We start from the raw sequence: 71,090 nt of genomic DNA, 5'->3' as shown, positions 1-71,090 counted from the left end.
GTTTCCCTTCATAATATCTGGTTTCTTTGTTGTGTAGTAATAAAACTAGTGTTTTGTGTCTCCTTCAGGGACGTAAGCGATCTGGAACCGATACAGCAGGCAGCGTTTGGCTTAGTACGTCCTGCTCGAAGCTTAACCAAATGTACGGAGTCGAAGCTTGGGCCAGCTGGGTGAAAATGAAAACAGGACAAAGTGAACAGAAGCAGGAGTCCGGTAAGTTCACACATATGGGTCAGAACATGGAGTCATTCCCTCGCAACTCACGCAGCTTGTGTCATTGGTAAAGGTCATTGGCTCAGTCGGTGTGTGACATCGCGCTTGACCCACCATGTGTTTTAGCAACTTTTTCTTCTCCCACTGTGTCTTATTCAGAGGGCCCCATGACTGTGAAGGAGGATTTGTTGCAGTGCACTCCTGCAGATCTCAGTATTGGTCTGTGTCGTTTCATCAAGGAGGTCCGCAGGCCGAACGGCAAGGCGTATGAACCCGACAGCATCTACTACCTGTGCCTGGGCATTCAGCAGGTTTGAGAATAAATTAAATCCAGCACATTTGCTTCAAAATGTAATTACGTGTACAATTTTTGTTTTGTTTTTTTGGATACACTATATATTCTTCAACATACTTCACTCAATTCTTAGTGCCTGCTTGAAAATGAGCGTCTTGAAAACATCTTCACGGATTCACTCTATAGTCAGTTCATCACTGACATCACCACACTGCTGAAGGACTGGGGGAATACATTGCCGCCTGGAGGTAAATCTCTTTTTCCCAAAACGACCTTGTTCTGTCACCTGCTGCAAAAATAGAGTTCACTTTTTCTTTTTGTCATAGATACTATATATATATATATATATGTGTGTGTGTGTGTGTGTGTGTAAGCAATAAGGTACAAGAGGCTGTGCTATATTGTGAATAAGTAACGGCTGAAGGGCGTGAGTTTGGAAAGATATTTGAAACAATACAATAACAAGTATTGTATAATCGGGAGTGTTGCATCGAGTACTTTATTGCTTTTATTAAACGGTTCACACACAATAAAAATATGTAAGGAAAAAAATATGTATTAGTGCAACTTAAATGAAGTAAAATCACTAAAAGTCATCCTTCCGCTAGAAAAAAAAGTCCCTGACCATGAACAGCAACAATGTTCAATGTGTAATATGCATGAAAGCTCAAATAAAAACAACATAGGAGTGTTGTGCAGTGATAAATAAAACGTTGGGTTAAGCGGTCATAGCCGTGTTTTATCATGAATAAATCAGAATGACCAATCAGAATCAAGGATTGGAATTAATCATTATATACACTGAATATGGCCTATTCACATAACCAAAGCATATCACCCAACAAATCTAGACTAACTACTGACCACCATATCAATAGCTCCACTGAAATGCCAGTTCTGGATGTATTATCAAAAAAGTATATTAGATGTTTACACTATTAATAAGCTTAAAATAAACCTTTTATTATTTGTACGGAAGTCTAACTGTTTACTTGTAAAGCTGATTAGCTTAATACTTTGAAATATCATGCGTGTTATTTATTTTTATACTCCTTATAAAAAGTCAATCATTTTTGTAATTGTATTATTGTACATGCAGTTTGACACCATTTTAATTGAGAGAATACATGGGATATTTGTTCTTTTAAAACTCTAATATATTTTAAATGCATCTGAAATTGGTAAAAAAAAAAAAAATTAACCTGAAATCTTTGAATGTGTTGAAACAAAAACAGTTCATTTACACTTTCAAAAGTTTGAGGTCAGACAGATTTTTTTAATATTTTAATACTCTTTTTCAGCAAGGATTGACTTGTATAATGATACAAACACTTTTATTTCAAAATAAATTGTTTTTTAAACTTTCTATTCATCAAAGTATCCTGAGAAAAAAAAGTAGTCAAAAGTATGAAGCAGCCCAACTTGTTTTGAACATTAATAATACTCAGAAATGTTTCTTGAGCAGCAAATCAGCATATTAGAATCATTTTCAAGGATCATGTGACACTGAAGACTGGAACAATGATGCTGAAAATTCAGCTTTAACATCACAGGAATACATTATTTTAAAACAGTTATTTTAAAAGGTATTTCTGTTTTTACTGTATTTAAAAATGCAGCCTTGGTGAGCATAAGAGATTTCTTTTAAAAACATAGAAAGACAATACTAGCCTTGAACTTGTCTACAAGATGAGTTTCTTCGTCACAAGGATGATTTTGTTCTCGGGTACAAAATTTAAAATCCCCTTGCGTTGTGAATAGGCTTTTAAGGTGATCACGATGTTTCCACAGGATATATACACTCGCGGGTTGAGGAGGAGTACCTTTGGGAATGCAAGCAGTTGGGCGCTCTATCTCCTATTGTCCTGCTCAACACGCTGCTCTTTTTTGGAGCCAAGCTCCTCAACCTCAAAACGATTGAGGACCATCGACGCCTTGCTTTCGCCAATGTCACCCACTCCTCGAAGGCCACCAAAAATGGCACGACCTCCTGTCTTCGGTTCAGACTGCCTAGCAAAGAGGAGGAAAAGGACAAGAAACGTAAGAGCTGTGCTGAAGATGCAATGGCCACCATGTGTTTGAATCGTTACAGAGCTCCTAGACATGTGAACATGCATCTGTGCTCATAATATTTCTTGTGTTTATTGAACATCCAGCACCGGCTGTTAAAAGGAGGAAAGAGGAAGAGATTGTTGAAGAGGAGTTTTTGGAGATGCCTGAGAATGTGGAGAACCCCTTACGCTGTCCTGTCAGACTCTACGAGTTCTATCTGTCGAAATGGTGAGTGTTAATTTTTTCATTTATTCACCATCATGTCTTCCATGACAATGCGTTCAGCAAAAGTAGATGACGAGTTTTACTGCCGAATCGTATTGTTGGTTAAAACTATTAAAGGGATAATTCACCCAAACATTTCAAATTTTGTCATAATTTACTCAACCTCATTTTGTTCCAAACCCGAATGAGTTTCTTTCTTCTGCTGAACACAAAAGAAGATAATTTAAAGAAAATGGGTAACCAAACAGTTAAGCCCCATTGACTTCGTTACAACGGGGTTGAGTAAATTATGACATATTTTTCATTTTTGGGTGAAATATCACTTTAAAAATTTTTAATTTGAAATAAAATAAAACATAGATATTATTTGAAAATCTTAAAATTGAAATACTTGAAGTAAACTAAAACTAAATTAAAACAATTAAATGAACTGAAATTAAAGCTAATATAAATATAAAAAAGCATGTAAAATGGACTCAAATTAAAATGTAAACTAAAATAAAAATATCACAATAAAAGCTAATTCAAAATATTAGTAAATACTATAACTGTATAAAAATTACTAAAATAACACTGCCGCTGAAGCTTTCTAATTACATATGCTGAATATGGCTCAGGTTGGACTCTGGTTACAAGAAATCAATGCATTTAGCACTAAATTAGCATGTATTTTAATCTCATAAAGATTTTGTATGGCATCAGAAGGAATTTAATGGCAAATAATAATCACTTTTAATAATAAAATGGACTGCTTATAATGCTCTTTTTTCATTTTTGTTGCACGTAAAAGAGCAGTTTGGATTTTCTTATCTCATTTTGTTTTACACAGAATGAAAATGACAAGCATTTGAATTTTTTCAGTGAACTATAATGTTATATTACTCTCTACAATTTTGAATCACAATTATGCAGATTCTTGAATGAAGCAGCTTGAGTTCTGCACACTAAATGAGCTTCATTGAAATTGCTCTTGCTTGAAGGAGTAGAGTCACTTGTTTGGTCTTTTTCTGGTGCTTTTACAGCTCAAACTCCGTGAAGCAGCGTCCAGATCTTTTCTACCTGCAGCCCGAGGCGTCCTGCCACCCCAGCAGCCCTGTGTGGTACTCGGCCCAGCCATTGGATAGCACCATGATGGAGAGCATGCTCACACGAATCCTAGCCATACGGGACATTCATCTGGACTCTAAGCATCAGCAAAAGTACCTGGACTCGTCAGATGAAGATAGCTCTTAATTAGAACCTACAAACTTTGAGACCTTGCTTTGAAAAAAACAACAACAACATGATGACCAACGTTTAATGACATCTACGTATTACTTTTATTCAGACAGGAATGGGATGAAAACAAATGAAATTGTGCACAAGCTCAACAGACATTCCTCGAGTCATCAATTCTATCATGAATGGTATAGACCTTTAAAATAAAATTTGGGGGTTTGGTTTTTAGTCCCAGTAGATATTGTTTCTCGGTATTTAGTATTATTTAGTGAAAGTTTTTTAAGTTTAAACATTCATCCTGTCATTGTTGGTAACCTTTGAAAATATATGAATTCTCAGATGAATGGCTGGCTTACTTCCGGTAAGAATTGTAAGGGTTTCCATTGATCTTAACATGTTTTCTGGACACTTGCTACTTTGTACACTTATTGACATGTAAAGGAACATTCACTCTGAAAATGTTCACAACCAGAAGTCATTTGTTTTCATTGAGAATTGGTGAATTGAGCAACTCTTAGCGATGCTTCAGATTTACGGGACCACTCAGATACGTGACAGTAAAGCTGTCATTTTAATGGACAGAAATGTATATATTTCCATGTGTGCAAGATGCAAAAAAAGACCATTTTAAATGTGTGTATCTGCTAAAAATAATTTTCTCTTGACCACAGACGTTTGGTACACACAGCCTCGGCTAATAGACGTACTAAAAGCTCCAATTCTGATCTCAGTTGGTCTTTAAGAAATAGATATTTTAGATGTCTCGCTTCTAGAAAAGATGAGTTTGACGCATTCATGGAGTCAAAGTCGTGGAGTCGTGTCTCAGTCAATAGAGGGCAGTCCTGCTTTGTTAGTTCAAGTGACAGGACCTTAACATGGTAACAATGGGAATCAAATAAGCAATATTTAGCCACATGATTATGCTGATATTTGCACAGATAGATGCAGTGCCAGCCTACGATGTAAAGCCAATTGTCATTCGCTACCATGGTAACAGAGACAAGAGCTGTTGCATGTGCTTCGCACTGGATTCTGAATGTGCTGCTGCTTTTCAAATCGTGCAACACATATGAAAAGCACTTGTATATATGCGTCAGCCTTCAGTAATGGAATTATTGTTAACCAGAACGTCCCACATCAGGACCTTTAATTTAACCTGCACTGACTTTAAGCATTGCTGAATGTAAGGGGGGGAGCAATATATAAGTGAGGCAGCTGAACTATATACAGTTGTTAAAGAGCAAGTGCTGCTTGTCTGATCACACATCTCTTACCAATTGTTCGTACATGTACAATTAGGTATGGCGGACAGAAAGATGCATTTCAGGGACAGATCACGTTTATATTGCCTGTTCAAAAAGAGTGTGTGGGCGTGCTCCGGGCAGATGAGGTGTGATTCAAGAGGGTTCGAGAATGAGAGGAGAGTGTGTGGGAGAGAGAAGTACAACAAAGACAGACAATCTGGCAGTGTATGACTGAATCTCCATTTGAAAAATTCAAAAACAATGTCAAACTTTGATTTTTTAAAACCCATGCTATTGGTGTAATGTGCTAAATGTTTCATTTAGATGGGTTTTTATTTACACAAATAAGACGAGGATACTGGCAAATGTAGATAAGGTCTGATGAGAATCTAAGCCATCTTATTAGAGGTCAAACCAAATTGAGATAAAAGTGACTGAAAGGAAATGAAATGAGCGAGGCAAAAAAAGTCCTAAGCTCTTGATAAGTGTTAAAGCCCTGAAGCTGCCTCAAAACTCAGGGGAGGGAGCTGAGAGAGTGATAGTGAGGCAGTAGGAGAGAGGAGGGAGAGAGAGAGAGAGAGAGCTGCCGTTGGTGTTGATATAAGAGGCTATTTATCAAACCAACTGTGTTTCTGTGTGACGAAGGACAAGACTCTGAGAGCTGCAAGATAATGCTGGAATACAGACTGAATTCCTGGACACTTTTCACACCTGGATCACCGGCGTACAAGGAACTTGGGCTGTCCATCTGTCATCCTGCGATGCTATGATTACCAGTTACGTCAGTGATTAACTAGGCGATGCAAAGAGACCATGGAGAAGTGTTATGTCACATTTGACTGAGGAAAAGAAATGAGTTTTTGCTCTAATACTGCATTTTTGAAGTGTAAAGATGCTGCCTCAGGAGACTGTGAGCTCTAAATCGGGAACAGAACTGCTTATATCTGACTAAACCAAGGGGATAGACAGACATACAGAATTTTTTTTTTAGTCTTTACATGGTAAAGCGTACTGTCTCACAAAGTTGCTTCCTTTCCACTTTATGTTGCTGTCAAGCTATACATTTAAGGGAAGTATGCTTTATTTTTTATATTTCCAGTGGAGGTACTGAGGCCATTTCTTGACTAACCACTTACCAACACCTGAAGACTAGTAAGTTTTGATATTCATTTTATTTTACCACTACCTGAAGACTAGTAAGTTTTGATTTTCAGTTTTCTAACTAAATGAAAAATGTCTGTCTCCTATCATTTCTAAGAAGACTTGGTACACATGCTCTGCCAGCATCCTTCAATAGACTTCTGGAGGATTGTATTGGAGGTTGTGTAGAAGGCCATCGTCAAGAAGTGACACAATGGGAAAGCCATTAAGTCGTCCAGGCTGCTTACGGCAGAGCCCTTGTTGTTCAAAAAAAGTTGATGACAGGGAGGGCTACAATGAAGATGGATACATACCTCAACGGTCCATTTATGACACAATGTGCATCAATGAACAGATTGACCACGGTTCGGCACACAGCACTCTGGGTTCGAGAAGGGGCAGAGAAACTGACTTCTCCAGTAATGGTTCCCTGGGAGCAGGTGGAGACATGTTTGACACAAGGTCTTCTGTGCTAGTCAGCAGTGGAAAAAAACTGGACGAGAGGTTCATATTTGATTCTCTAAAATTAGCAAATGATGAACTAAGCAAGTCACCAAGAGGGTTTGTGAGGTCGGCATCCCCCAGCGTATCCTGCAGTTCGGCTCCAAGCGGATCCATGAACAAGCGGCATCATCACCAGGAAAGTGGCAAGAAAGACAACCTCTGCCGTCACTCCTGGAAGGTTCTGTCTCCGCCTAAGTTCCCAGAACCTTTTGAACTCTCCCCAGGTGAAAAGACCTACTTAAACCCAGGAGTTGCCTTCTTTCCAAACAGCATTACCTCCCCACAAATTTCACCCTTCTCTGGATCCCCTTTCTCCACTGGTACGCATACACCTTCTGTGTTCTTCTCTCCCTCCCCCTTGCCCTATCAGCAGTTCAACAGGCAATCTTTACCTACCCAACCGTCTTCACCACGACCACCTCTGTCAGAGTTATCAGTCAGTGCCCTAATGTGTGGCCAAGAAGACAACGACAAACTGGAGATTGGCCAAGGTATGAGGGATGATGGGTGCATGGCAAAAGATAATCTGTTTCTGACTTTTAAACCCCAGAACATCGAACCTGAAAAAGAACCGCTGCTGGCCACCCCAGAACCTGAAACTGACACAACGCCCCTTCTGCGCTCCCAAACGTCAAAAAGACCTGCCTTCTCACCCACTCCAATGGAGTCCACCTGGCCCCGGCGACTGATTGGAAGGAGAAGGACTGTAAGACAAGGTGGTGCAGTTCACAACCTCCCAATTCTCCCACCACTACCCTCTTTGCTAATGCGGAGTGTCTCAGATAAAAAGACCATTCCCCGTCTTTCACCGTTCCCCGAGCACCAGGGAAATGTGGACGGACATCTTGACAAGTCTACATTGACAAGAGATTTGAAGGATTGCTCACTTCAAGAATGGAAGATCTTGCGAGAACAAGAGGAGCGTAAAGCAGAAGCATCTAAAAATGAGAGTGTGATTGAGGAAGCTTTAGAAGAAGAGAGAAAATTGGTGCTCATAGAGGAGAGCACTGAGCAAGACATTGATGAAAATACCACTCCCGAATGTGTGGAAGAAAACTGGGAGGCTGTGTTGGAGATGGTTAATTCACTTTGGGATGAGACATGGAATGAAGATTTGCAAAATGTTGGCTCTCTAAGGCGCTGGCCTCTTTTACATCCTCCATCGGGGTTTGGTGGCTCACAAGCTCCATCTGGTACAAGCTCAGAACTGGGTGCTGAAGATATGTTGGAGATTGAGAAAATGAACCAAGAGGTTGTGGAAAGCCAAGATGATGACGAACCAATATTTCAGTACAATTTGCAAACATGTCAAGGTAAAAGTAATGTTATTGTTATTCAGCCAGGGGGCCATAAACTTGTTCATGCAAAGATCCCAACCAGTCTAGATCTTTCCACCATTGACGCCCAAATGGGTAACAAATACAACCATAGCGAATCGCCAGATTCCCACCTGACGCTAGACTCGGATTCAAGTGGTATCTACATGTCAAATCCCAGCCAAACGAGTAGAGAGGACATCACTTCTGATAATGACAGACCTATGTCAGATCTTGGAAGTATTACTTCGCTTATTCAAGAGGAAGAGGGTAAGGACAATGTTCGAATTACTGGAGCATACTCTTCAATTCCAAAAGCAAATAAAATGGCAACTTTTAGCAAAAAAGATCCCTCTGGACTGAGAGCTAATAGCGTAGAGCTCGGAAGGCAAGCATTTTGTAAAGAGATTGCAAGTAAAGCTACAGAAATACAAGCACGCTTGAAACCTGTTGACAAAGGATCTCTAACCCAAGAGATTCATAACACTGTGAACACATCGACTGATTTACCTTTGCCACTTTCCCCATCCAAACACGTGGCTAAAGAAACTTTATTAGTCAAGAGCGACACTGATCCATTTGTTGCCACAGATAGTTTTGTCTACCTGGCAGTATCAGTACTGCCCCCACCCCAGGAAAGAGTGACCAAACCTGCACTGGAGGAACCATTGCCTCCTACTTCCTTTGCCAAACCTTGCCCTTACCCTGATGAATGTGACTTCCTCTCGACAGATAGTTTTGTTTACCTGGCTGCTCCTGACTGCCACCTGCTGGTTACAGAGGGACATTCAGTATATGGTGACTCGAAAGATTCTGAATCGGAGGACAGCGGTTCTAGGGCAGACTTTGTTATAGCCTCTGCAGTAGGAGGAGATAGCGATTGGGACTCAGACCTGACTGATTCTGAACCAGAGCCAAACTCTTCCAATCCTGCATGGGACTACTGGGAGGAGCTAGAGCAGGGGGTGCTGCAGGAACTATTCAGCGATGACCAATCAGATGCAGACAAACTGCTCTATGGCAACCAAGCTCAGCAGATTTCCTGCCAGCGTGGGGAGTTGGCTGCTATTGTTGTACAGGAGCTGGAAGAGGTGTCCTCGCAGTACACACAGGGGGCAGAGGCACACACTGAGGTGAAGTCTGTATCCTAACTCTCATTACTGCACTGGCAAGCCTATTGTATTAGAGCCCATTTAATAATTATAATGTTAAACATCATAAACAGGTATTTTCATTTTTGTTTTCCTCTATTTCTCCTTATTTAATAATGTATATATTATTTCAAAGTTGTGATGCCAACATCTATCGGTATTCACAATAAAATGTGGATGTGTTCTTGATATCAATTTTGTTGAAGCACAGTTCAAGTCTCTCTTTTAAGTTGCATTTCTGTTTTATAGTTTGTGTCATGGTGGACAGCTTTATGGGTTTATTGAGTTGTTATTGATTTCAATGTTATGTTGACTGGTAAGCATTTGTTAACTGATAGGTTTGGCTATTAGGTGATCGTGGATGCAATGTGACTATCAGAGATCAAGCATAGGAGCTTCAAATCTATTGCAGACTAATGTTAGATCAATAATAGATACACTATATGCTGTGTGCTCTGTATAACAATAATTAATGTTATATGTTACCGGGATCATTTTAAAAAACTGACTGTGAAAGTCCTGGAGGGCAATTAGGCTGATGTAGACATTTTGACCTTGTCAATAAAGGAGCACAGTTTATAGCACAAATAATGCTTAATATGCAGTAAAATGTGTGTACTTAGCTCAGTTTATGACGTTTAAATTCAGCAGGGAGAGTTGTTCCACTTTTTAACACATTGCAAAGGAAATGCATTCTGCCTGGGTTGTCAATAAATGAAATGTGAAGGATCAAAAGTCTTCATTTCTTTTCATTCTTAGCTGTTTACTTAGCATGCTGTTGAATACCCCCCCCAGCATTCCTTTCCATTACACCATCTGTCCCATGGCCTATATATATATGATTTCTCATGTGAATTGTTTGGGATCAGAGTGAAGGAGCCTAAAATTCAAGTGTTTTTGTAGAGGCCAAAGGGGCTATTTTTAGTTAAATTAATTAGTTCAGTGTGAATGAGGCCAAACTAAATGCATTGTGTGCCAAGATAATACATAAGTGGGTCGTGTGCATGAGATTTTGCTGCCACCCATCGTTGTTCCTCAGTAACCTACATTATGCTTGTTTTGTTCCATCTGTTATGCATACTATGCATCAACAGTGTCACTGTTGTATCTGGGTCCAACCTGAATCTTTTGGCTTTGACCGAATATCCTGTAGCCAGACATGACATGCATTCCCATCACTGTGATGATAAGGTCAGGCAAAATCATAATTTAAGAACAGTCTCCCACTCTCTCTTTCAGGTCAGGTCAGAGTTAGGCAGAATGTGGAATAGCATGGTTTCAAACTACTCATACTTCTCTGGAGGCAGTCGTGACCTAATTGTTAGCGAGTCCGACTGGTAGCCCAAAGGTTGCTCGTTCGATTTCAGTACCAACTGAGGTGCCCTCGAGCAAGGCACCAAACCCCTAATCGCTCCCTGGGTGCCACAGTATAATGGCTGCCCACTGCTCCGGGTGTGTATCACGGTTTGCAGTGTGTGCATGTTTGTGTGTTGAGGATGGCTTAAATGCAGAGGACAAATTCCGAGTATCGGTTGGCCTTCACATGTCACTTTCACTTACTCTTAATAACCATTTATTTATTTATAACTATTTCTGCTTGTATCTTTATATGATTGGATACAGGAAAGGGGAAATCAACAGTTACACAACAACAATATATACTATATTACAGTGTAAAGTTTACACTATATATATATATATATATATATATATATATATATATATATATATATATACCTAAAGGATTATTAGGAACACCTTTTCAATTTCTCATTAAGGCCATTATCTAATCAACCAATCACATGGCAGTTGCTTCAATGCATTTAGGGGTGTGGTCCTGGTCAGGACAATCTCCTGAACTCCAAACTGAATGTCAGAATGGGAAAGAAAGGTGATTTGAGAAATTTTGAGTGTGACATGGTGATTGGTGCCAGACGGGCCGGTCTGAATATTTCACAATCTGCTCAGTTACTGGGATTTTTACGCACAACCATTTCTAGGGTTTACAAAGAATGGTGTGAAAAGGGAAAACATCCAGTATGCGGCAGTCCTGTAGGCGAAAATGCCTTGTTGATACTATAGGTCAAAGGAGAATGTGCCGACTGATTCAAGCTGATAGAAGAGCAACTTTGACTGAAATAACCACTCGTTGCAACCGAGGTATGCAGCAAAGCATTTGAGAAGCCACAAAACCTTGAGGCGGATGGGCTACAACAGCAGAAGACCCCACCGGTTACCACTCATCTCCACTACAAAAGGAATAAATACCTAATTTTCAGTAGCTCACCAAAATTGGACAGTTGAAGACTGGAAAAATGTTGCCTGGTCTGATGAGTCTTGATTTCTGTTGAGGCATTCAGATGGTAGAGTGAGAATTCGGCGTAAACAGAATGAGAACATGGATCCATCATGCCTTGTTACCACTGTGCAGGATGTTTTCTTGGCACACTTTAGGCCCCTTAGTGCCAATTGGGCATCATTTAAATGCCACGGCCTACCTGAGCATTGTTTCTGACCATGTCCACCCCTTTATGGCCACCATGAACACATCCTCTGATGACTACTTCCAGCAGGATAATGCACCATGTCAGAAAACTTGAATCATTTCAAATTGGTTTCTTGAACATGACAATGAATTTACTGTGCTAAAATGGCCCCCACAGTTACCAGATCTCAACCCAATAGAGTATCTTTGGGATGTGGTGGAACGGGAGTTTCGTGCCCTGGATGTGCATCCCACAAATCTCCATCAACTGCAAGATGCTATCCTATCAATATGGGCCAACATTTCTAAAGAATGCTTTCAGCGCCTTGTTGAATCAATGCCACGTAGAATTAAGGCAGTTCTGAAGGCGAAAGGGGGTCAAACACAGTGGTGTTCCCAATAATCCTTTAGGTGAGTATATATATATATATATATATATATATATATATATATATATATATAGATATATATATATATATATATATATATAGATATAGATATAGATATATATATCCATACATCCATACAGTAGCTGAACATGTATAAGTATTTGGTGGTATTTCTAAAAGTGTGTGTGCTCGTGTGTGGGATGGATTGTTTGCTGTGTGCATTTGAGTCGAAGCCAGGGCACATGTGTAGGAGGAGCAGCACAGAGTGAGTGAATCATACATTAGGACATTTGCTGTATTCTTGGTCAATGTACCAAAGATTGAAAGATTATCTGCAGGTTAGCAACATGCAATGCTTAGAAATGTTTCAAGTCGGATAAAATGCTTAGGATGAAAGAATTGCTTTTTTTTCCTCCTCACGTTATCATTGAAACATATTCAAATAAAGACCTACTTTTTATTGTTTTTGTTTTTTTGCCCTCAGTGTGCAGTGTTATACGTTTGTGTGTGGTGTGTGAGTGAGATAGACTAGGTAGGAGGCATGTAATCATTGGTTGCTGAAGGCAAAAGATCAAGAGTTGCTTCTTATGTAACATGTAAATGAAAGTGCACTGGGCACCATGTGCTAAAAGATTTTATTTCTAAATGCATTCTGAAAAGCAGTGTAGGCTGACTGAAATTTGGACAGAAAAGATCCAGAGAGAGTCAGATGAATTAAACGTTGAAATGCTGTTAAGAAATGTTGAAATGCTGTTAAGAGATTTGATGTGACATATTTGGCCTTAATACAAGTCATTTAAAATTAATAGGAAACCAAAACTGCAATTCTGCCTTCATTTACTCAAAGTATAGCATTCTTGATTCTGTGGAACACAAAAGGAGTACTTCATGTTAGAGCTGCTGTTGATGGAAGTGGGCCGTAGCCAAAAAAAACAACAACACAATAATAGTGGCCTTCATGACTCATTCACTCTGTCCCAAGTCTTTTAAGCCATATAATAGACTTGTGTGAGGGAAAAGAAAAGGCACCATTCACTTTCTCAATGGCAAAGAGCAGCTTGGACATTCTGATAAAAAATATCTCCTTTCGTGCTCTATGGAAAATGAAAGTCATAATTTAATTAAAAAAAGTCATAATTTCGCAACACAAGGGTGAATAACAGTGATGACAGATATCTTATTTTTGGGAGAACTATCCTGTTAATATAACAATAACCTTTCACGTCCACTGTCAGTTTCAGAAAACCAATGTAACCAAGGCAATGTTTGCACCTTTTATTGATATTGTACACTAAACACGCACTCAAAACAATGCATGATGCTTCAGGAGGCATGTAAATGTTCGATACCCATTTGCATAGGCCTGACGTTGATTGTGAAATATTTAGAGTCAAGCTAACCATGCAGCTTATTTCCATATTTTTAAAGTTCATTCTAAAGTGCAATCTATCGACCAATCTCACTGAGGTTGTAAAGGTTTTTCAACAGTCTTGACTATTTTATTGTCCTGTAATTTTTGTGAACCCAAGTTTTGGCTGCTGGAGATAGTGGGATCAGGTCTTTTAGATAGTTGCGGTGGTGACTGTGACATTATGCAGTATTTTAGTATACGCTTTCCAATGAGATAAGCCATTTCGCAGATACACATGAAGATGCAGAGAACAGAGGCCGCCACCATGAAGAGGGTGAAGATTTTCTTCTCAGTAGGGCGTGAGATGAAACAATCCACCGTATTGGGACAAGGGTCCAGTGAGCACTTGGTGATGCGGGGGAGGTCAAATCCCTTATAGATGTGATGAAGAATATAGAGAAAGGCAGCATCAAACACGGCTTTAAAGATCAAGCTAAGCAGGTAGGTCCACCAAAGACCCCCACGTTTTTTTCCAGGGTTGGCGTATAAGTGGTTGCCCTGGTGAACAGCAATGTAATTGTGGTCTTTTTCCTCTCTGTATTTGACGTGTGCTACGACCAAGAGCGACGGACACGTGACAAAGATGATCTGTAAGGCCCACAGGCGGATGTGAGAGATGGGGAACGTGCTGTCGTAGCAGACGGTGGTGCAGCCGGGCTGCCTGGTGTTGCACACGAAGTTCTCGTCGCCCCAAACGCGCTGAGCCGCCACCACAAACACCAGTACACGGAACACAAACACCACAGACAGCCACACTCGACCAAAAACTGTTGAATATTTATTGACCCCGCTAAGAAGGGACTCCAGTCCTAACCAGTTCATCCCTGATCACAAACACTGTCCTGCAATAAACACAGTTATACATCATTAATCATAACACTCAAAAGAGACACTTTTGCATATCAGAGTGGCGAAGTTATGACGTCACTTTGTAGGACAACTCGGAAGTTAGCGGCGCATGGGTTCCCTCCGTCGAAAAGCTATGCATTTTCCCCATAGACTTTTGGAAAATCGCAAGAAACAAGATCTGTGTTCAACAAAGAGTTGTGACCCTTACATGTTTTGTCTATCAAGATAATCCAAAATTTATATATTTTGAAGCCTATATAAAGTTTCAAAAAAACACAAGTAGGATATAACTGTTTGTGTTTTATGTCATAGATCAAAACGAAAATATTTAGAGGCTTTGTTCACCACAGACCTTAAAAATTCCAAAAACCCATAGACATTTTATGGCGGGGGAATCGGAAGTGCTAAAATGCTAACTCACTTCCGCGTTTTGGCCTACAAAGTGACATCATAACTTTGGCACTCTATATAGGGCATTTTAGTTTGGGTCAATGAATCTCTTGACAACTGGTGTCATGAATATATGGTCTAAATTTAACCAAAAACTTAATAGGTTTTTTTTTTGGTCATTTTTTGTGTTGCTGATTATCTTTTTAATTAGCCAGTGGAGATTTGGTCTTCGATTAATATTTAAACTCCAGAGGCATTTAGTCACACATATCAGGTTCTTCAGATTGTTTCTAAAAATCTAATCAGAAAGTTTGCAAAAACTGATTCTGTTCCAAGCACTTTACAGGGAAGTTATGACAGGTAACATTTTTTTTAAATAATAATAATAAGGTGTTTTTTTTGTTTGTTTGTTTTTTTGTCGATGACACAAAGATGACACATTTCAATATAACAAGCCAGACTTGACATGTTTTACCCAACAGGTTTTCACTTGCTCATTATAAATTATTGCTGTTTTGATTTTGCTGGCAGAAATGTGAATTTGTCATGCTGCTGCATCACACCAGGGTTTGATGTCTCATAGCTGCTCCCACTGGTTTTTAGCATTTTTGTAAGTAATTGTATACAGACAGATAGATGATAGATAGATAGATAGATAGATAGATAGATAGATAGATAGATAGATAGATAGATAGATAGATAGATAGATAGATAGATAGATAGATAGATAGATAGATAGATAGATAGATAGATAGATAGATAGATAGATAGATAGATAGATAGATAGATAGATAGATAGATAGATAGATAGATAGATAGATAGATAGATAGATAGACACACTTACCAGCTATTTAAGTACACCTGTTCAACTGCTTGTTAGTTCAGATTTCTAACCAGCCAATCACATGACAGCAACTCAATGCATTTAGGCATGTAGTCATGGTCAAGACAATCCGAGCATGAGAATGCAGAAGAAATGTGATTTAAGTGACTTTGAATGGCATGGTTGTTGGTGCCAGACGGGCTGGTCTGAATATTTCACTCACAACCATCTCTAGGGTTTACAGAGAATGGTCCGAAAAAAAGAAAATATCCAGTAAGTGGCAGTTCTGTGGGCGAAAATGCCTTGCTGATGCCAGAGATCAGAGGAGAATGGCCAGAAATGAGATAAGCAACAGTAACTCAAATAATATATTTATATATAATATAAGACTTTTTATGCTCACCAAGGCTGCATTGTAATATATTTTAAAATGTAATTTATTCATGTGATGGAAAAGCTGAATTTTCAGCATTTCTTCACTCTTCAGAGTCACATCATCCTTCATAACTAATATGCTTAATAATTTTTGGAAACTGATACTTTTTTCAGGATCCTGGCTTTAAGGAATATATAAATAGTAGGGCCTAAAATTAACACTCGGCAAGCACCAAATGCGAGTATATCAAACGGTGTCAATCGCCAGTTGACCAGTAACGTTTATGAATTCTAATAATGCAATGTTGTGAGAACTGGATGTGAACAAATGATCATATTTACCAGGGGTGCCAATAATTCTGACCACAACTACACACACACACACACACACACACACACACACACACACACACACACACACACACACGTATAGACGGATATGTAGACCACACATACACATATAAGCTATTATATATTTATATATAGAGAGAGAGAGACACATTTATATGTGTGTATATATACAATAATACAATGAATTACTAAATGTATAAATTTAATTTGTGATGTTCTAACCCAAAACAATGTTGTTGTTTTTTTTAAATTAATAAATAAGCTTTCCATTGATGTATTGTTTGTTAGTATAGGACAATATTTGCAGAAAAATCATGAATATAAATTATGGACAACTTTAAAAGCGATTTTCTCAATGTTTCGATTTTATTTCACCCACTCATAATTATTTTTTTTTTTTCTTCTTCACATATTTACGGTTGGAAATTTACTAAATATCTTCATGGAACATGATCTCGACTTAATATCCTAAGGATTTTTGACATAAAAGAAAAATCTATAATTGTGACCCATACAATGTATTGTTGGTTATTACTGCCACAAATATACCCGAGCTTGTGACTGGTTTTGTGGTCCAGGGTCACATAAGCAAGCATAACCTTGTGTGTTTAATACAGCTTCTTACAATGTTGATAAGGCTAATCTTTGTTATTACTTAGTAATAATGCATAAAAGAAGAACTTACCGTGTTTTACAGCAAAAAGGATATGCATTGAAATAGGAAGCGCAAAAAAAGGAGGAAAAGGTAAAACTAAAATCCCTAAACAATGCTGTCCAACCTGATCTCGGGACTCGTCGCCATACCTGTATGCAAGTGTGTTGTTCACAGGAGACACCTGTGGTGATGAAGCAGCTTCACCTGGAGGGTGTGGTGAGCTAGACTGTGGGTGGTGCATCATATTCATTAGATATTAGCTTACAGACGGGACTGTAATGTGAGTAGGCAGGCCTGGTGTCTGTATTTGGAACAAGCCTTGCTGCCTTGTCATGTGTCATCACTGCCACACCCAGCAAACAGCAAACATTATAAAATACAGTACAACATAGGGGAGAGCGGGGCACAACCTTTGGTTTTGGTTCAATTAATTAAAAAATAATTAGGTTAGATTAATATTTTTTATATACAAGCAACATACACATCTCTGCTACAAATGAACACTTAAAGATTTTTTTCTAGGACCTACCATTTTCGTACAGTTGCACCGAGAGTGACAGAAGTCCAAATTCAGTACTATTTTATATGTATAGTCTGATATTGTTTGTGCATCTGTTTAGACAGATATCCATACATCCATCCTTCATCCAATCATCCTTCTATTGTGTATCGATATCATGGATAGAGACATAGAAAAAGCAATAAAAGATCATAAAATTATAAAATATTGTAATTGCAATTAAATTAGATTTGTGTGTGGCAGCTGCATGTACAATTATTATTAATAATAATAATAACAACAGTAATAATAATACAAATGAGCTTAAAATAAAAATTTAAAGGGTTTATTGCATTAAAAACAGGCCATATTTTTAATAAATAAACAAGATATCATTCATAGTACACTAAATTTTAAACATTTTAAATTACAACATTGTTTGTGAAAGTCCAACAAAGTTAAATGTAGCTACTCAAACCTGAAAAGTTGTGTGGCTCCGTTTTCATTTGATTAGCCTATTTGTACACTTGGCGGCTTTGTAACACTGTGTTACAACCAAACCCCGCTGTGTAATAGGCCTACATATTTTAAGCCTAGCTAACAGTCGCTTGGAATTGCTGACTTGTTTCAAAACGGTGCTATGTTTGAGCCAACAAGACAGTGATTACTGATTAAGGCAATATAAAGTTAGATATTATGGAAATGTATACACCCAACTCAGAAACTAATCTATGATGAAAAAATCTATGATGAAAACATTTACTTTCATGGTGTCAAAACACTCTTTGTCTAGTATCTTCACGAAATAGAGGTCAAAACTTTCCGCAAATTCGCGGGAGACAGTCTTCTGGCAGCAAGAGAAAAAGAGCGAAAACACAACCTGTTTGATTCTGACTGAATAGGCCTATGTGAAAGGTCCGTGTTAACCCCGCGTTAGGTTGTGCCGCGCGCTCCCCTACATTACTTTTTCACAAAGACCATTTTATTAATTTATATATTAATAGCCTACTACAAAGCAGACAGCAGCATAATGTTATCGTTAGGGCTGTGAATTGAAAAAAATAAAAAATAAAAAAATTCATGCTATAACTCTTTTACACCAGGAGATGGCGACATAATCTGATCTTTCAAAAATCTGTGTAACTTCCAAGCTGTATGGGCATATTTTTCTCAACGTAAATATATTTTTACCAACGTGGGAATGATATAGTCCATGTGACCGTTAGATAGATCTTTTTATTAACAGTATAAAGACCTGTGCACTATTAATCTAATTTATTTACTGTAATACAAAAGCATTCTTCTATATGAATTCATTTTTATGTAGTTGTTATACTTTATTGAAAGATTGTTAAATATGATATAATAAAAAATGGAAAGTAAACCTAAAGATATTATGTTTCATATTTGTTATTAATACTGATAATAATAATAAAAAATACAAATAATAACAAACAATGATAACTAACAACCATTAAAATTTGCAGGCCATGTCGACATGAGAAAAATCAACGTGATTATCCGTCAGCGGATAAAAATGTACATCTATAATATTTGAGTGTAAAGTTCATGGGTCTGGGTAAAGGTGCTGGTTATTGCCCACGTGACTACGGTCAGCCAATCAGCGGTCATCTGTGCTGACCGGAATTGTCGCCTGGTTACGGGAGCTCTACGGTAGAGAAGAGCTAGCCGGCTAGCAGCGTCTCTCATTCCGCTCTTTTTTGTCACGGTGTTCATAAATACCGTCAGCTCTCTGTGAGTATCTATATGATGTCGTATTTATATTTCCCCTTTGTTTATAAACATCTAGATGAATTATTAACTTATGAGTGTACGTTATTTAAACATATAACGTTACGCATTTAGCAGCTAAAACACATGCTAGCAGAACTAGACCGAACTAATCTCGTAAAAAACATTTGGTTATTTTTCGAAGAATGTTAACCATTGTAATGTATTCTATTATGTTTCTTATTTTATAAATATGTAAAATTATTTATTAAGCAAGGCTGTTGTGTTCATTGATGTTAACGACTTCTGTTTTTATGAAACCACAGCCTATATCATATTCACACAATGATGCAGTGTGTGTTAATGGCATGGTGTTCTTGTATGAATTAACAAAATAATTCACATATTTTTAATTAAATTGTTGTTTAATTTGTCTTCAACAACATGTGTGGTCAGCAAATGTGGAAACCCATTGTGTTCCATGCACACACATTTCTTTGTCTTAAAGGGATAGTTCAACCAAAATTACATTTTTGTTTGTAATTTACTGTCCCTCATGTCGTTCCAATCCAGTGTATGATTGTATTTCTTGTGGAATAAAACACAAAGGAGGATGTTTGACAGAACTACATCCTCAGTCCCCATTCACTTTCATTGTGTAGGGGAAAACATGCAAAGGAAGCCAATGATGACTGAGGCTGTCATTCTGCATAACATCTCACTGTGTTTTCCACAGCAGAAATAAAATTAAATGGGTTTAGAAGAAGGCTGGTCAATGACAGATTTTTCCATTTTTGTGTAAATTATCTCAACAATGAGATAATGGCCAAAAATAGACTTGTGGAGTGGATACGGAGAGTGAGATATGAATGTGTAGATTGGCTTCAGCATTTATATGTACCATTTTAAGATTAATCTGATGGCGATCTCAAATGTTTTGCCTCTGTTAAATGTTCTAAAAGATAAGCTTTCATCATAACAAATAAATAGACAAGCACTAGCTGTTTTCCTTTTTCCATTCCTGGCTTGTTGGGGCTCATCCTGGAATGAAGAAAAGTCTTGTTTAGTGCTTGTTTTATGTTGATTATCTTTTCTAGGTGCAAAGTAGAGACAGTCACGAATGGTGAAGATAGAATGCTGAGTTCTCAACTTGTTTTCTGTTCACTTATTGAAAGTAAGTGCCTGATAGGAGATAATAATTATACCGATTGCTAAACATTTTCCATATATACCACCGTGTTAGGATGTGGTGCAAGGCCTGTATGCTTTTATGATGAGAGTTTATAATCCATCGAATGGCTAAAGTCAATATCAACTGCAGTGGAATGAGGTCTCTCTTCAGCTGTAGGCTACATCCAGTAACCATTTGGTGTTAATGGTGACGACATGCTTTGATTGACTGCACTTGCTGGTTGTGCTGGTTTAGGATTCACTGCCCTGGTTATTTATTGGTCACTGTCATGTTCTTATTCCAGGCTGCACATTTATGGCGTTTGTCAGTGTGAGTGGAGACTTCTGCCAGGCACAGCACCTGGTCATTGTGGACAAGTGAACAGAGGGCCTGCCATATGAAGATTATACTACCTGACTGCCCGTTTTACATTCTGCACTTTCGGGGAGCAGCCTTTTTTTTTGTCCAAAGTTGAAGTGTATGAATTGGTTCGAGCCAATCCAGGTACTAGAGAGCGAATCGTTTTCCCCTCTCTCTAGTGCCAACTGAACATCTCTCCTCTCCTGAATGGGGTAATTATAAATTGCGAATCGGAAGGATCGTCCCCTTCTTTAGTATTTATTTTAAAATCGTGGGAAAGTCGTGAAAGTGGTTTCCTTCTCCTGTTCCCTTTTTTTAGAACATACAAATTGCTTAGATATTTTGAAATCATTACTTTTACCCCTATTCCAAAGTTTTTGGGTCCCCCATCAAGTACTATTAAAACTTTATTCAAGTGTCAAAATGAATCGCCCTGCTCCTGTTGAGATCACGTATGAATGCATGAGGTTTCTCATCACCCACAATCCCACCAATTCACAACTGACCAAGTTTACAGAGGTAAGTCTCTAGATGGTTGAGGTTAACAGGAATAGCAATATTAACATGAGTGGCAAAGCTGAATATTTCTTTTATTTGTCTCTGTTTGTTAGGAACTGAAGAGCTTTGGAGTGCAGACGCTCGTCCGGGTTTGTGATGCAACTTATGACAAGGCACCGGTGGAAAAAGAAGGCATTGAAGTTTTGGTGAGATTTGTTATTAAACCCCTATAAAGTTTCTGACAGAATTTAGTGATTATTGCATGTGTTTTATTTACTTCTCTCCACTCTTATGATTGCACTTAAATTAAAATGTGTTTTTCTTTAGGATTGGCCTTTTGATGATGGTTGTTCACCCCCTGATCAAATTGTTGATGACTGGTTGAACCTTCTCAAATGTAAATTCAAGGATGAACCAGGCTGTTGCATTGCCGTACATTGTGTTGCTGGATTGGGACGGTACGTATTATCAGGAGGACAATTGTAAATCACTTTCACTGATATGAAATGTTGTTCACTGATCTATTACACTGTAAATTTTTGAGTTATCTTGGACCAAATGTGCAGTAACACATTCTTTTGGAATATTTTGTGCTGTGATCTTCAACATTTATCAGTTAGGGACCTGACTTGTGACTTATTTTAAATGAGAACGTAGCATTTTTTTTGTGTGTTCAGAGCTCCTGTCTTGGTGGCCATAGCCTTAATCGAATGCGGGATGATGTACGAAGATGCTGTCGAGTTTATTCGTCAGTGAGTCACAAACAAAATTACTTTTTCTGTTGGAAATGTTTTTGTTGGTCTTTTTGTGACGTGGATGTCATTTTTCTTTTAGGAAAAGACGTGGGGCTTTTAATGCCAAACAACTAATGTACCTTGAAAAATACAAACCCAAGATGCGACTGCGCTTCAAGGATGCCAATGGTCAAAACTGCTGCGTTCAGTAGAGCAACATTCGTCCAAAGGATCTTTGGAAACTATTGACATTTTTATTGTTGGTGTTGTTATGATCAGGTTTTGTTTGATTATTATCTTAGACCATGATTTTGCTGTATTACAGTGCCAAGCACACAAACAGGTTACACAGCATTAGTGTTTTTTTTTTTGTTTTTTTTTTGACCGAACAGTCAAGCCAATCATGTAATCTCACAGGCAAAGTGGGGTATCACTAGTGATGTTTTTCATTGTGGCAAACACATTGGTATAATGATTGACTGGAATTGTTAGTGTTTTATGCCCTCTGTAGAACTAGGTGTCCACTTTTGTCTGGATTGTGTAACAATATCCTGCAGTACATGAAAAATTCACTTTGGTGGTGAATATCTGTCAGCTTCTCCAAAGTTACATGGGCACAACTACTGTATCTAATGTTATAGACATTAAACATTCCAAGATATATTCACAGCACTGTTGGACACTAGATTGTGGTGGTCAGTAAAATGGACATGATGCAGATCCTAGAAAATCCAATCAACAAAAGATTGAGATAAACTCTAAACTGATTGAAATGAGTCATTCAAATAATAACAATAAAAAACAAATAATTTTATTTTTGTTGTCATGTGTTTTATTTCTTCTCTTACACTAATTTGGCTATGATGCTAGTGGAAAATAAATATTTAAATGTGATACACAGTAGTATGTGCTAGTGTCAGATTGTAAAACTATAGATATCGTTTTTATTATGGTATTGAATTATTTCAATATTGATGTGGAATGTAAAACATTTTAAACAATGCCATTCTGCAACATTAGGACGTTTAAAAATGAGAATGGTAACCTACTTTTTTTTTTGTAGATAAAGGATACCTTGTATTATTGCACGTAATCTACTAAACCCCATTACTCTTTCCTCTTTAACAGAAAAAAGTGATGAATGGAATCCTTTTTCTTTTTTCTTTCTTCTTCAAATAATTATTTTTTTAATCGATACCAAACGCAGAGAATATTCGTGTAATTTCGAGCATGTGGACTTCTCTCTCGGTGGTGATTTCCTATCTTGGCCACGAGTCGGTGCAATGCAGATTTAGTGGACAGACCGTCTGTCTCGACCGGAATCTTACTATGGTGAGGGAATGGCTCATGAATAATAATATTGATACTTTGAGTGGCTGGACGGTTTGGGAAGTTACTCGTCAGTATGACATATTTAATATTCATGAGCTAAACCTTCACATACCGGTAAGTAGAATTCGTAATTTCGTTGCCCGGACCGCTTGAGACCTATGGCAAGCCGGTTTAACATTTACATCTATTCATTTAGCTGACGCTTTTATCCAAAGCGACTTACAATTGCAGCAAATTGAATTGCTATATACAGTGGCGGCTGGTGAAAATTATTGTAGGGGGGGCTGAATAAGAGGGGGGTCTGGGGGTTCCCCCCCAGAAGATTTTGAAATTAGTAGATGTGATTTCCTGCATTCTGGTGCATTTTAGGCCTTAGGCCATGCCCTTACCTATACCAATAAAATAACTTAAACCAGTCAATACCAATGGTCAAATAATACAATAATAATAATAACAGTTTGACAGTTAATGATAATGAACAAGTTGCATGTTTATTATGCTCTGTGTGCTGACAGAAAAAGTGCAAACGCATAATATTGATAAATTATAATATAATAATAATTATAATACCTATAGGTAATACAAAAAAATAATAGGTAATACAACAATCTAGTTTAATCAACCCCCAGCTGTAGACTACATATTTTTGACAAATTGACAATTGGATAATGGATAACAATGTGTTGATACTAGAGAAAGAGAGAGAGAAAAGGCTCTGAAAGAGAGGTTGGGACAACATTCTTGATTGTAACACCCAAGTATGAGAAGAAAGTTGATTTTAACTAGTATGAAACACAGTAATCTAGCTCAGAACTTAAAAACATCAAAAACAAAGCAAACACACAGGTATTAATATTCCTATAACTATTTTAATATCAAATGTGTGTGAAACAGTGTTTATGTGTGTGTGAGTGAATGAGTGATTGAGTGAGTGACAGAGCGACTAACTTTACATTATTTCCACTCGACGTCACTGGCGCTGCCATTCTTCTCTCATCTGAGGTAAAAAGAAATGTCCCGTGGTGCGCGTGCACAGTGCACTCCCCTAATCTGATACTGTGGGCGATATTTTCAGCGCCCCCAAACCATAAAATTTGACGGCGCTGATTGGCGAAATATAAACTTTTTTGCATAGCAACCGGGGAACCATTGGCTTAAATTCCAGCACTGTGGGGCTGAGCGAACTGGCGCCCTGACAAGACAGCCTATTGGCTATACTACTACACCAACATGATAAAAGTAACGAAAGTGAATGCAAATATCATTCTGGTGAGTTCAAAACACTTTTCAAAGTAAAACCATTATTAGCATATAATTAACAAAGATTATTTTTCAAAATGATAAATTATAATATATATATTAAAAAAACAGACAGACAGGTCGGAGGGAGGGCGGCGCCCCAGCGCCCTCTATGGGCGAGCCGCCCCTGGCTATATATATATATATATATATATATATATATATATATATTGCTGATCTATGTACTAATCTAATGAATATATCAGAGGTCGCACACCTCTGGAGCAACCAGGGGTTAAGTTTCTTGCTTAGGGACACATGTCTTGCAGTGGATTCGAACCTGGGTCTCTCACACCAAAGGCATGTGTCTTTCTTATCCACTGTGCCATCAGCACCCCACATTGTTCTTTAAAAAATATATAGGCCTATACATATATTTTTTGTTAGCCTACTAATATGTAATTTCTAATATCACAGTAATTGTAATAGAATTTGATTTGTGGTTCACATTGTGTCCACCAAAGTGTTTTGTTTTTTTTCCCCAAGGCTAATGTATTTTTTCAATTGTTTTCAATGGGAGCGCTGGAGGAGGGAGGAGTGAGCACTGAGCATCTATTTTTACCGGTCGCTGAGAGTTCTTCTTGATGTTCCACTTGAGGTGGGACGCAGAGCTCATCATCACTGTCACTTTTTACTCAGCCATCCAATCACACTGGAGGATGGGCAGGAAAAATACAACACTGACCAACTTTACATTATCAACCTCATCAGATGACAACATGCAGAATTAAAACAAGAGCCAGTGCAAATCCTTGACATTGTATAGCCATTTTTATATAGAAACAATACAGAAATAAATTGTGTGTGAAATTAGATGATAACACTGTCTTCCACATATTCTGTATCAACAAGAAAAAAGCTGTGTTGGGCGCATAGGTTGCATGGGCGCTGGAAAGGCGCTTTCTGCAAAGAGCCAGCTGGCTAAAAAGCTTTGGTGGAAACACCAAAACCTGTTGACTTCTAAGTTCTAACTATTCATCCCAGTTGTTGCTGTACATCTACCTGTGCCAGTTATTAGATACTTATTCTTTAATTTATAGTTGTCAGATATTTATATTTAGCCTACTAATCTACTGTTTCATAGTACAAAGTTTTCATTGACGAGTTTTCGGACACTGTATATTCCATTATCATAATTCCATATACTAATCTAATGAATAGCTTGTAAATAGTACATAGGCCTACATTAGAATAAAATAAGTAATGGACTAGTAGGATTATAAAAATGGATAAAAAAAAATGATTTGTGTAAATTAATGTTAATACGGCTTGCCATAAAAACCTGCGCAAACCATCGAAGCCACTGGATTGGGACTCGGCTGTGACGTAGTCCTAAATGACCCAGTTCAGATGGCGCATCCTTTCACCACATTCACATGACCAAACTTATAACAGGCAAAGAGCGTGAATAGCAGAATTAATCACTGAACTATTTGTCTTCACTTCTGTGGGAGTTAAAACAGGCGCCTGCTTATTTATTTATTTATTTTTATCTAGATCTCCCGTTTGATATCGCCATTCTGCAATCATGATGCCGGTAAGTTTGTGACAGCTGATGGTACTTTACTAGCGCTCAATCTCAGAACTGTCATTCAGCATCATGACTGACAGCTCTGTCAACATTCATTCATAACTTGAGTAAACATTGCGTTGGACTGCGGAATTCCGGTAGTGTTATCATGAAGGAATGCGACTCTTATTTTGTCAATCATAGTTAGGGAAGCTGCAGTCATGCTGTATTTTGTCAAGTGCCGGTGTAGTATGGATTTTAATATAAAGTTATAGGTCTCGTTTTATGAATATAGGCCTATCTGTTATAATAATCACTGTTAGAGGTGAATTCAGGGACACTTTTTCCAAGTCATCTCAATGGCAAAAAGTGTCCCAATCATTCTGAATTCACCCTATAGGCTACATGTTAACACAACTGTAAAGGTGGCTTCTCAGATTTTGATTTAAATCAGTTAATTGCTAACTCTAAATAATACTACAGTAAATTAAACACTTTTTGGACATATTGGACACCTAATCCACTCTGTATTTTTGTCCTATTAAAATAGTTATTTGTTCAAGTTCAATTTGAATTTGAACAAAAACCTATTTTAATGGTATTTAGCTACATTATGTATTTCGTTCCTACTTAAAGCTTTATAATCTAGTATCACTTTGCTTTATTTGATGCACACTTGGTTTGATATTGTGTGTGTGTGTGTGTGTGTGTGTGTGTGTGTGTGTGTGTGTGTGTGGCCTGGGAAACCTTACATTATGGGGACAAAATGAGTCCACAAAGATGGCAATATTCAAAATGCGTGTTCTTGTGGGGACATTTTTTGGTCCCCATGAGGAAAACTGCGTATTTTTTGTAAATGTAAAATTTTCCTGTGATGGGTTTAGGGATAAGGTTTGTGAGGATCGAATTTCTGTTTGTACAGAATCAAAATCATTATGCCTGTCTATGGAAAGTCCCTATAAAGTGTGTGTGTGTGTGTGTTTGTGTTTGTGTATATGAAAGCAATTTTCATTCATTTTCACTCAACTGAACTTTATATGCATTGTAATCCCATCATGTTCTTCGTCTATAAAGGCAATAAATGCAAGTCCCAGAATGAGCGTGGTGTTATATTTAATTCAACTGCTCAGGTAATATTAATTGTATGATCCATTTCAGGGGTGGTTAAAATTGTGATTTAAGTTCAGTCAGAGCTTGAAATGTATCTTCATATTTTTCCAATACTGGATTATTTTCCTTTATGTTCCTTGCGTTTATAAGGATTGTCCCGCCAATTAGAAAACATTGTGTTTTGGACTAATTTGACTGACATTTATTCTACATTCTTCATTTCTTTCTTGTATTGTCATAGTTTCTGAGTGAGAGTGATGCAGCAGTGGCTGTGTTGAATGAAAACCTTAGCCTGCGGAGAGTATTTTAAGACGCTGTGCGGTGAGCTGTGGAAAAGTTGTCAGAATTCCTAAATTGTGACACACTCAGGGTTGTGTGCTTTTAAATCCCTCACACCCTAAATCCCAGAGCACTTTTTCCCAGCCATTGCACCGAATATTGTTAGGGAAGAAACTGTCATTTTATGGTCCATCTCCATGAGGCAGCAGACAGTGCCCCTCAATAGAAGACATTAGAGCACAGATTACAGGGAGAGCTAGATGGGGTCAAAGATCAAAGGTGAAAGAAAATAGCATCCTCTGTACTGAAGTTAAACCTTTTCACCTTTGCACGCACAGTCACATTTAGAGTTAATGGACTGCACACGTCCCCTGTGAATTACACAGTCAAGCGATTCCTTCACTTTTGACAGCATGTTTTGCCCTGTTTGCTTTCATGAGAGCAGTGGATAAAAATCGGTTAAAGTTAAATTCCAACTCAGACATGTGCGATTGGACCTCAGGTCTTCAGATTGACATGTAACTAGAAAAGTACTAGAGCTTAGATTCAGTTAGTTAGTTCACCCAAAAATGAAAATTATGTGATTAATGGCCCGTCAGTGGGTTTGTGATTTTAATGAATAGCTATTAAGTAATTGAATCATAAAAATTGTATAATATATCATTTTAAAATGAAAACAATCAAAATAAAACACCTGCACTGAACTGAACTTAATTTTATTATTATCTATTATCTATTATTATTATTATTGACTTTAATTTCATATTAATTTTATTATTGCTCTAACCCATCTTAAATTCTCATGGGGCCCTTTAAGTAAATACATAGGTCAAAGAGGTTCAGCTGACGTTCATTGCATGCAAATATGAAATGTCGAGAATTTGTACATTTTAATGTGTTTGAAAGACCAAATCCTTTCATGGTTACATGGTTAATTGACTCACCTGGTGATTATTCAATAATTAATGCATTCATCAGGAGCTGATTAGAAATGCAATTCTGAGAAAACAGAATTAAAAGTGAATTGATTTCTGTAAATCTGCAGTGTTCAAATGCTTTGTGCGTGTCTCAGTTTTTCAGTGATAGGCATATGACTAGTGGCTGGTCTGTGTGTGCAATTCCACAAACCTTTAGTCTGATCACAAGTATTTTAAAACATAGTATAATCTTCTTACAAGTACTTCATTTTTGGGAATCTAATTACGTAATCCAGATAACATGTAATCAGTTACTACCCAGCACTGAGATTATAGTATAGGCTACACATAGTATTTATAAATAAATGTGGATAAATTGGGTCCTTAAACATTAAAATATATAGCCTTCTTTTGAATTTTAGGATGGGCTCCGTCCCATGAAGATGATCATATTTGGGGGTCTGTGGCATCTACAAGATTGAAAACCCCCTGCCCAAAGTAAATGCTAGCGAACACATCTCATCGTGTGTTTTGGCCTGTCCTTTGCACTGTGGCAAGCAGAGTTCAGGCTGTGAGATTACAACTTCATCTGCACTCAGAACAGAGAGTGTTGGCAGCTCAGGATTTTTAATACGTCCCACATCGCTGTTGTAAGCAGCTGAGCCAGAGTGTGCTTTAGTTATTAGAGTCCACGCTAGTGTCGCTCACATCTCCCCAGAGCCTCATTATTGAAATTGCGACCTCATGGCATTGCCACAGTATTGCTGAATCTCTAAGCCTGCTGAGGGAATCACCTTTGCATTTATGGGTACTTTGATTACATTGTGACTAGTTCTGATCATTTATTATCAGTCAGGTTGTGGTACATTTATGATCTGAACATGTCTTATACAGTAGAGTACAACAGTTGGGTTCCGGAAGTAAAAACTTTTTCTCCATAAGGAAATTGATTTTGAACCTTTAAAGATAATTTTATGAGGTTGTTAATCAATTTTTTTTTAAATAATTGTGTTTAACAGTTTCCATTACCCTTCAAATTGCACAAATTGAAATTGCGTCCAACGGAAACACGTCAATTTCGCAAAAACACCCATTTATCGCAAAAAAAAAGTTTTTACGCTTGCATAAGGTGGTTACACTCACCTAAAGGATTATTAGGATCACCATACTAATACTGTGTTTGACCCCCTTTCACCTTCAGAACTGCCTTAATTATACGTGGCATTGATTCAACAAGGTGCTGAAAGCATTCTTTAGAAATGTTGGCCCATATTGATAGGATAGCATCTTGCAGTTGATGGAGATTTGTGGGATGCACATCCAGAGCATGAAACTATTCCTATTTTCTATTGTAGTACAGTATTTTTAAATGTATTACTCCAGTCTTCAGTGTTACATCGTGAATCATTCTAATATGCTGCCCAAGAAACATTTCTTATTATTATCATGTTGAAAACAGCTTTTTAACCATGATGCATGTTTTTCAGGATTATTTGATGAATAGAAAGTTCAAAAGAACAGCAATTAATTATAATAAAAATCTTATGCAACATTAATTATAAATGCTTTTTGTGCTGAATCTTTGCTGAATAAAAGTGCAAATGTCTTTCAAAAACACATTTGAACCATAGATTAAATATATAGTTATAAAAAGTTATATGAATAAAAACATATTGTTCGTTCGTTGCCTCTTCCATTTTCATCTGACACTATTCCAGCCTGCAAGCTCATAACCTCATAACGCCAACCAATGTTGTTGTGATAAAACTTTGACTAATGATTATCGATAATGAGTAATAGGCTGGTGAGTGCTATGAATGCTTTCTGCAAACTTGGAGTTACTTGTGATGCTTTATTCTTATTTTTCCAGTTTCCTTTAAGTGCTTTTCCTTGCCTTTAAATCTCCAACTGAAATGTGAACTCCAAACATTCTCTCTGGTCTGTTTTCAAGCTCACTGGGTCCAGGTGTCGGCTATGAGAGCGAGGAGCTGTCAGGGCCGTTAAATGCTCAGAGATTGAGTGTGCTGTTTACTGCCGTTAACTGCACTTAATTATGCAAGTCTTCCAGCTGCAGTGTAGTGAGACGAACTGACATGTTTCCGTGGATGCAGTCGTTGCTATGGACACCCTATTGATGGCACTGTACAGTAAATCAGGTGAGCGTTCAAAGTGTCAACAATCCCACAATGCTTTAGCTGAGGGGGCATGTCCCATCCGCATCAAATGAATAAAAAACGCTTATATGTTGAGAAATGTGGGTATTTAGCTGATTGACAGTATTATATATTTAGCTTGTCACAAATGTGTTTCATCATCTTTTTTTTAGGATTTTACATACAGAAGCGTCCTATTTAATGCCATGTTGTTACAAAGTTACAAAGTTTTCCAGTGGAAACTGGGCAGCTATACCCAGTCAGAGCTCTATTTGTCAGGACCGCCCGACTCGAGACCCACACTGACAAGGCCTGTCTGTGTCCTGAGATTTATTATTGACAAAGCATTGAGTGCTGCGACTACACCTCCTTCTTTGGAATCAGAAAACCTTCTTCCCTTACTTAGATACTGTACATTCGTCATGGAGAGAGATGAACAAAAATGCTCAGTCAGTGTTTCAGAGGAAGAGGTTGTTAGTTATTAGTGGTTATAATTATTACTCTCACATTTTTGGTTAGGGTTTTTCCACAGCTTACTTTTCTAAACTGGTAGATATTTGATTTTTGTTTTGATAACATCCATCTAGCAGACAATAAAAAAAAAAATCACTTTTAAGGATGGATTTAATTCATATATATTTAGATTTTGGGGGTGAGCTCTTTAATGTGGTCTTGTCCGCAACCACATAGCAATACGCTAGTAATCACCTATGCTAGCAAACACCTAGAGGAATCTGAAATCGCCCTCTAAACCCTTATTCACTATTCCCTATGTTAGTCCACTAATACTATTCTTTTGTAGGAGTGAATGAAAACGAGTGAGCGAATCTGGACCGCCATTGAGCGTAAATCGGTTTTACTCTCGTTATTGTGGTGCATTGTGGGATTAAATGAACCCACTCAATAATTAACTACAATATATATGGCCGTCCCATCAAATAGTGCCCTATTTGAGGATGTAGGGGTTGATTTCGGATTCAGCCACAGACGTCACGCCCACAGACTGCTGGCTGAACTTCTGATGCTTATGGTACACTCAGCTGGTAACACTTTGTCAAAGTTGTCATCTGATTGGTTAAATTCTCCAGGATGTTCGGAAGACGTGTGTGTCGTTTTCTTTAATGGTCCGTCTGGAAACAAATATGTTGTGAAGCCGAACCCCTCATGGAAGAAGAAAGCCGTCATGTTTACAACTGTGACAATGAGTGCTTAGTATGTTTTATGTACAATTCGAGGCATAGACTCTTTAAAAATATGTCCAAGAGTTTTACTCAATGGTGGTCTGCTATTGCAGGGAGTTACGCAACCACTTAGTAACACTCAACGCAACCATCCAGAACACCCTTAGCAATGCCAGAACATCCATGGAACTATTTAGCAACACTCTGGAAACCATCTACAATAGAGTGCAAGTACGGTTCCAGAAGTAAAAACTCCATAAAGGAAATTGATTTTTGAGCTGCACTTTTTTCTGTTAAAATAATTGTGTTTAAAGGAGCATTTCAACCTTTTCAACATTAATCTTTATTGAAAGTGGATCATATATGTAGTCAAAATGTAAAAGAATCTTTGAATTTGGCGCCCTCTTGACCGAGAAAAGACAGAAAGTAACCGAATAAGGGCGCATTTGTATGTAAGACAACAACTCCCACAATGCACCACATTGCACAGCTCTGCAAGCCACACCCACTAATCCGGAACTGCGCACACATCAGAGAAATCACTCTTCCGTCTACAAGGCTAACGTTAGCTGCCACCAGAGTTTGAAATTCTTTTCACACAAAATTTCTAGTTAGTTGGCTGTGGCGAGCAGGACGATCAAGGGCGAGGGACGTAAGAGGACGGCGCAAGGCCGGTGGCGTGAGTGATAATGAAAGACACCCGTGTCATGAGGCGCGCGCCGGTCTCGCGTCTCTCATGGAGGAGAGAAAGCATAAAATCAGGACGACGGCAGGTCGAGAGAGAAACAAGCCTGATTTTATGATGTGTTTTGTTTCTGTTGTGAGTAACGTTACAGCAGTCGTCAATGAGGGGCTGCTGGCTTATACTTTCGTTTTGTATTTGTTCATTTTACTATAAAAATGTTTAAATGTTCACCGGTTCCCGCCTCCTTCTTCCCACAACAACAAACCCTGTTAACGTTACATTGGCAAACTCATAAGTGAATTACTCCTCGTTTGTATTTTATTTCTATATGGTAAATTACTGCATGATACCTGGATGTTCAGTCAGGCCAAACATCACAATACAAACGTCCATGTGCTCGTATGATTCAGAGATTTCGTTCAGGAGAAATTGCCATCGTTGAAATTCTCTGCTGCAGACAGACTCCATCTGTGTCCGTAGTTCACAGCGAGAGCACATGCACAGCAGTCTGCCTCAGCTCGAGCCAGTCCGGGCTCCTCGAACGCGACAGGCAGCCGCCTCCGGTTCCTCCATCAGTCTCAGCTGCTCTTCACTATACTGCGGCTCGTAAAGATAGCCACGAACATCAGATTTGAGCAGCAGAATTTCAAAATCCTCTTCTTCCACATCACGTTTAGTTTCTTCCATCATTATCATACTTCCTATCTCCACAGCGCTTGTTAGCTTAGCTTCCAAACAAGATGGCTGATATTGATTCAGTTTCTGCAAGTGAAGTCCCACCCACTGATCTGTAATAGGTCTGTAGGGTGAGTGGGTCCCACACCCTGGAATAATAATGAGCTAATGTTTGTAGTCTCGACATATTTTAATGAAATATGACTTCCTCCTTATTATGACGCAGGAAGTAAAACATTTAAATCCTTATTTCTCCCATCTCAGGGGAAAATAAGGGAACAAACCATGACCATTCAAAAATATGACTGAGTTTCTAAAAATACAAAGCTTAATGGGTGAAGTGTCCCTTTAACGGTGGAATTCCTGATAAAAAAACTACATTACCCATGATGCTCTACAGTAAATTACACCAATCAGAGAGTCGAAAAAAGCTAAACATGCCAAAATAGCTATTTAGTTCTGCCCACTCCCATGATGCACTGCGAATGACATAATCGAGTCGATGTTTCTACACTCTCAAAATACTGAAATGTTTGAATATACCGGTATATATGCGTATTTTGCAGTAAACTTAAAATTTATTGTTTTTATACATGTAATCAACATTTGTTAATGAGTTTTATGTTTCTCCATCGTTTTCAATTTGATTATGCTGTTTGCAGTGCTTCATGGGATTGCAGTTCTTTTCCTCACTAAAAGGACCGTTAAGGACTTAGTCTTGTACATTTGTATTTTGTACGATTTTCTAAATCTTTTTTGCTTCAAATAAAAGTTTGTAGTGTCGTGATACACCTCGTAGTGGATTGGCTTGGTTTAAATCCATATGGGAAAAATGAATGGGAAAAATACTTCCGGAACCAGTGCCGCTGAAAAAGGGGCCGGACGCTAATGCACTCTATAGAACACCCTAACAACTACTTAGCAATGCTCTGGCAACCATCCAGAACATGCTAGAAACTGCTTCACAATGCCCTGGAAAAAAAGTGAAGCAAAAAAAAAAAAAAAACATTTACCAAAGATTTAAATTTGTCTATAATTTGAATGGATGATCAGCAAATTCTAAAGCTGATGTAAACGCCAAGTTCACTCTGTCAATCTGTTCCGCACGCTTCTTAGTTGGATAACTTAAGTGGCACGAGCATGACCTCCTATGGCGACCTCAGTTCAGGGAAGTGTGTGTTTTTCCCCTCTATCAGTAACATGTCACAGGACTCCCTGTGTTTTGTCATCAGATACTTCTTATCTTCCCCTGGCACCTCTGCTTGTCCAGGAGGGAATGCAATTTGGGAGAGAAAGCTTGCCCACCCTCCCCTTTTCCAAATGCCCCCAAAACCCCCCTCCCCTTCCTTGACCACTCTGTAGTATCTACTCTCACACACACTCAGTCAGACAGACAGTCAGGCACCCACAGTGAGAGAGAGAGAGAGAGAGAGAGAGACAGACACACTCCAGCTCCCCAGCGCCTGGGCTGCCCAGCTCCAATCCATCAAGCTCAGGGCTCCATGAGGAGGTTCATGGGGATGGTTCTGCGCAGCCTGGTCAGCGCCTCCAAGGGCAGGCCGTGGCTGCAGAAGAGAGCGCGGGCGCAGGAGAAGGAAGACCGGAAGCTGAAGGCCCCACATGGGTTGACTAAGGTGAAGATCTGGAGGGCTTAAAGACGAGCAAGATATAGGGGCAGACAAGGAGACGCTGACTATAGAAGTTCAGGCATTTGTGTACAGCTTAAAATAGCGAGACATGTCTGGGACATGGATTTCAGAAGACTGACATGTGTTCATGTGCATGTGTGAGTGAGTAGAGCTAAATGGAGTCTTGCTATAGTTGGAATGGATCGCGGATATGATGAATCAAAGGTTGCTATTTCACGCACATGATTGCAGCATGCTGGGATATGCTTGTTTGTTTATTGCACGCTAGCATTGGACACGTTGTGGTAATTCTGTTGGTTGTGACAGACTAATTATCTTCTCTCAGTTTGTGAAAACAAACAAGTAATATGTATGGAATGAAAGTCTAAGCATTTTCTGGTATGTTGCCTCCTTCCATTGTAATTTCAGATGCTTTTTGTTTGTTTGTTTGTTTGTTTATACAAATTGAGGGATAGTTAGGTGATATTATTTTCTTTGGTAATAAAAATGCTAAAATTGTATAGAATCTGGAACATTAATTTCTTTTACATGTCAGTGTTTCCCTACACATACAATTTGTGAATATTAATACTAACAATGAACTGCATGATTTTTACAGCATGTGTTAAGCTTTGTTAATGTTAGTTGATTGAAAAAAAAAAAGTTTAATGTTTGTTCATGTTAGTTCGCAGTGCATTAACTAACTTTTGACTTTAAAAATGTATTGGTTAATGTTGAAATTGACATTAACTAAGACTTAGGCTGTAGAAGTATTGCTTTTTACTTTTTAACTTATGTTAATAAAAGAACCCTTTACTGTAAAGTGTTACATGCAATCAACATTTAAAGGGATAGTTCACCCCAAAATAAAAATTCTGTCACTTTCATGTCATTTACTCACTGTCATGTCGTTCCAAACCTGTTTGGCTTTTTTTATTCTGATATTTTAAGAAGTGTGTGTTTTTTCCATAAAGTATAATTAAAGATATATTGGTTTAGAGTCATTGTATTGCCTAAAAGTTCTTCATTTTTGTTCCACAGAATAAAGAAAGTCATACAAGTTTTGAATGACATGAATATAATTTTTTGGAAGGGAACTTTCACTTCAATTCTGTTTGATTTACTGTAAATGTTTGTCTTTACTCATGGCTAGAGTCCAGTTAATGAATTATTCATGTGTAGTCTTAGCATGATTTGACTTTTTTTTTTTTTTGGCCCAGGGCTATTTTAATATGAAACCACGTGACAATAAAATTCCAGGCAGCTGTCCAGGTCGGGATTATCCGCTGTCTTCACAGATCACAGCAGCATTTCCCTTTCTGGATTTGTTTGGCTTCAGCCAGTGAAACAGTTTCCTTAGCTCTCTGTTGCCACACGCTCGCATGTTTGCACCCCGTCCTAATCAGATTATTATAGCTCTGCCCTGTAATCCAACCCTCACAGAATTTCTCTTTCAATCTGGGTCTTGCTTGTTTGGAGGGATTGTGTTACACTTTTGAAGTAAAGCCTTCATTCCTACCCGGGGTGGGAATTGAATTCAGAAGGATTTATAAGATGTACAGTATTTAAATGTTTAAGTGAAGTGAAAGGAAACTGGATGAAGGATACATCAATGTGTTTGCATTTTATTGGTGACCTGTGTAATAAAATACACACATTACCCAAAATGCCTTGTACCTACAGAGATTTATTTCAATCATTTATCTATTTGTCCGTCTGTCTGTCCATCCATCGTCTGTCTATCTGTCTGTCTGTCTGTCCGTCTATCTGTCCGTCCATTGTCTTTCTGTTGGTATATCTATCTATCTGTCTGTCTGTCTGTCTGTCTGTCTGTCTGTCTGTCTGTCCATCCATCATCTATCTATCTGTCTGTATGTCTGTCTGTCTGTCTGTCTGTCCATCCATCGTCTGTCTGTCTGTCCATCCATCATCTATCTATCTATCTGTCTGTCTGTCTGTCTATCTATCTGTCTGTATGTCTGTCTATCTGTCTGTCCATCCATAGTCTGTCTTTCTGTCTGTCTATCTGTCCGTCCATTGTCTTTCTGTTGGTATATCTATCTATCTTTCTGTATGTCTGTTTTTCTGTCTGTCTGTCCATCCATCATCTATCTATCTATCTATCTATCTATCTATCTATCTATCTATCTATCTATCTATCTATCTATCTATCTATCTATCTATCTATCTATCTATCTATCTATCTATCTATCTATCTATCTATCTATCTATCTGTCTGTCTGTCTGTCTGTCTGTCTGTCTGTCTGTCTGTCTGTCTGTCTATCTGTCCGTCCATTGTCTTTCTGTCTGTATATCTATCTGTCTGTATGTCTGTCTGTCTTTCTGTCTGTCTGTCCATCCATTGTCTGTCTATCTATCTATCTATCTATCTATCTATCTATCTATCTATCTATCTATCTATCTATCTATCTATCTATCTATCTATCTATCTATCTATCTATCTATCTATCTATCTATCTCTCTGTCTGTCTGTCTGTCTGTCCGTCCATTGTCTTTCTGTCGGTATATCTATCTATCTATCTATCTATCTATCTATCTATCTATCTATCTATCTATCTATCTATCTATCTATCTATCTATCTATCTATCTATCTATCTATCTATCTATCTATCTATCTATCTATCTATCTATATATCTATCTATCTATCTATCTATCTGTCTGTATGTCTGTATGTCTGTCTGTCCGTCCATTGTCTGTCTGTATGTCTGTCTACTGGCTGTGTTGTCCTTCCTGAAGGTTCTTTCAATATGTTTTGGTATGTTTGGAGATAATAGAACAGGCATAATGATAATTGGCAGTGTATAGAATAAACAGGCAATTTACTTGATTTCAGCTCAAGTTTTGAATGTCTTTTATTTAGCTCTCATTCGTCTTTGCAACTGGCACTCATTTGATGTGACGGTTGTGGCCCAGACCACTGGGAAAGTTAATGTAAACAGCTTGAGAATTATAGCAAGGCAAGGAAAGATTAAGGAGAAGCCTACGCAGTCAAAAATGAGAGGCTACAAGTTTACTAAAACACAGATGTTATTGTTTCCTCTTTACAGATGATTCTGACTGTATTTCTGAGTGATAATCAACAGTTGCTGACTGAGGTGCCCATTACTCCAGAGACGCTCTGTAAGGATGTGGTGGAGTTCTGTAAGGAGGCTGGGGAGAGCGGCTGCCACCTCGCCGAGGTCTGGAGAGGCAAAGGTACGGGTCTACAGCACATACAAGCTTTTTTTTTTTTTTTAAAGAAAGGAATAGTTTTATTCAACAAGGGTGCATATTAAATTAACCTAAAGTGACATAAAACATTTTTAATGTTACAAAAGATTTTCTATTTCAAATAAACACTGTTCTTTTGAACTTTCTATTCATCAAAGAATCCTGAGTGAAATAATGTATCACGGTTTCCACATTATTTGGAATTTAAGTTTTATGGATTAGTTTTTGAAAAAAACAAAATCTTATTGACCCCAAAAGTTTGAACAGTAGGGTATTTTACCTTATTAAAGACCAAGCTAAAATATAATTAGTACATGTGACTTTTGTTTGACTTTAGGCAGTAAATAACAATCAGCACAAAGTCTGGAGCATTTTCATCTTCCTCTGTCCAAGAACCACTTTATTAATGCAGAAAGAAGTCATCTGGACTTAGTGTTTGCTTGATTAGCTTGTAAGTGTTAGCATCTGGCTAAATGACTTACATTCAAATGCATTAATTCAATCCGAAAAAAATTGAAAGAGAACCATAACAAACTCCTCTCATGAAGCGCAATGCGTTATGCCCTATATTAGCTAAAAGAACATACAGTACATGAATGCATACTTAGAAAATCCGCAACAATTAGTATAGGCCTACCAACCAGGCACCTTTAACATTCTTTTTTCAACTTACATTAATATAACTTAGTATGCAAATCTGGATACTGTATTTTTCAACAATGTAATGCTATAAATTAGATATCAAGTGCCTAATTCTTTATATTAATTGTTTATTTTTAAAATCATGGTTCAACTTTGTTTCCCTGATTTAAAAAAAAAAAAATCTATGCACCCTGAGTCACATAAAAATGGCTGAAGACCATCCAATCAGATTGGAGCTTGCCATTTTGGTCAACTATTTTTGTGTGAACTATGAACTAGTGTTATTTTAGCATTATATATATGTAATTAGTGTTTTGAGTTAGCTTAGCTAGAGATAGCATTTTTGGAATTTAGCTTTACATTTATTTTAGGTTTTAGTGCTTTTACTGAATCATTATATCAGTTAATTGCCAAGGCAACATTTATAACACCTAATAAAAAAAATTAAGTTTACGTTTTTAGTCTTTATTTACCTTATTTACTTTTTACTGTTTGTCTAATATTTGCTTTAAGCTTTATTTTCGTATAATGTGATGTGAGGTCTGTAGGCGTGCCGTCTGAGGCTGAGACTAGTGTTTATTTAACATTACACAGTACTGCAAAGTGATATAGTACTTTCTGGTCCAGTCTCATGTTTTCAACTCTTTTGAAAATCAAGGATTTGTCAGTGGACTCATGCCATATGATTTCTACATGGCAGACAGATACAGATGTACTGCTCAGCTCTTTTACATCACTAAATAGCACTGAATGGAAACGTTCATGGACCAGATCCCACAGAGAAAGCAACGCTGTCCATCACAGAACAATGACACCCTTGTCAGAGTTTGTCCTAGACAGTGGATGGGAGCATGTTGGACAGAACGTCTCAGGGTCAAGGCTGCAGCCTCTAGGTTTGTTTACATGGCTCTTGTGGGCCTGTTATTCCAGTGACCTACAGACAGCACGCGGCCTCACTGTCAAAGCCAGGAAAGATAGCCCTCAGCAAGGATAGCCAGACCTTTTTCATCTGGACGTGACACCATACTTTGCTGTGGGGCTGTTGTAATATTCCTTTTGAAGTTTTAATACCATGTGGACTCGTTTAAAATAGAGATGTATTGTATCATTTTTGACATTGACATCCTCTCTGCTAAGTGTAGAGTGCAGGGTTTTACAGCCTGCCTGAGACAAAGAGTGTTTGTGTTCTTATTCACAGAGAGAGCGATCCCTTCTGATCAGCTGATGTTCGAGCACCTCCACAAATGGGGTCAGAGGAGACAGGAAGTGAAGTTCTACCTGCGACACGAGGAGTCTCTCATTGCAAACTTTTCTCAAGGTGCGTAAAAGTGACGCAAGACTGGCCACGACCACGACAGTGCATGGTTTCTATTACCATTCAAAACTTTGTGGTTCTTAACAGGCTTTTATAGTTTTAAAGTAAGTCTCTTATGCTCACTATATTTGATCAATATATAGTAATATTGCGAAATAATATTACAATATTATTGTTGTTTAATTGAATGTTTTTAAAAATGTAATTAATTCCTGGGATGGTAAAGCTGAATTTTCGGCATCTTAAGTGTTACGTGATCCTTTAGAAATCATTCTAATATGCTGATTTGGTGCTCAAGAACATTTATTATTATTATTATTATTATCTATCTTGAAAACAGTTGTGCTGCTTAATATTTTTGTGGAAATCCTGATGCATTTCTTTTAGGATTCTTTGATGAATAAAAATGTATTTGAAATAATAATCTTTTGTAATGTAATAAATATCTTTACTGTCACTTTAATTATTGAATGTGTCATTGCTGAATAAAAGTATTCATTTGTTTAAAAAAAAAATCTTACAGACCCCAAACTTTTAAACAGTTTGTACTAATATGAAACTATTGTATCATATTGTATCAAATATTGTCTAATTGGCCATGATTGTGTCAAGTTTCGTAGCATTATTGATTTCAGGACAGACAAATTACGTGTCGCCTGGCATAATAAATATAAGATTTGAATGAATTAAATGACTTATCTGTAGCTTAAAGGAGTAGTTCACGTTTAAAAAAAAACTTTTACTGATAATTTACTCACCCCCATGTCATCCAAGATTATCCATGTCTTTCTTTCTTCAGTCGAAAACAAATGAAGGTTTTTGATGAAAACATTCCAGGATTTTCTCCATATAATGCACTTTACTGGTAACCAAACGGTTCAAGGTCCAAAAGACAGTTTCAGTGCAAACTGTTCAAAGGGTTTAAACGATTCCAGACGATGAATAAGGGTCTTATCAAGCGAAACAATCGCTCGTTTAAAAAAATAAAAATAGCAAAGTTTGAGTTTTATAAGCTCAAATGCTCGCCTTGCTCTGTTATGTGATGCGCCTTTGTGACTCTCCTGTTCAAACTCGTTTATCAAAATTAACAAATCTTTTTTTGAGTCATTTGGTTCATTCAATGTTCAAAATGAATGAATTGACTCGGAAAAAGATCAATTCATTTTGATGAATGAGTTCGAACAGGAGAGTCACACAGAACAGCTTATAAAACTTAAACTTTGTTATTTTTTTTTAAATGAGCGATCATTTCAGTTTATAAGACCCTTATTCATCATCTGGAATTGTTTAAAGCCCTTTAAACAGTTTGCAGTTTGCACTGAAACTGTCTTTTGGACCTTCATCCGTTTGGTGCCCAGTAAAGTGCATTATATGGAGAAAAATCCTGGAATGTTTTCATCAAAAATGTTAATTTATTTTCGACTGGAGAAAGAAAGACACGGACATCTCGGATGACATGGGGGTGAAAGAATTATCAGCAAAGTTTTTTTAAAAATGAACTACTCCTTTAAGCTAAAGTTATAAATGGGATTCGCGATGTGATCAGTGAATCATTTCTATCAATCAAGTTTAACTCCTATTAAAGCAGCACTTTGCAGGATTTCCGTTTTTTGTCAAACTGTGACCCCTAGAGTCCCTGTGGAGTACTTGTACTGTCGTAAAAAGCACTCACGCAAAGCACAACAACGAGTGGCGCACAACATTCAACCCAAAAATAGTCATATAACAATTGCAATAACTCCAAAGCTATTCAGTTAAGGTAGAAAAAAAAACTGCATAGAGCTGCTTTAAAGTTGCGATCGTCTTTTCTTCCCTATTGTGACGTATATTGGAGAGAAACGGCTTCTTGAACAAGAAAAAATGTAGGGTTGGACTTGATTTTGTCCATCGTAAATTGATTGGATGATTGGTGGTTTGCTGTTGGCTGAGCTAACGCCAGTGAACACATCATCAGAGAAGAGAAGAGATGTTGTTGAAAGAGGGAGGGAAAGTTATTTTGATTAAAGATCATGAGGTTACACATGAATAATAAAAGTATGTAAGTGCACAGATAAATTATTTATAATAAATACTGCAATATGTCAAATTTGATTTCATGTCTCTATTAACTATATGACATTTATTTTTGTGATGAATAACTTTCTATTAAACCTGTGGACTCTGATCAAACTCTGATTCTTTCAGTTGTTCTTTTAAGTCAGAGTCCTGTCAGCCATGGGCTTTGCAGAGTTTTGCCTCTGCAGTTACGTAACTAATCCTCTTTTTGTGTAATTGGTCTCCCGCCTTCTTGCCCTCATTTCTGCACCTGAGACAGACCACAGCTCCATCAGACGAGAGACGCCGATGGTCCGAAGCATGCATTCCCTTAACAGAGAAGTGTAGACTTTGAGTTTTAATATGGGAGAAAGCATCATTATTAATGTTGCTCATACATAGGGTAGTGATTCGAACTAGGGTTGCATGATATCAAAATAATATGACATCGCAATATTTGGCATTTCTGCGATATGAAAAAATACAGGAATTTTCACCAAATTGCTTGAAGCTCTATTTGGAAATAATGAATCATTCTAGAATGCTTGGAGTGATTTTGTAGGTGTCACGGTGCAGGCAAGGTGACGTCATACACGTGTGTATCATGTGTTCAGTCTATAGGCGCTTAGTGTTTCTTTATTAAAGTGACGTTGCCAACTACTGGCCTGGCATGCATAATACAGCGTTTTTATACGTATTCGCTGATGTGAACAGGGATTGTTTTGACAACATTGTTGTCTGTACTCGGAAATACATTTCCATTTTTAGTACATCGTTGTTGTGTGAACTCAAAGCCATGGCTAAAATTACAAAACATGCTCCTCTAAACTTGATTGATAAAAATAATTAGCGATATAGCGATACCCATTGTTCATGGCTAAATGTAACACAGTCTCATCCCAAGACGTCATATAACTGACGTCTTGGGACGTCTTTTGACCATACGTCAATATCCGCCTTTTTAGGGCCCCCTTAAACGTCGGTAGATGGCGATCCCGGGCCGTCATACAACTGACGCTTTACCTTTAACGTCAGTTAGGTGATGGGTTAGGTTTAGGGGTAGGTTTAGGTCTGGGGTAGAGTTAGGATCCCATAACCTCACCTACTGACGTTTAAGGGGGCCCTAAAAAGGCGAATATTGACGTTTGGTCAAAAGACGTCCCAAAACGTCAGTTATATGACGTCTTGGGATGAGACCGGGTTGCTAAATGAGGAACCAAACAGGACTCAATAATTGAACATATATTGAAATATTGAACATAATCAATTAACCAATTAGTAGCAATAGAAAGGAACTAGCAACTGGAACAAAGTCAACAGGAACTAAACACTGGAACTTAAGAGTCCACACATAGAACATAACCTTTACAGAAAACTGGACAAAACACTCAAAATGATTAAATGAAATTTGCAAACCATCCTTAAAGACTGCTTTTTTGGTTGAGAAAATTATTATGTTTATAAATAAAATAAGAAATATATTGTAATAATGTTATTTTACTCTAGAATAAAATATGTTTAATAATATATAATAATAATATATTGTATTATTTTTTAGTACAACTGCAAAACTACAATACTAATATTTAAATTCTACAATAATTTCTTCATTCTCAAACCATCAAGTTTTTATTTCAGTTTATTATTTTATTATTTGATTTAATTATAACAATGCACGAAAACCCCACTGTAGCCACCTTGTAGTAACGCACTGGCAACATTATGGCTGTAAGTTTTGCATGGAAAGCAGCACTCATGTATGTAGTTCATTGTATTACTATATTCTAAATTAGTCTGTGAGAGCAGAGGGCGGTCAGTGGGATTGTGTACAGTCCTATCACAGGCGGCGTGGTCCAAGAAGGTCTAGGTATATCCAGAGCCTCTGACAGGATTACACATAATAACACAGCCCTGGATTTAGAGAATTAAGCCCCTGCTTATTTATAGATGGCAGAGCTGAGAGTGCTGGTGAAACAAAGACGCACAAAAGAGAAATGACTGGAGGTTGGTAAACGTTGTCAAACAACCTAGGTCTTGGCAAAGAGTAATCAGGGTTAAAATGCCAGCCAAAATCCCACTGCTGGATCACATGCTCATTAAATGGAAAGGTATCCTTTTCCTTCCTTTTTCAGCTATACGTATGAGCGTGGTTATATTATTTGAATGTTTTGTTAATATAAAAGTCCCATGCACAGCTGGGAGTTTGTGCACTCTGCAGCCGTTTCGACTTTGTTCAAGTGCACGGGTGATGATGTAATCTTGTTTTATTCCCAGCAGGAGGTCAGACTTCGGATCAGGCCGACAGGAAGAGCGGGGGGAACTCGGACAAGCCCTGCGAGAACGGGGTACGTTCACATTCACGCTGTTCTCAGTCACATGTCCCTTCTGCACTGTTTATGGCTGGAAACGTGTGCTTCTCACTGATGCTTTAACTACGGAGCTAAAACACAAGTTCGGCACTTAAGAGGTCTCAGAAGTCACTCTCTGTGCATTACATGTGTGTTTCTCTGTAGTGTTCATGTTTCAAGCCGTAAAAGCACTCTTTTGATGTAAATCTGCATTCATTTTTTCTTTTTTTTTTTTGGAGTGAAAGAACATGTTTTAAAAGGCTAATGGACCTTATGTCTGTTGGCCTTTTTTGAGAAAATTATGCACTAATTTGTGCATGCTCTTTCTTCTTAGATAATGAAAAGATAATGAATTTTGAATGCATGTTGTCATATTGTCCTGGATGTTGAAAGCACAGGCATTTCACTGATTACTGTAATAGACTTTTACCCTTTACATAACATGGGCTCATTATAAAATGTTATGGAAAACTTTGAACACTAGTCTTTAATTTACATTCACTCAACACTGATACGACACTTTTCGTTAAGTATGTGTTTCACTGAGTATGTGTGTTTATCAAAGCTCTGGAGGAAAAGATGTTCTCAAGTTTTCTATCTCTTCAAATTTCATTTGCATTTGTTGTTTGTATATAATTTAGGTTGGACTGAAGACAAAATATTGTTTAATCCAAATGGTAAAATTTTTAAATTAAATGCACATTTACAAGTGCCAGTATCTATTATAGAAGATAGGGCAAGATTATTTGTAAATGTTATGACTTATGACAACAGTCTTATTTTAGTATTATTTATATACTATTACAGTTTTTATTAATCTTTTGAGTTAGTTTTTATTTTTCAGTTTTCGTTTTAATTTACTCAAATTTAATTTGATTCATGTTGGTCACTCTATAGCTTTTTTTTGTTTTGTTGTAATTTTAGTACTTCAACCAGCCTATTTTATTTTATTTTATTTCTAACTTTCGTCTAAGTTTTTTTATTTCATATTTTTATCTAATATTTATATTTTAATGGTTCATAATCTGAACATTTTTAATATTTTTAGTTTTGGTTTCAGTTAAAGTCATCATGAAATCAAAACTGACCATATTTTCTTTGTTTGCACACATTTCTAGTCTTGTGGAGAACACTTAATCCACTTAAAAATAAAACTTAATTTGCTTTTGCTCTGAATGGCCTTTCCTCTCTGATGACGTCAGTTTGATGGCTTGGTTTGAATATCCTAAACCACTCCCCTCCAACCATCAGTCTGCTGAGCGAGGGATGGAGAGGAGGTGTGCTAAAATAAAACCCTGCCTTCTATTCAATTTTCCGTTTTACTTGGAAATCACAACACTGAGAAAGTCGGTTGCAACTTCCAGTTCATGAGGACTTTAACAATAACAACACTGCTTCAGATGATTTGGAACATAGAAAGTGTAGGCTAAAGAAAGTTGTTCAGTTTTGGAACAGTTAAATAAATGCTGGCAGAATTTTACAGTTCCTGTTCCTTTCAGGAATCAGTTCTGACTGTTGCCATTCAATTACGTTCCACATGAGAGGCTCCAGTTGGAAGTTAGAAGTTGAAAGCTTCACAGCAGGGATCTTGTGTGCAATGTGCTGATAAGCTCCAGTCCCACACCACAGTCATTTGCAGCAGATTGGTTCACGTGGCGGACACAGGAAGTGTTAGAGAAACAGAATACATAGGTTTCCCTGTTTCCAAAAGAGCACTTGACGACATAACACTACCTAGTTTCCGTTTGCTTGCTATTCCAATCCATATCCAAAAGAGGTGTTCTTTTTTTTACGAGATTAAAAACACACATCTACATTTATCTGCAAGTCTCCATGTCAGTATTTTAAAGAGGCCATATTATGCCCTTGCCTATTCGCACGGGACTCAATCATGCCTCAAACCTTTTTTATTTTCATATGCCTTCAGCTAATATTGTGATGTTTACATGCAAGAAAAAAACGACTACAATCGAAGCGTTTCAGGGAGTTCTGAAACAGTGCTTACTGATCTTTTGTTTTTGGAGTGAACTTTGTGCTACTTTGCAGACATTTTTCATGCTCAAACTGCATCATTACACAATAAAGAACATGTAAAAATGCATGATGGTTCCTCTTTAATAAAAATGAAATTGATGTATGTATAATCCAGATGTCCAGATTGCTTTACATTACACAAGACAGTAATCACAAAACGGATAATGGCGCAGCACAGCTATTGAACAGGTGGTCATTGGGAGCTTCCCAGCATCACCGGTTATGTTATAAATGAGTGACACACTCACTGCGGCATCCTGATATGCGCCCCTCCCCGCGTCCCATAATGCAGCTGTTATTAGAGATAATCCAGGCAGCGGGGCTTCTCTTTCAGGCAGTATCATATGATGATATTTTAATTACATCCGGCCAATAAACTTTAGGACTTCTGAACTCCTGCGCTGGCCTGATTGTATACTCTTACTCTAAAACTGTCAGCGTAATATGCAAGTCTGAAAGTGTGCTCTACTTTAAACCAGGTCAAAGGGCCAGAAAGCAAAATATATAGCTGCCTGTTCAGCACACCAAAAATTTCTCCCTCCCCTTGATAATACAGGAGAGCAGCTGAGAATGACTGTGTACATTTGTACATTTGACAGTCATGTATTACCGTGATATAGTCTGATGCTGTTTTACTTCAGGGTCAGAATACATCAGACTTTATTCAGGATGTCTTAGGTCATAATGCACATGCCAATGTAAACCACATATTTGGCATTGCTTGCATATACAGGGGTTGGACAATGAAACTGAAACACTGGCCAATGTCGGAGGTTTCACATCTATATGCCTGGCGGCCAATCTTCAGAGTGAAGCACGGGTGGATCAGTGATGGTTTGAGCTCCAATATCATGACAATCCTGATTGTATTTGATGGACACGACACTGCCGAGGACTACCAAACCCTTCTGGAGGATCATGAGCACCTGATGCTCAAACCGCTCAAACCGCATGATCATGCACCAACACACACACAGCAAGACTTGTGACAGAAGGGTTTGATGAAGATGAAAGTGACGTTGAACATCTCCCATGGTCTGCACAGTCACCAGATCTGAATATTATTGAGGTGTTTTCGAGGAGCGAGTCCACCAGCATCATATAGTGACCTGGACACTGTTCTGGAAGAGGAACGGCTCATAATCCCTCTGGTCACTGTGAAGGACTTCTATCTGTCAATTGGTGCTGTATTTGGATGCAAAATGAGGCCCTTACCATTCTAACAAATTATTGTGTTGTAAGACCAGGTGTTTCAGTTTCATTGTCCAACCCCTGTATTTGCTGAGAGCTAAGATGGATGTATACTACCGTTCAAATGTTTTGGATTGGTATGGTTTTGAATGTTTTTTTTTTTTTTTCAGGATTCTTTGATGAACGTTCTTTTAATGCTTTTTAATTTTAGATAACCCATCTGCGAATGACATCTAGCAACAAAACCAGTGGTTGGTCTCTTTTACATTTACTTGAAGTTAAAGGGATAGTTCACCCAGAAATGAAAATTATGTCAGTATTTACTCACCCTCATGTTGTTCCAACCCCGTAAGACCTTTGGGACACGAATTAAGATATTTTTGATGAAATCTAAGAGCTGGATCACCCCATACTAGTCCATAGGCTTCTTGAGGGATTGAAACATGCCGACCTCGAAAAGTTATTAAAGTATTAAAGTATTTTTTTTTGCACAAAAAGTGTTTGATAAACTTAAGATCGAGTCAGTGTAGTCACTTGGACTATTTTAACGATGTCTTTAATAACTTTTTGAGGCCAGCAAGTTTCTATCCCTCAAGAAGCCTGACTGGACTAGTATGGAGGAGTGATCCAGCTCTCAGATTTCATCAAAAATATCTTAATTCATGTTCCGAAGATGAACAAAAGTCTTATGGGGATGGAACAACATGAGGGTGAGTAATTACTGGCAGAATTTTAATTTTTGGGTGAACTAACCCTTTAATCTCTGTAATTGGGCGATTTTTGGCCAAAATAAACTGCAATCTGGACAAGACTTTAATGCTGTTAGTTAAAAGTCTGGCTATGCTGGAATGTAAAAAGTTTAGGCTTGGTTTTAAGCTTTGTCTCTGAGCTGTCTCTGTTTTATGCTTTGCATTTAAAATGACAGCTTTCCAAGACCCATGACCCCAATTTTTGTCATAAACCGCCACTTAATTAGTGGACACTTTTATCTAGAACAAATCACAGTGCATCAACTGTAGGAACAGTCCCACTTCTGAAACCTTAGATGCTTTGTTCAGAACAATTATTATGCATATAATGGAATGCACATTTTTGTCCGGTTGTCCTCTTCCAAACTTTTGTTTTCGCAGAACAAAGTCATTGTTCTAAAGATGCAGACCTTGCCCCACTCTGATACCACTATCATTGACCTTCCCTCTCTCCTTTTCTGCCTCTGCTCCTGTAACGTTCCCTGTGATGATGCCATTTCGGTCGTGCTGTGCTTCCTGCATGCAGCAGAGAAAACTTTATTAGATAATCAAAATTCACCGTAAAATGCGATTAAGAGTTCTGCGGGAATGCAAATGCTTCATCCGTCGAGATGAATGCTTAGCCTTTGAAAGTTCCCAAAGATCTGTGCATGTTGTCCCTAAGGGTGCTCTGCATAGTCATGAAAGAGCAATGTGTTTCTGCCTAAATGCAGCTCAACAAATAAACGAATGCTGTGAATTAAACTGCCATTGCATTTGAGGATAGCATAGGAGCATGTTCTAAGGTTGTGTTCACAATTGGCAGGTTTTGACTCAGGTGCGAACGCTATTTTAGTGCGATTCATTTGAATTAAGTGTGAACAATGCCATCCGAACTCTGGTGTGCTCTAAACAGGTGGACCGAGACCCCCCAAGTGGACCGAGACGGTTCTCTTGAGTCTTTTGGTCTGAACCACACTGTCAATTTCAAGATGGAACCTAAAGATACGAAACAAAAGAGGCCTTTATGACGTATGTTTTGCTAAAGAACTTGTCGAACATCCAAAACAATGCTGTGTGCTTGGCTAAATGCAGAATTTGTTGCATACATATGATGGTATATGATGGTGCTGACAACTTGTGATGAGCTTTTGTGTAAACGCAACAGATTCTCATCCCAGGACGTCATCTAACTGACTTTTTTGACCATACGTCAACATCCGACGTTTTAGGGTACCCTTTAACGTCAGTTAGATGAAGCTATCCTAGGACGTCATCCAACTGACGCTTTACCTTTAGCGTCATTTAGATGGTGGGTTTAGGTCTGGGGTAGGGTTTGGGTTCGGTTAAGACACGTCTCATAATCAAAGCCCCATTGAGCATCAGACTCATATTCTGACTAGAATATGAGTATGACGAAGTCTTGATAGAATTATATGCTTTGTTGCAATTTATGCTTTGCATTTAAAATTACAGCTTTCCAAGCCCCATGACCCCAATTTTTGTCATAACCCGCCCGTTGATACAATCACTTATTTAGTGGAAACTTTTAAACAAATCACAGTGCATCAACTGTAGGAACATTCCCACTACTGAAACCTTAGATGCTTTGTTCAGAACAACGTTTGTTTTCGCAGAACAAAATCATTGCTCTAAAGAACATGGTTTTCTGATGCATATTGTTCTGTGTGTACGCTGAAGTTGAGAGCACAGATTTTGGCCTGTGGCACTGGCTGTGTTTTTCAGCATATGGACATATGAAGGTCAGTCATGATGACGAGTGAGCGTGGTCAGTAAGAGCTATTAAAATACTGAGTGAGCTAAATGGCTTGCTCAGCGTTATTATAGCACTTATAACTGTGCCCATTTCTGTCCAAGATACCTCATCCTACTGGCACAAAAACTGTCTTGTTAAATTGGTCGTCGCTGTTGGAATACTAATATGGACTTGCCACATTGCCCACATCATCACATCCTGCTGATTCCGAAAGACATGCATTTTTATAATGTTGCATTTTAACCCATCGTTGCTTATTGAGATATGACAGCATTTTAATTTTAATGGCAAAAACATTACAAAATGCACCTTTATGATGCGTACCGTATGCATGACATTATAGTGGACATGTACCATGGTATTTCTTTTTTTAAGTAAGAGTAGTGCGCCTCTTAAAGGAGTAAAATGTATGGTGTCAATGTATCTACTATGGCATTTTATGTAAGTTAAATTGACGCGTTTCCTTGTTAAATATCATTTCATCCGCGTCCTCTTGTGCCCTGTAATTCGTGGCGTATTTTAAAGCACATGCATGCTGTAAAGTTGTGTCATAAAGCTGCAAACATTGTTGTCAGATTCTCTGGAGAGTCACGCATCTGGGAGTAAGAGAGTGCGGGGCAGCTGTGGCGCAGCACGGGCAGTCTGACAGCGGCGCTCCCGGGAGAGGAGGGGTCTCTCTCTCTCTCTCTCTCTCTCTCTCTCTCTCTCTCTCTCTCTCTCTCTCTCTCTCTCTCACTCTCTCTCTCTCTCTCTCTCAGATTTTGTCTCTCTCTCTCTCTCTCTCTCTCTCTCTCTCTCACTCTCTCTCTCTCTCTCTCTCTCTCTCTCTCTCTCTCTCTCTCTCTCTCTCTCTCTCTCTCTCTCTCTCTCTCTCTCTGTGTGTGTGCGTGCGCTGACTGATTTCCGATTCGCGAACCGCCTGACTCGGATCATTTGAACCGAATCATATCTCTAATCACCTGTTAAATAAATTATTGGCTGTAGAAAATTGAAGTAGTCCTAGATTCTTTTTTGAACATGAACATCATCAGTTTTTTTTATTTATTTTAAATATAATTATTTTTTAACAGTGTCATGTTTCGGTTTTTACCACTTACCACAACTTAATCATCACCCCATTGCACCACCAGCATAGTGCAGTCAATATCTATAGTCAAACTGCTTGGAGTCCAGTAGCATCTGTTAATGAACATCCGATTGGTGGGGTTTTAAAAGTTGTATTTCCAAAAGTAAGCGTTTCCAAAAGTAAATAGTTTGTAAGTTTGTTTCAAATAATTAAATAAGACCACGTGTTCTCCCTCATAAAGGTTAAGAATCACAATTCTTTATTATCCCACTGTAGCCTATCCAGCAGAAAGCCTATTCATAATTTAGTGTTGATGCTCTAGTTGTTAGCAATGGGATTTGTTTTGAATGTTGGTGATAGAATTTCCCATGATAAATTCAGTTGGGATTGTTGTATCAAGTATCAAGAAAATATTAAGAAAAAAAAAACTAATAGGCCTATATCTGATGCTGATTATTTTGAGCAGTTGGTTTCTCTCAGCTGTAGGCTAAGTGTGATGTTTAGAATCGTTTAAATGAATCGGGTAGACCGGTTTTGTGAATTTGTTCAACCGACTCTGAAAAGATCCGACTCAAAAGAACGATTCATTCAGGAATCAGACATCACTACTGCAGTCTACTCTCCGGGCAGGAGAAACACGCACACACATTAACAGCAAGAGAAGTGCTTGCACGTCAAAATTGAGCCTGAGGGGGGGAAAAAACTTACGCAGTCTCCATCATCACAGATTCACGTTAACATTTTACAAAGGTCACGCCTTTCTTTCCAACAAATGAGTGTTTGATGTACTGCAATTCCTTATCAGAGTCACTAACTATATGTATAGTAAGCAAAAACACGCAAGTCAGTCGCGCGGATGACAGCCTGACTCATCGCTAATGTGCTGGGTGACTTCACTCCTGCTTTTTGGAGAGAGGATTGCGGCTGTGTTAGTGTGACTCTGGGGTCTCATAACGAGCACAACACCGCATACTACAGCTGCACTGCATCCGTCCACCCAGTGCCGATGCTTTTCTCGGAAACGCGCACCTGACTGCTAGAAATGGAGTGGAACCACGTCGAGACTGTGCAGGAATTCACTGCTGAAGGACAATGCAGCAAAATTAAGGTCCGATCATGCAGAATAACCTGGGACTCACACCAGGTAATTCCCGCGCCCCCCCCTTTTTAAAGTGTATTCTTAAGCTTTAGTCTGTGTAGCATTGATTTGGGAAGCACAGAATCGGTTTACTCAAATTTTCAGACTGTAAATGTTTTGGAAGAAAGATTGACCAGTTGTGACAAGTGTCAAAGTGTTGGATAATACTTTGTTGTAGTTATATGAGCTGTTAGATCACAGCAGTAGGCTATGTAAAGGGAAGGGATACTCTTACCTGACGTAGGCTAATTGGGTATTATTTGACATGACATTTCAGACAGTGAGTGGCGAAATGCTGTTGTTATAGGCTACTTTAAACGGCATTTTTCTAATACTGTATGGTAATTATTATAAATGCAGTTTTTGTGATCTCACGATTTCTGTGCCTTTCTGTGTTTTCTGAGCCTACTCTTGATCTTGTATATAAAAACCCCATAAATCTTAATGTTGGGGAAAAAGTTTATGTAAAGTAGTAGTGCCTGTGATTGTTGCAAAACTAATATGAAAAATTATATTTTATGATTTCTCCTATTACCTTATATTAGGCAAAATATTTGTATTGAATGTCATTTGTATTGAATGTCATATAGTTTTGCAATTGCAGCTATTTTGTAATATTTGTAATATCAAGCTCATTTGTTGAAAAATCATCACTTTTCCCTAGCTACCATATTGGGGAAATGCTTTATATTATAATTCATGGTTTATAATTTGCATATCGGCAATGCACCAACATTGAATGTATATTTAGATAAAATATAATATAGTGCATATTTAGATAAAATATGAAGAGTTTAAGAGTTTGAAGAATAACAAAAGCCTCTAAGTGCCACTTGAAATTTTCTTCTAGAATGATAATTTTTATCAAGCTTGTATATTTAAGTTCAGTAATTTCACTTAAATGGCAATGATGATTACCTACTAATTGTTATTTAAGTGAAATTACTGAACTTAAATATACAAGTTTGATAAAAATCATCATTAAAGAAGAAAATTTCAAATGGCATTTAGAGGCTTTTGCATCTGAACTCCTCATATATATATATATATATATATATATATGTATTGTGAATAAATTTGCTTTGACAATAAATTCATATTACCTGCCTCAAAGAATTTTGACAGGACAAAATAGGTTGCAAAATAAATAAATCTTTCTATCTTTAAACTTTTATCTCGCATCTTTCAATCACATGCAGCTGATGATGGGCCATTTGTGAATGTATGATTTTGTGATAAAAATCGTGTTTAGTTTAAGATCCGAAACTTATTAAATCACGTTATTCGTCAACTATCCATTTACAGGTTTGGCAGAATTCTATCTCTGTAGTAATTGTGATTAAGTGTGACACACTGTCATTTTTAGGAGTTGCCATGTCAGACCTCTAAAAGAGCATTTGTGAGAATTGTTCTTGTGACAGGACTCAGGAGGAACTAAAAGTTATCTAATTATGGCTCATTTGTCAGGCGGGATATGAATAGCAGTGGCTGCGGGCAGGCGATGACCTAATGGACTATGTCATATGTGAAAAAGAGTGAAAAATAGAGGTAAAGAGAGAACAGATAATATTGTTATAGATAAATGTAGTTTAAATGCTTTAGTCACAAAATCACTCGAGTGTGTTTAATACTTTGTTAGCGATCTCATCTTAAAAAAAGGTCCTGTTCCATCAGAAGCAGGTGCTCACCAACACCAGAATGGCCCCAGGGGTGACCTCATTTTCTGTGGCCACATTTCAGGCGAAATCCTTTCAAAGAGGAATTATCCAAGATTCCAAAAATGTCACTCCCTGAAATAATTTATATATTATATTTTTATATTTTATATTTTTAAAAAATATAATATATAAAAAAAATATATATATATAAATATAAGGATATTTTTTTCCCATTTTTTTGATGGTAGATTATCTTTAATGTTTCCCGACTCTTTGCTAAGTGTTTCCCAGTATGCCCTTATAGGCTACATTTTTTATCAAGTTAATCACATGGTATTTACAGCTCAAGGTGATTGGCTTAAACTTGACTGCAGTACTGAGTGCCAATCTGCAAAAAATGGCTAATTTCAAATCACCTGCATTATTCAGTATCATATCAGAGTATTTCTGCTTTATCTGACAGCACAGAGACCTCTAGGAGGATATCTAGTGCCGGTTCTAGCCAGCCCTAATTTGAACATAGATTTGCCACACTGACTTTTCTAAAAAAAAAAAAAAAAATCTCAGTGATGTCTCAAGTGAGATCATTTAGATAAATGTACCCTCCACGGATAAATGAGGTTTTCGCAGTACTGCTCTGACTCACTGGGCTCTGTCAGATGTTTTAGTCATTATAAGTTTAACATGTGTGCAGTGAGCCAGTTATGGGAATTTTGAATGTGTGCAATACTGATATGTCAGACAAAAAGACTATCCCGGTTTTGTTTCTGAAATTTAGGAATATTCGAATAAATAGGCTCTTGTTAATTGTTCTTTTGATTGTCGCTATATACATTGTGTTTTGAGTGTGCCTATATTGTTAAGTAGCGTGAATGAATGATCCGGCTTTATAAGTTTGCATTTTCAGGCCACCAAAAGGCTGTCATCTTTAAAAAGAACAACCAAAATGCATTTTTGGTTTTTATTTGAAAACAAATCGGTTACCTAAAGTAACATCGGTCCTCTCTAGCTGATTGAACGAGTATTGTGTACGTTTAGCTTAGGCTGCAGGAAAAATTCATCTTCTCGAGATATTGAAGCCAAAAATTATCCTTAATTTTGTATTCATTGTCAACGCAGTCCATCAGTTAGCAGACTTAGAGCAGGCTGTCTATCAGGCTGTCTTACTGGCTGCCCTGCGGCAACTGCAGCCTACTAGTGAGCCCGACGTGACATCTCGTCCAATGAAGGGTGCTTGCGCCCTCAACGTGTCCTAGCTCGCAACAATGGTTAGCTAGGATTGGTTAAATAATCGTTCCCTCATCTAGAGAGAACCGAAGTTACGTTAGGTAACCGATTCGTTCTCTTACGAAAGGTTCTCTTGTATTGCGTAAGTTTAGCTTACGCTATGGGAACCCTTTGTCAACACTGTGCACGCCAGCATCCACTTCAAGAGTCCCAGAGAAGCCCAGGGATCCCAGATAAGCGGAAATAAGCACATGTACATAGGCACTCACAGGGAATAGAGAGCGGCGACACCGGTCAATGAAAAAGCATATAGCACATAACCTGATACAGTGCAGCTCAACCAGAAGAGCTAAGTCATATGAGAGTTGCCTCCGCACGAATGCTTGGACAGAACTGACATCTCACTTAATCTGACAGTTTAGCCTGCAGGGTTATAGAACTTCCAGGTTATAGAACCTGACAAAGGTGGACTGGGAGGCCCAGCCCGCCACCACTCATATGTCATGAATAGAAATTCCACTGGACCATACCCACGAAGAGGCTATGCCTCTGGTGGAAGGAGCCCTGACGCCGAAATGGCATTGCAGACCTTTTGAAGCATAAGCAGCTGCCATAGATAGGCTCTGTTTCGAGGCGGCGAGACCTTTGGTGCACCTTCCGAACGAAGCGAAAAGCTGCTCTGAGCATCTGAAAGGGGCATAGCGTGTAATGTAAACCCTCGGCGCTCTCACTATCGGATGCTGGCAGAGCTGATAGGGAAATGATCTGTGCTCTAAACGGAGTGCCAATCACTTGGGAACGTATCCATGTCTAGGTCTGAGGATGACTTTTGAGTCATTTGGTCCAAACTTAAGACACGTAGCACTGACAGACAGTGCGTGTAAGTCCCAAACACATTTGACTGATGACAGTGCGATCAGAAAAATGGGCCAAAAAGGTGCCATAGCAACTGGACTGTTTGGGGGTGCAGGGAACAATCTCCTGGGGGAACATTGTCCCTGGACAGTCTTTCTGGGCCGTCGTTTAGGTGGCCTGGCACATACACAGCTCTCAGCAAGCGCAAATGGTGCTGAGACCAAACAAGAAGACGTTCGGTCAGATTGTAGAGGTTTCTGGATCTGACACCGCCCTGTCGGTTCACGTAAGACACAGACATGTTGTCCGAGCGGACTAGAACGAATGAACGGGAGGAAACGCTTCAGCACGTTTCAGCGGAGAAGGCGAAGGCCAGGCTCAAGGGAGGGACTCCGGCGAGCGCTTCGCAACGGCCACAGGCTCCGGCCTTTGAGAACGGCACTTCTTCCTGCGTGGTCCTACAAAGGGCGGAGAGACAGCTTCGGTGGTCACGGCTTCGAGTCGAGTCCGCAGGGGCAACATCGGAAGCTCCTCGCAATGCTCACATCCTCCCGAATGTAAGCGTGTCCCTGGCCCAGGCAGAGTGCGCAGATAACGTGGCAGTCTCCGACGCTGAGCGGGGCTCTACCTGTCTAGTTGACAAGGAATACAAAATACCTAAGAAAAGATTTCGTTTGATTTTAACTAGTTATAAACCAATATAATAATTAAGCAGCCAATATTTTCCCTATTTAGATATTATTTTCTCTTTTCTAATATTTTTGAGTTCATCAAAGTAAATATTGCTTTATATTTTTATCTAATTTCAGAAATTTTATGTACACCTCATTTGTCACCATTAATTTGTATTACATATATTGTGAGATGAATATCAGCATTGGGTCATCTACAGTCTGTTGACTACTAATTTGAAACTAATTTGATTCTAAAGACGGCTGATCATTTTTATTTTATTGGAAAGATTTCATTAAAAAACAAAATGTAGTTTTTGTTTTGCTTGAACAAGTAAAGTTCAGCCTGTTTGTTTGCAAAACTGATTTTACATTTTGTGTGTGTGTGTGTGTGTGTAGGTGGGGAATCCACGTGTGGAGTTAACGCTGTCAGAGCTGCAGGAGATGGCAATGCGACAGCAGCAGCAGATCGAAACACAGCAGCAGATGCTGATAGCTAAGGTAGGATCCACCATATGAAGCCTCTTATCTCTTTATTTATTCATATATCAATGATTCTTATACTCTTCTTATGTCTGGACTGTTACATTGAAAAGAAATGACCTGTCCTATGCCAAACAAGGACAGTTTTACTTAGGATAAGATATGCATCTTTTATTTTCAGATATGTTAATGGTGCTCTGTTGGTCTGCTGACTTCTGCTTATTAAAACAAAGACCCCTGTGGTTCGCCATAAGCAGGTGAACATATATGCATAAGGAGCATATGTGAACACATGGTCATATCATCTGGGGAGTGCATGAACTGTCATGTTTGATTAATTGTACTAGCCCGATTCCACACGGCCATGTCAGGAATTTTCTAAAAGCCTGAATGATTTGCATTTTAAATGTTCAGTTAGTGCACTTGAGCCTGACGTCATTTGGTTAATTCAGCCTTTTTTATATTGTGTTTTGAGAATTGTTTGTATCTGTGATGAAGATATTGTCTTGAGGTCGGCGTGTGTTGGTTGAATATCATACTTAGGTTAGCACTGGAGGGTATTTGTGTGTGTTGCATATATGGTCGCAAAGTTATATTCCTTAAACAACAACAGGAAAGAGACTCCGTTCACATAGGAAATGAGATCAGCATGGAACCGCAGCTGTCAGGAAGAGGGTGGATGTTAAGACCACTGGAGATTGAGTGTGGATGCCATGTACGTGTACTTGTGAAGGTGTAGTCAGTTCCCGGGAAAAAAAAAAAACTACCAGAATGCTTGAGAAATCGGGCTATGATTTCTAAGTATATGGGACTGTGTATTTCATGAAAATGTATCAAGAAGCCATCAAGTTAACTCACCTGTTGTAAGGTAAACAAATGCATGTCTGTTTAAAACTTTCCTGGTAGAGTTGGTTGTTGAATTGCTCATTTATTTTTGGCATTTTTATTGGTTTTATATTGCTAATACAAATTGTTTGTGAATAGATAATGCAGATTTGAGGCAATTTTCATCTTGTCTGACAACTCAAAACATTGTATAGAGATAAAAACAAAAATAAATGAAATAATACAAATGTATATTTTAAACAAACATGTTGTACGTAACTAAATGTATTAGCCCTGTGGTTAAAACACGCTTTGTTTGTTTGTCCGATCATTTAACACTGGATTGTGTCGAGTCAACACTCTGGGACTGTTAGTTCTGGCTTTGTATTTGCTCATTCTAAAGCAGACCTGAAAGTGCTTGTCAGCACGAATGCCTGTGCTTCCCTCCACTTTCTATTTTAGTCTCATTCATCATACATTCACTTTTTGGGTGTGTTATGTTGTAACATCCCACATACTGTATCTGAATCTTTCATATTCAGTTGGAGTAATTACAGGATGATTCTCTCCTAACAGCTCTTCCAGCAGCTTCTCTGCTAACACTAAATCGGAATTGGCACTTAAATTAAGTTGATGTTCTTTTATTATTTCCTGTCTCTTTTCTCTCTCTATTTTACCATCTTACCTGGTCCTTCCTTATTGTTTCCATCCCATTCTCTCGCAGCTCTCCACTGTACGTAGTGAGGTGTGAGAAAGGGCTTTTTTTGATCAGTTACGTGTCTGTTTTAATGATATGTGGAGCATGCCCCCCCATTTTCAAATTGACCGTTACCCTCTCCTGTCCTTCCGTTTCCTCTCCTCTCCGCGTGTAGGAGCAACGATTGCGGTATCTGAAGCAACAGGACCCACGTCAGGGCCAGTCCGTGTCTGAAAGTGAGAAGCTCCAGAGGTTAAGGGAAAGGGTGGACAGTCAAGAAGCCAAACTCAAGAAGGTCCGTGCCATGAGGGGCCAAGTGGACTACAGCAAACTCATCAACGGCAACCTGTGTATGTACAGCCATGTTAACAGACTTGAAAACGCTTTAGATTGCTCATTTTATAAACAGATTTTACTTATGTTCTTTGAAGCATTAAAATGCTACATTATGACCTACTATAATATTGAGGTTTGTTATTGAAGTATCTAATATGTCATTTTGCCCAGGTAATTTCATCCCTTGCTCCAGTTGCTTTTGCCGTCCACTCCCTCTCTGTTCCTGGCAGTGGATCAGTCAATAACAGCATTTCTTAGCTTTGAAACGGGGAGTTCTATTTGGGGTGTGGAAGAGCCTAGGGAAGATTTCACCCCCTCATAACATTCATGAGATAAAACCAAGATCACAATACCATTCCTCTCAATTGAGAATTTGTCGTATGGCATGTGGACTTGGGGAGTGAACAACTGCACTGGACCTCACTCCCACACTTGCTCGAACACACCCACACTTGAAAAATCCACAGACACTAACATATAGTATATGTAGCGTATCAACAATCGTACATCCATTTGCACGCTATGATAGTTTATTTATAATTGGAATGTTTTGTGTGTGTCTTTCAGCTGCAGAAATTGAGCATGTTAGCAGCCTGTTCCAGGAAAAGCAGGCAGAGCTGCAGTCGGCCATGGTCAAGGTGGACCAGCTCACACAGCAGCTAGACGATCTGCGACGGGGGCGTCTCAATGGACTGCAGCCTCTGGGGGGACCGGTGACCAGCAATGCTGCACTGGAACTCCGCAAACTCTACCAGGAACTGCAGGTAGGCAACATGATGTAGGCATTGTACTGTACAGAGACAACAGTATATAATTATTCTTGTTAACTTTAATTGAATACACAAAGAGAGAAAGACTGAGACCATGTGTTGTTGGTTGTGATGCTGTTTGTTGTTTTTGCAGCAACTCATGACAACTCGAATGGCCATCGGCACCAAACTGTTATGTACTCACTTGGGAAAAGTAATAGGAAATGACTTTCTTTTAATCCGTTAACGCAGTTTGATCATCAAAAACTATTTATTCCCCAGTGAGTTTTTTTTTTAAAGACTTTGATTCTAATGCGCTTTCCTGTTTTACCACAATTGTTTATTATTTCCTAAATCTACTCTGAAGTGTTTTGTGGTATAGCTTGCACCCCAGAGTGATATTGCATAAAATATTCAGATTATAGCGTGTTTTCAAATTCCAAAGATATAAGTTGCATAAACATGTGACATTTGATGAGGGAAATTATTCAGATGCCGTAATGTAATCATCAGTTCTGTATGCGTGTGTATGACGCATGTATGATTGTATTAACATTTAGATCCGGAACAAGCTAAATCAAGAACAGAACAGTAAGCTTCAGCAACACAAGGATATGCTTAACAAGCGTAACATGGAGGTGACCATGATGGACAAGCGTATTGGGGACCTCAGAGAGCGTCTCTACAAGAAAAAAGCAGAGGCAAGTGATAAAGAACTAGCCTGCAACTGCAGTGCCACATGCAGATTAGTACACCAGATCTATAGCTGCATTGTAAATCATTACTTAATGGTTTTTAAAGAGACCCTGGAACTAGTTAAACCCAGCATTTGAAGCTCAAAGGATTTTGAAGCAAAGTGTTTGACCTCTCAATCGCATTCAAGGGAGTTTGTTAATATAAACGCTGCATATTTTTAGGTGTAAACACTGGTACTGTATTGACTAGCCACTTCTTGCGAACTTGTCTCTATGGGGTTTGATTAACCATTCTTCTACTCTACAGCTTGGCCGAATGAGTGGTCCTCCCTCCCCTCAGCCTACCCCAGGCAGCTCTGGGCGGGTGGCAGCAGTCTGTCCCTACATCCAGATACCGGTGCCCAGTCGACAGGAAGTAGGCTACACTTTACCTCCTGATCCCCTGAAGCCACAGTCTCTCGCCACTTCTGCTACAGTCAACCATGCTCGTTCCAAGTCAGGTCAGTCTTTCCTCTTATTCCTTGACAGAATTTTATTTAACCATAAACTGCTACAGGAATTCTGGAGATTTGTCCAGGGATTAGGGCATCATTGAGAAAAGTCTTGGTGCTCTCAAACAAAAAAATGTCCAAATAAAAACTCTCTGTGGTAAAACGATGAGCATCATATTGGTATACATGGTTCATGACCCCTATCAGCAAGATAGGTACTACATGTACTACATAAATGATGATAGATGGATCATCTCATTATGCTTGCCTCCTGAAGGCTGTGTCTATCAATCACTCAACAGCAGAAATCTGCTTACCGGCTTTCCTTGTGAAAATGAATCTTCTTTCTCACCACTACTGTAAAATCATTCATTCAGCTAAGTTCAGATTTCTTTCTATGCTTCACTTATTTTCCTGACATGTCACAATAGCATGTCTTTATCATTCTTGGCATTATCATGCTAACAATTCAGTTGGATGAAGAATTGCAGTATCTCTTCCCATCTAAAAGGGGAGCTCATAAGCACCAAGTTTCGAAATGTATCTTTATTCAGATATTCTCATCAATGTCATACTAAAACACCTTTCTTTGTTTTTTCCAGCCTTAATCGCTAACATGTGTTTTCATTTTCTCATGTCTGTCACCTTTTATCTCCAACCCTATTCTTCTGTCATGCTTGTTTGTCACATTTGGGGGCGGCGGGACAGAGGAAGAGAGGGTGAGGATGCCTGCAGGCCCATGGAAGGTCTCAGACTTAGACATCATAGTGGACCCTCTGGTGCAATCCTCAGAGCCTAGAGATGGGCCAGAGGCCCCCACAGACTCCGACTGTACTTCTAGTGAGTTTTTCGGGCATGATATCAAGAAGAAATATTTGATCACAGTGCATAAAACAGGATAGCATTCTACTTACAAGACAAATATTTGTCTTTATGAGACATTTAAAAACCATGTTTGACTTTATGTTGTAGATAAATAATATATAGGCCAGAGACACTGTGAATTGATTTGATTATAAATTATTCACACACACTGACAGAATAAATATACAAAAACACTAGCTTGCAGTTAATTTGTCAGTACCCATAAGGTAAGCCCTGTGCATAATGTGTTACCTCATGGGTCCTGACAGACAAAGTACATAAAATGGCAATGTAATCCCCACCCATCATTTATCTTAAAAAGCAAACTTAAAAGTACACTTACTGTTCCATATCCCAGTAGTCACAAAAGTTAGATCCACGAGACTGCTAAAACCGTGAAATGAACTGGTGGAAAAAAGTAGCTATTATGTAACAACTTTATTTTTGTTAGTAGTCATGAAGATGTCAGGCTGGCCTTAAGAATACACAACAAAGGACTGTATTCAACCTTTAGCATATTTAATTCCTGGAAGAATTTGACCTATTTCGAGAAAAGAAACCCCCATATGTGTTAGAGTTAAGTCATTTGCTTCACTGCATTTCTCCTTTGTGGGACTTGGCAGTCGACTGCCAGTGAGTTTGATGGCGTGTCTGTCAGACGGATGGGATAAACATGCGTCATCGCCCGTGGCTTTGACAAGCAGAGCAGTGGACTTGGACACATAGCCTTAGTAATCCATTTAACCCAAAGAGAGCTGGATCTGTGCAGAGGACAGGACAGAAATATACCCCACTCAAGCCACTGATTAGAAGTGTCCTGATGTCACAGGGGTCAGAGATGTGAGTGTAGTCCCATTTGAGACTCAGGTCAGTCTGTCATAATGAGGCTAACTGGAGAAAGAGCATACACGTTACAGTCTAACTCATACTGCTGTGCTCCCTACAGCAAATGATGCAATCTGGCCCTCCTTCAGCAATAATAGGGTTCCTATTAAACCTCCAGACTGGAAGGACACAAGTCAAGATCATAGCAGCAAGATGGGTACATCAGACAAGGTGAGATTAAACAGTCCTCCAAAGAACTTAAGCACAAGTTCTATTGAAAGACATCTTTTGAGTCTTGCTTAACTTGTGTTTTTTCATTTATTTACTAGGAAGCCCCTAAGCTGTTAGGGACAGTAACAGCATTGTCTAAGCAGCCCCCACCCATCTATGGAACCTATCCCAGTGCAGGCCATCACTCCACAGTCTGTGCCACCAGCTCTTTGCCCCGCTCTGCACCTGGCAACGTAGGCTGGCAGAGAACACCCCCTGCCTCTGGTTCCTCATCACAGCAGATCCAACAGCGGATAACAGTGCCTCCCAGTCCTACGCCTCAGACTGGATCCGCCCTCTTCCCTCAGGGTGAGAGGACAGAGCCTCCTCTTGCTGTGGCGGTACGTCCCTTTATTCCAGACAGAGGGTCCCGGCCCCAGTCTCCAAGGAAGGGTCCTGCCACTATGAACTCCAGCTCAATCTACAATATGTACCTGCAACAGCCTACAGCCAAAAATTACTCCAGTAGCAGCAGAGCTGCTGTTAAAGCAGGTAATAAGCAGTTGCATTGGTTCTACAAACAAGTATGGAAATTAGCTTTCCATATTATAATTATGCATGTTCCCTTCTTTTAAATATGCTTTCTTTTCGTTTGCTTCCAGTATACGGAAAACCAGTTCTACCAGGCTCCACCTCTCCCTCTCCAGTTCCACTCTACCAGCAGTCCTTCACAGATGAGGTCGACAGAGAGGTCCAAGAGAGTACTCCCTTACCTCCACCTAATGTGGAGAACATCCCTCGCCCTCTCAGCCCTACCAAACTGACCCCTGTGGCCCACTCCCCTCTCCGTTACCAAAGTGACATTGACCTGGAGGTGCTGAGACGGAAATTATCCAATGCTCCCCGACCTTTGAAGAAGCGAAGCTCCATCACAGAACCAGAAGGACCCAGTGGGCCTAACATCCAGAAGCTCTTATATCAGCGCTTCAACACCCTTGCAGGGGGCATTGAGAATGGAGTGGGTGGTACACCTTTCTACCAGCCTGATAGTCCTTTGAACTACATGGCAACAGCCCTGGGTGATGTGGACACTACCAATGGGAACCTGATGGAGTCAAGCATGTTAGCTGAGCCTTCAGCAGAGCCAGCAATCTCAATCCCTCCTCCCACCTCTTCTGTGTCACCTACAGCTGATGACAATGAGAACCAGCTGACAAATTTATGTAGTGACTCAGGGGGTGCCCAGGCGGATGGTGCCTCAGTCCCTTCTCATAAGGACAACCATGAGGACAATCATAACAACAACCACACAAATATGGACGCACAGTCTAGTCCAGTACCAGAAGCCAATTCCCCTGCAGAGCAGGACACCACAGCACAGTCAGGCACTCCTCCAGGTGCATCTACGGTGAGTTGGCACTGGCTGAAGACATTTTTTTTTTTTGCATGTCTCATTCTGCAAAACGTTTTGTGATACTCACAAGCAACATTCATTCACAGAGTCCTGCAGCAATCCTTTAACCTAGCCGTGGTAGTAGAATGAGTTTATCATACTGTTGGCTATATCAATTAGCATAGCTCTGATACTGTATATATTCATTTGGGCTTTTTTCTTCTTCAAAAGATGTGGCTCAAAAGACATGATGTTAGTCTTTGAAATATAAAAACCAATAGATTTTTCATATTGCAGGTCAAGCGCACAAACTTGAAGAAACCTGGCTCTGAGAGGACAGGTCATGGCTTGAGGGTCAAGTTCAATCCTCTTGCATTGCTTTTGGATGCATCTTTGGAGGGCGAGTTTGATTTGGTGCAAAGGATTATCTACGAGGTACTATTCAGTTGCCATACGCTCCCTTACACCTATGCTGAATGCTTGAACTAGTCTCAGTAGTAGCTTGTCAACTGTTTCCTTCTCAAATTTTGTTTGTTTTACTCCATCCTCAGGTGAACAATCCTAGCACTCCAAATGATGAGGGTATTACCCCTCTCCATAATGCGGTATGTGCAGGTCACCACCATATTGTAAAATTCCTGCTGGATTTTGGGGTCAATGTCAATGCAGCAGATAGTGATGGATGGTGAGGACTATCACTTTTGTCTGACATTTGTCTGTATTAGAGAATATTGGACATCTGTTGTCATTTCATATTGTACAGATATGAAATTCTCTCTCATAAAGTGATGTTAGCAGTTGCTAACTCTGTCTCACTTGTGATCAGGACGCCCCTGCACTGTGCAGCTTCATGCAACAATGTGCATCTTTGCAAGTTGCTGGTTGAGTCTGGAGCTGCCATTTTTGCCACTACTATCAGTGATGTGGAGACGGCAGCAGACAAGTGCGAAGAGATGGAGGAGGGTTATGTCCAATGCTCTCAGTTTCTATATGGTAATATCAAGCACATTTTCTGCTGTTGTTATTTTTTCTATAAAGTGAGTATCTAGAGTAGAGGCTGTACATGATTTTGAAAGCCAGAATTCATTTTTGTTACTTCCCTTCCAGGTGTACAGGAGAAGCTGGGCGTAATGAATAAAGGGACGGTTTATGCCCTGTGGGACTATGAAGCTCAGACTGCAGATGAGGTGTCCTTCCATGAGGGCGATGCTCTTACCATCATGAGTCGTAGGGATGACAGCGAGACGGAGTGGTGGTGGACCAGACTTAATGACAAGGAGGGCTACGTACCACGCAACTTGTTAGGGGTACGATTTCTGTATAGGCATGCATTTATTTCTTAAATGGCACTGTTATGCATTACAATATTTTGTTTCAATGTAAGGCATATAATGAGAAAGAATCAACCCTGCAATTTTGTTTAAAAGTTAGGTTCTCCATCAGTAATTGTTGTTCACTGTTGCAATTGTAGCTGTACCCAAGGATCAAACCCAGGCAACGTTCCTTGGCATAGGTTGCCAGAAGAAACGGTGCAAGCTCCTGTAATAGCAGTTGGCATGAAGCTGCGGGATGGCGCCCTGTCTTTGCCATCACCCCAATAAAGAACTCACAGATGATGGAGAACGTCTGATGCTGGACAAGAGGGAATAACCGATGAGAGGGCAATTCAGTGGTCTTCCGTTTGCATCCCAGATTTTATTCGTCAATTTGATGTGTTGTTTTTGCAGTATCCCCTTTTACCCATATATCTGTTGAGGAACATGTTAGCTTTACTGACCTATTCCACAGTGCAAACCTCCTGAGTCTATGTGTGTGAGAGAGAGTTTAAGAATGGGATGTTATTGTCAGAACGGGACGTGGATGTGATGATAAGAGTTGGTGACAGAGTATGTAGTCTTGGATTCTAGTGTTTTGTGCTCTGTGGTTATTATCAGGCAAAGAGGAAACTGAAGGGACTGATGTTTCATTTCCCACGGTTAGGAAGTTGCTGATTCAGGGAAAAGGAAGGAAAGTGCTGGAAAGTGTTTAGAAGAGACCTTGAGGCTGGTCAAGCTTCTGATGGACAATAAGGAAGTGGCCTGGTATGGACACATGTATATTTTTATGTGTGGAGAATTATGTTGGTTGATGGAGGTGAAATTGAGAAGTCATCTATTAGGAACTGAAATTTAAAAGGATGCTGAAAAAAAAACAACAAAAAAAAACAAACGGATGCCATAAAAACGAATGCAGTGGCTGTTTTCCCATCATCCAGGGGATATTGACAACACATCACATAAAATCTATATTTCCATGCTTTATTTAAGTTTGGCTTGATTTTTTATGCTACATGATCTTTTCCCTTTTTAAAGGTTGTTTATTTAATTGAAATGAAAAAAACAAACAAACAAACAAATCTTTAAACAGCTTGATATAGACTTTTATGGCTGTCAAAACAGGCAGGATCTGCCTTGTGTTTGTGCTGCCATACGAGAGCCATTAATGCAATGTCATGTATTTGTGCACAATAAAATTTCCACATTGGGACAAAGTCACATGTTGTATTGACTGGATTTTGTTCACAGCATATTCTATGCAGGAGTATGATGATGTGTACTCTTTGGGGTTGAAATATCAACATACTGTAGATGCATTTGTTGTGAAGTTTGATATGTCCTTAGTGTTTTTTTGTTTTTTTTTACTTGATTTATTTTACTTCATTACTTATTTAGCTTGAAAATAAATGTGCTTATCTATTTAAAAAAAAAGACAATTGGCTGTTTTTTTTTTTTACTTGCTTTATTTTACTTCATTACTTATTTAGCTTGAAAATAATATCGTATATTTAGAAAAATTTACCATTGGCAAAGTTGTGAAGCCTATCAAAAAATAACAATAATTCAACGTTAGACTCATGTTTTTTAATCATTGCACGGTACTCCCATGAATAAGTAACTTAGTTTAACCTGACATTACCGGTCTTGGACATTAGTTCATTAGTGCTCGATTACTTTATTGTCAGTAAACGAACTTTGAACTTGTAGGCTACAGGCTAGGCTAGTAATATCCACAACACCGCGACGCAGGTGAGTAGACCAGAGTAAAAATACTAATTGTCTGTATATTTTTAGTTTAATGAAACGTTTAAAACGTAAAATAAGTGCATGACTTAAGAAAACCCAGGTTTCACTACTACTAAAAACGTGGGAAATCTCAAATTTCTGTTCGTCGTGCACGGAGGTCATTTACCCACCGTGACTGGTTGAACATTTCCTCCTGTATTAACTGTATTTCAGAAAATTATGAGCAAAATGTCAAAGCAAAATGGATTTCATGTCGTCACCCCACTTCTCGAGAGCACGGGCATGTCGAAGCGGGTGGGAACTACCGTGTTTTTGAAGATGGAGAGCTCACAACCCACCGGTTCCTTCAAAATCCGTGGAATTGGACACATGTGTCAAAATGTGAGGGAACATATCGCTGTATTTCATAAAATTAAGCTTCACGATATTTGTTTGACTGAACACATAAAGCTTTTAAATGTTAACGATGTTGCAAACAAAATCCTTCACTGAATCAAACTTCCCTCATAGAAGTCTATAGTCACGTGCGCGTTCACACTGCCCTCTAGCGCTTATAAAAAGGAACGATTGCACAGCCTATTGGAGAATTCTAACAATTTTTTATTCCTTTCTAAGGTTGCAAGTTCAAACCAGTCGAGAGGTGTCATTTGTTCTTCTGGTGAGTGTAATGGTAAACATTTAATTGTATTTCCCGGTCATAGATGAACATATTCAATCATGTCTCCCTGTCTCTGTGAGTATACATTTAGGTGGTAATGCAGGTATGGCCACAGCATATGCAGCAAGAAAACTCAACCTGCCAGCCACCATTGTTTTGCCCTTGTCGACACCCCAACTGGTAGCTCAAAAACTTAAGGACCAGGGAGCTACAGTCAAAGTTGTGGGCAAGGCAAGAGCAAAGTACCATCATCGTTATCTCAAATGCCTTTTATTCCTGATATGATGCAATTATGTTTTCTTACCCTAAGTCATTTACATGCCAATGTTTTTTTGTGATGATGTAGGTGTGGGATGATTCAAATGCTGAGGCCCTACGATTGGCGGAAATTGAAGGTCTTACTGTAATACACCCGTTCAACCATCCTCTGGTCTGGTGAGTTCATTTATCATAAATAGAAAATAAACTTAAGGAATCTGATCATGTACAGTCCTGAATTTATTTCATAGTTTTCACATAAATGAAAAGCTGTAAAAAACAACAACAACCTGTCTCTTAGGAAAGGTCATTCCAGCATTGTGCATGAACTCAAGGCCTCACTGCCATCCAAACCTGGAGCTATAGTGCTTTCCGTAGGGGGTGGTGGTCTGTTCTGTGGGGTGATGGAAGGGCTGGATGAGGTAGGCTGGGGCAATGTGCCTGTCCTATGCATGGAGACCGTGGGTGCCGATTGTCTAAATTTTGCCCTGAAAGCCAAAGATCTGGTTATGCTGCCTGACATTACAAGGTATAAATTAACAAATAATCTTAAATTCACATACAATTCATGAACAATTTTTTTGAACTGAATCTTTCTGATATTGACTGCTCGCAAGTGAAGCAACGTGTTTGGGAGCAAAAATGGCATGTCAGCAGGCGTTTGAGTACAGCAGACGTCCCAATGTCATTTCAGAGGTGGTGACAGATCTACAGGCCCTGGAGGCAGTGGAACTGTTCCTGGGTAAGTTCATTGCTATGATTAAGGTCATTAAACAGCTCAATAATTACAAAGCATGCTTTGCTATTGATTACTGTGTTCTGTATGCAGATGAGGAGCGTGTGTTGGTGGAGTTAGCCTGCGGAGCATCATTGGCTGCTGTATACAGCGGAATCATTCCGAGGCTACAGGAGGAGGGACGCCTTCCTAAACTGCTCGACCCGCTGGTTATGATTGTGTGTGGGGGTGGCAGTGTGAACCTGCCTCAGCTTCGGCATCTACAGGCAGCCATACGGAAATGACCACCACATCTTTACGTTCTCACATCAGTGCATCTGCTTTGAGTAGGACTGACATGTTGTGTTGCATAAATCAAAAGATAAGGATAATCTGCTGTATTTCAAAGCAATACTGTTTGGATTTTCTGTAACCTTGCTTTAGTGAAATGCTATTTGTGTGATGAAATCCTTTAGAGTAGAATGTTGTCATTTACCACCTGCAACCAGCAGGCGGTGCTAATATTTTCGTTTCAGGCAAAAACTTTTTTATCATGTTTTGATCAATTTTGAGATATTAGGCTAATTGACATGACGTTGTTTCATACTAGTGGAAAGAAAACATCAAAAATATACATTTTACTGTTTATTTTATTGCACTTTATTTGCATGCACTTTCCAAAATTTAGATTTTTTTTTTTCTTGCTGAGTGATAAAAAAGATATCCAAAATCTCCCATGTAAAATCTTGGAATCTAAAATGTGAGCAAAATAACACAAGAATTTCGAACCTGGAGTGTTCAGATTTCTGTTATGAAAATGCTTGCAAATGAGTGCAAATTTAATGATATGTCTCATTTGCATATTTAAACACTACTTTAGAAAAGTTGTAATACAACATATATATTTTTTTGCAATTAACCAATCAACTGGGGATAAATGTGTTTTTAAAATCATATTCACCTGTAATGTGTTGCCTTAAAGTGTTTTTTGTTTGTTTGTTTTGGACAGTGTAAAAGCAAATCTAATATGATATGGATAATAATAGGTTTGATAATAATACGTTTAATAGGTAACAGTTTTTCTTTGAAATAGCCACTGTCTGTTTTCAGCTTAGTTATTTCAAAGATGAAAATCACTAAAGAAAAAAATAATAATAAGACTTTCGTTTTATACAGACTCACCAGCCATTTTATTACATTTTTACATTTATTCATATAGCAGATGCTTTTATCCAAAACTAACAATAGGACAACACTATGTAAGTGCTATGACCCTCCCAGTTTAATCTGACGATGTATGTGTACTTCAAAAAATAAAATAAAATAATTAAAAAGATATTATAAAGAGATATATTTTTAATGGATCAAATGTTGCTGAAAAAGATGCCGTTTCTTGAAAATGGCCACAGGCTCAGCAGCTCATGTTGAGCTGCAGGTCATATTCCACCAGCAGGGAACACACCAGAAAAATGTTAGAGATTTTGTGCCTCTTTGAGATGGCACCACAAGATGGCGTTCACTTGCAGCGCGCAAGATTCTGGATGGCACGTAAATCTCAAATAATGAGTTTAGGTAGGAGGGAGCAGAGCCAGTGGTTGTTCTGTAGGCAACTACCTGGATGGGGCAGAAATAAAGAAGCTATGAGCAGCTGCAACCAGATTTCTGAGGAGGCAGGTTCAGGAAAAACCCTTGAGTGACTGCAAAAGACCTGCAGAAAGACTTGGTGGAAACAGACACAGAGGTTTCAGCTTGCACAGTAAGACGCATACTAAACGCATGCGGTTTCCAAGCCAGAACTCCAAGACGTACACCACTACTAACCCAAGAGCACAAGAAAAGTGCTCAAAATCATATAAATAAGCCACAGAAGGTTCAGATTCTGTTCTGTGGAGCGATTAAACTTTTTCAGCCCCATGGATCAGCGGTATGTCTAGAGGGAGATGAATGAAGCATATGCTTAAAAAAAAAAAACACTCACTCTTAGAAAAAAGGGTTCTATATGTAGCATCGGGTTCTTTACTCAACTCCAAATGACATTTTATGCTAAAAAAAGGTTCTAATGA

The 71,090-nt window shown here is 38.6% G+C and overlaps 6 protein-coding genes across 14 annotated transcripts in view; 5 read left to right on the top strand and 1 right to left on the bottom strand.

The window, feature by feature from the left end:
• LOC120479665 (zinc finger MYM-type protein 4) overlaps window positions 1-4,343 on the top strand; it is a 33,330-nt gene extending 28,987 nt beyond the window's left edge. For both annotated transcript variants that reach the window (XM_039672360.2, XM_039672368.2), the window contains 6 exons: window positions 69-213; window positions 373-524; window positions 642-756; window positions 2,300-2,548; window positions 2,665-2,788; window positions 3,808-4,343. In XM_039672360.2, the coding sequence (XP_039528294.2) occupies window positions 69-213; window positions 373-524; window positions 642-756; window positions 2,300-2,548; window positions 2,665-2,788; window positions 3,808-4,018 (996 nt within the window). In that variant the 3' untranslated portion in view covers window positions 4,019-4,343. The remainder of the gene's footprint in view (window positions 1-68; window positions 214-372; window positions 525-641; window positions 757-2,299; window positions 2,549-2,664; window positions 2,789-3,807) is intronic.
• Window positions 4,344-4,620: 277 nt separating this feature from the next.
• Window positions 4,621-10,091, top strand: LOC120479677 (uncharacterized). Its single transcript, XM_039672380.2, has 2 exons — window positions 4,621-6,399; window positions 6,506-10,091. The coding sequence occupies exon 2, from the start codon at window positions 6,602-6,604 to the stop codon at window positions 9,356-9,358; it is 2,757 nt and encodes a 918-aa protein (XP_039528314.2). The 5' UTR covers window positions 4,621-6,399; window positions 6,506-6,601; the 3' UTR covers window positions 9,359-10,091.
• Window positions 10,092-13,369: 3,278 nt separating this feature from the next.
• On the bottom strand, window positions 13,370-14,480 carry gjb9a (gap junction protein beta 9a). The gene has a single exon (XM_039672394.2). It carries the CDS (start codon window positions 14,463-14,465, stop codon window positions 13,692-13,694), a length of 774 nt encoding a protein of 257 aa, XP_039528328.2. The 5' UTR covers window positions 14,466-14,480; the 3' UTR covers window positions 13,370-13,691.
• A 4,722-nt stretch (window positions 14,481-19,202) lies between these two features.
• On the top strand, window positions 19,203-22,894 carry ptp4a2a (protein tyrosine phosphatase 4A2a). 2 transcript variants are annotated; one of them, XM_039672412.2, is made up of 7 exons: window positions 19,203-19,341; window positions 20,415-20,491; window positions 20,793-21,367; window positions 21,460-21,552; window positions 21,674-21,804; window positions 22,024-22,098; window positions 22,181-22,894. In XM_039672412.2, the coding sequence occupies exons 3-7, from the start codon at window positions 21,272-21,274 to the stop codon at window positions 22,290-22,292; spliced, it is 507 nt and encodes a 168-aa protein (XP_039528346.2). In that variant the 5' UTR covers window positions 19,203-19,341; window positions 20,415-20,491; window positions 20,793-21,271; the 3' UTR covers window positions 22,293-22,894. The 2 variants fall into 2 exon arrangements, with proteins under 2 accessions (XP_039528346.2, XP_039528353.2); XM_039672419.2 differs by lacking the exon at window positions 20,415-20,491.
• Window positions 22,895-26,059: 3,165 nt separating this feature from the next.
• ppp1r13ba (protein phosphatase 1, regulatory subunit 13Ba) lies at window positions 26,060-66,868 on the top strand. 7 transcript variants are annotated; one of them, XM_089120217.1, is made up of 19 exons: window positions 26,060-26,248; window positions 30,479-30,683; window positions 37,920-38,067; window positions 39,923-40,042; window positions 44,348-44,418; window positions 57,166-57,267; window positions 58,947-59,121; window positions 59,675-59,871; window positions 60,417-60,557; window positions 60,859-61,051; window positions 61,751-61,882; window positions 62,853-62,962; window positions 63,061-63,493; window positions 63,604-64,349; window positions 64,632-64,769; window positions 64,886-65,019; window positions 65,161-65,327; window positions 65,442-65,641; window positions 65,806-66,868. In XM_089120217.1, exons 3-19 carry the CDS (start codon window positions 37,920-37,922, stop codon window positions 65,845-65,847), a joined length of 3,249 nt encoding a protein of 1,082 aa, XP_088976343.1. In that variant the 5' UTR covers window positions 26,060-26,248; window positions 30,479-30,683; the 3' UTR covers window positions 65,848-66,868. The 7 variants fall into 7 exon arrangements, with proteins under 7 accessions (XP_088976343.1, XP_039528425.2, XP_039528417.2 ...); XM_039672491.2 differs by lacking the exon at window positions 30,479-30,683 and having other exon boundaries at window positions 44,351-44,418; XM_039672483.2 differs by lacking the exon at window positions 30,479-30,683.
• A 406-nt stretch (window positions 66,869-67,274) lies between these two features.
• On the top strand, window positions 67,275-70,363 carry sdsl (serine dehydratase-like). The gene is made up of 8 exons (XM_039672528.2): window positions 67,275-67,399; window positions 67,610-67,777; window positions 68,012-68,054; window positions 68,146-68,285; window positions 68,401-68,489; window positions 68,614-68,841; window positions 68,930-69,054; window positions 69,142-70,363. Exons 2-8 carry the CDS (start codon window positions 67,616-67,618, stop codon window positions 69,330-69,332), a joined length of 978 nt encoding a protein of 325 aa, XP_039528462.1. The 5' UTR covers window positions 67,275-67,399; window positions 67,610-67,615; the 3' UTR covers window positions 69,333-70,363.
• Window positions 70,364-71,090: the final 727 nt, after the last annotated feature.

This window comes from Pimephales promelas, chromosome 15 (genome assembly GCF_988280905.1).
Source record: "Pimephales promelas chromosome 15, fPimPro1.hap1.1, whole genome shotgun sequence".
Classification (NCBI taxonomy): domain Eukaryota; kingdom Metazoa; phylum Chordata; class Actinopteri; order Cypriniformes; family Leuciscidae; genus Pimephales; species Pimephales promelas.
The sequence above is the reverse complement of the archived record's forward strand: the minus strand, read 5'-3'. Positions and strand labels throughout refer to the sequence as shown.

Excerpts from the sequence above, each read along its gene's own strand:
- LOC120479677 (XM_039672380.2), top strand. The coding sequence starts at position 6,602 with ATGGGAAAGCCATTAAGTCGTCCAGGCTGCTTACGGCAGAGCCCTTGT.
- gjb9a (XM_039672394.2), bottom strand. The coding sequence starts at position 14,465 with ATGAACTGGTTAGGACTGGAGTCCCTTCTTAGCGGGGTCAATAAATAT.
- ptp4a2a (XM_039672419.2), top strand. The coding sequence starts at position 21,272 with ATGAATCGCCCTGCTCCTGTTGAGATCACGTATGAATGCATGAGGTTT. Across the intron at positions 21,553-21,673 it reads AAGAAGGCATTGAAGTTTTG|GATTGGCCTTTTGATGATGG; the intron begins GTGAGATTTGTT and ends GTTTTTCTTTAG. Across the intron at positions 22,099-22,180 it reads GCTGTCGAGTTTATTCGTCA|GAAAAGACGTGGGGCTTTTA; the intron begins GTGAGTCACAAA and ends TTTTTCTTTTAG.
- ppp1r13ba (XM_039672449.2), top strand. The coding sequence starts at position 34,724 with ATGAGGAGGTTCATGGGGATGGTTCTGCGCAGCCTGGTCAGCGCCTCC. Across the intron at positions 34,856-37,919 it reads CCCCACATGGGTTGACTAAG|ATGATTCTGACTGTATTTCT; the intron begins GTGAAGATCTGG and ends TCCTCTTTACAG. Across the intron at positions 40,043-44,347 it reads CATTGCAAACTTTTCTCAAG|CAGGAGGTCAGACTTCGGAT; the intron begins GTGCGTAAAAGT and ends TTTTATTCCCAG.
- sdsl (XM_039672528.2), top strand. The coding sequence starts at position 67,616 with ATGAGCAAAATGTCAAAGCAAAATGGATTTCATGTCGTCACCCCACTT. Across the intron at positions 68,055-68,145 it reads AGGTGTCATTTGTTCTTCTG|GTGGTAATGCAGGTATGGCC; the intron begins GTGAGTGTAATG and ends GTATACATTTAG. Across the intron at positions 69,055-69,141 it reads GGCAGTGGAACTGTTCCTGG|ATGAGGAGCGTGTGTTGGTG; the intron begins GTAAGTTCATTG and ends TTCTGTATGCAG.